Raw genomic sequence first — 72,089 nt, forward strand, 5'->3', positions numbered from 1 at the left:
ATGTATTCTGTTTTTTTTGCATATATATATATATATATATATATATATATATATATATATATATATATATATATATATATATATATATATATATATATATATATACAAACTAGCATGGGCACCCGGCGGTACCCGGGTGTTTGAATGTGTATGTTGAGCCAAAAACAAAAGTGGTAGTAGGAAGGCAGGCTCGAACCCGCACCGCAAAGGAGTAAAAGAACGGGAAACACCTAACGTTCATTCTGTTACGACCACCGCACAACGGGAAGCGACATTTTTTTTAACTAAGGCTAAACAATCTGTAGGAGAGGAAAACTTTCCAAAATATCGGCGAAAAAAGTCTCTCCCTGAAGAAAAGTGCCTAGTTAAAGGGGAAGATATTAAGGTGTTTAGCCAATTATTCGATATTTGTCGAACTTTAAAACGATACTGACTTGATAAAATCCGTCGCCTCTATTGAAACTTTAAGGCAGACATGCAAATATACATACATACATACATACATACATACATACATACATACATTTCTATATTGATAACTTAACATTTTCGGGCCAAACTGATGAACAAGCTTGCCTTAGTTCTGAATACACTTTATGCAAAATTTCAAATATTAGGCTAGAAATTGTCTGAGTTAATTGGAAGAGATCGCAGAGGTTATTTTTTTTAATTTAGACCCCTATTATGCCCATTTTAAAATGTATTGTTTTGGGTTCAAATTAAGTGATCCATCGCCAAGAAACCTATATGTAAAATTTCAAGTGCGTAGAACCAAATAATCGGAGGAGTGTGGTGGAGTTCTCAAAGGGCAATCGTTGAACTTTGACCCCTTACCCGCCAAATTTTTGGCCAAAAACCGATCACATCGATTTTTCCTCATCTCAGTAATCTGGATACCAAATTTCGGTTGTGTAGACTACAAAGTGACGGAGTTATTGCGTAGGGAAATGTACACAGACACACAGATACGCAGGTACACATACACATAGACAGAAACATTCACTTATATATATATATATATATATATATATATATATATATATATATATATATATATATATATGTGTATGTGTGTGTGTGTGTGTGTACGTGTGCGTACCTCTGTGTGCATGGAAAAAATATATAATTCAATGTTTAATGTAATCAAAGATGGAGCAATTAACATAACGATACTTTTTTAACATTGTTTAATAATAATAAAGTTAATTATTATTGTATTTATTTAGATATATCGGCTTTAACCGCTACCCAATAATTATGATGTCCACTTAATAGTTTAGAAGAACTAAAGATTAATTATTCTATAACAGTATTTTATCCAAACTTCACATCTGTAATTAAATTGTGTTCTCACAAATATATTTTAAAAATCATGTGATAAAATTTTATTCAGAAACAATGAAATGAGTAAAAAATAGAAGGATAAAAAGAAATAGATTAGAAGAGTAGACGAACATGTGCAATCGTGGAATCACAGAGCTTGTGTGAGAGCATCGTATACTTTTACGAAGGAACCATACTTGCGATACCTGGAGTGTATCTCCGCCTACTAAAATTGCTTTTATCAATTATAAGAATGCGATTTCGTAAGCCTTAACGCTTGTGTGATAATTTTGCCCGTTTCTTATGTACATTATTAGAATATACTATGATGAAATTATAGCAATTAGTTGTTTTCATTATTTTTGTAATTGTAATGAAATGCATAATGATGATACTTTCCACAAACCTTATTGTGTTATGATTTCAAATAGCAAATCCTTACGTAAAAGATGGGATAATTCTCATCTATGGTTTATTTTAACGGCTAATTTCAAAAAAAAAATGTTTTGAACGCTACTAACTGAAGTTCTTTCAACACAGTTTGCAATTTGGAGACGGAATTGTTTTTGTTGAGATAAGTGATTTCAATCATGCTTTTTATTTTAGATTTAAAATATTAACAACTCCATTTTATTTCAGTATTTAATTTGTGTATTTCTGTTTTATTAAATGCTAGCTTTTTTTCTAGTCCAATACCGGCTTCCAGCTTATCTCGAAATTACTTATAACGGCACCAACTTACTTTCGGAAGAACCCCCCCCCCATCAGCCTTTTCTTTTATATCGTAAGCTTCTTAAAACGTTACTAGCTTAAGTTCAGAATAAAATCACGATTTTCTATTAACGGCTAATTTAAAAAAAAAATGTTTTGAACGCTACTAACTGAAGTTCTTTCAACACAGTTTGCAATTTGGAGACGGAATTGTTTTTGTTGAGATAAGTGATTTCAATCATGCTTTTTATTTTAGATTTAAAATATTAACAACTCCATTTTATTTCAGTATTTAATTTGTGTATTTCTGTTTTATTAAATGCTAGCTTTTTTTCTAGTCCAATACCGGCTTCCAGCTTATCTCGAAATTACTTATAACGGCACCAACTTACTTTCGGAAGAACCCCCCCCCCCATCAGCCTTTTCTTTTATATCGTAAGCTTCTTAAAACGTTACTAGCTTAAGTTCAGAATAAAATCACGATTTTCTATTAACGGCTAATTTAAAAAAAAAAATGTTTTGAACGCTACTAACTGAAGTTCTTTCAACACAGTTTGCAATTTGGAGACGGAATTGTTTTTGTTGAGATAAGTGATTTCAATCATGCTTTTTATTTTAGATTTAAAATATTAACAACTCCATTTAATTTCAGTATTTAATTTGTGTATTTCTGTTTTATTAAATGCTAGCTTTTTTTCTAGTCCAATACCGGCTTCCATCTTATCTCGAAATTACTTATAACGGCACAAACTTACTTTCGGAAGAACCCCCCCCATCAGCCTTTTCTTTTATATCGTAAGCTTCTTAAAACGTTACTAGCTTAAGTTCAGAATAAAATCACGATTTTCTATTAACGGCTAATTTAAAAAAAAAATGTTTTGAACGCTACTAACTGAAGTTCTTTCAACACAGTTTGCAATTTGGAGACGGAATTGTTTTTGTTGAGATAAGTGATTTCAATCATGCTTTTTATTTTAGATTTAAAATATTAACAACTCCATTTTATTTCAGTATTTAATTTGTGTATTTCTGTTTTATTAAATGCTAGCCTTTTTTTTTTTTTTTTTTTTTTTTTCCTCGTACATATGTTTATTTATCCACCGAGTTGATAGCAAAAATTACGAATTATACTCATTTTTAGTTCGTGTGAGGGGAATCTATCACCATACTTTCCCTTAAACACGTCTGTTGGACTTTTATATAGTACAATACTTAATAGTTTTTTTTTTTTTTTTTTTTTTTAATGGAGAGTAGAAAACGCATTGTGGATGCGTTATCGGCAGCTCCTGTTACTCTCGCTTCTTCTTATTTGTCCCTCAGTCCTCATTTTTTTTGAATGAGTGATTTTTCGGACAAAGGGAGAAGAAAAAGCTGTTTTCTAGGTTGGCAGTATTTTTGCGAACAGTTGGCTGAGATGGCGGAAATTTTCTGTTTCTATGTCTATCCTTGTAGCCATGTCACTAGTAAGGGTGCTGGAGGTAAACGTTTTGTCTGGGCTGACGTTATCCGCCTGATAGTCAGGGACCCGAACCTTGGATTAACCACTAAGGAGGCTGTCCTATCAGCAGGTGCAAAGTACTGGGGCTGCTGTATTGCCATTTGGTGAATGGATTCTGGACCATGCAGTAGCTTCTGGTGGGGCCTCTCGATGCCATACTAGTGGGTAATTGTTACGGCTTTACCTTATCATTAACTACAAATAAAAAATAAAAAAAAAATTCTTCGTTTCTTTTTCTCTCTTAATTTCCCCTCTCTGTCCTGCTCTAAGTAAATCTGTCGACCTAGTCCACAAATTCCAAAATTTCATCATGACAAGTTTCAAGAAAAAATACACGATTAAACCCGGTTCCCCAACTTCCAACGTAGACCCCTACTACCATGTCTCCTTCTCCAACATCAGGGGTCTTCGTTCTAACCTTCCAGAGGTTGAAACCCAATTACAGGAGACTAAACCAGACCTTTTATTTTTAAGTGAAACTGGCATTGGACAGGCTATTTCCCTAGATGAGTTTGCAATTTCAGGATACTCTAACTTAACTTCTAAATCTGACCCCCAAGATCGCCATGGGCATGGAATATGTGCCTATATTAAAGATAGCTTTCCATGTGGGAGGGACATCTCCAGGGAAGATCCTAACTTACCCTATATGTGCTTCCGGGTTGCTTTAGCTCACACTACTGCATTTATATTTACTCTCTATCGCCCCCACAACAGTGGAGTTACTATCTTTCAAAGCATATCTGAGAAAATTGACCAAGTCCTTTCTACTTATCCTTCAGCTAACATTCACGTATGTGGAGACTTCAATGTTCACAACGTTGAATGGTTGACCCACTCAAACAAGACCGATGATGAGGGGAGGTTCTGTCATGATTTCTCCATTGCCTATGACCTCACTCAGATTGTTCAGGAACCTACCCGTGTGCCCGATAATGATGGCCAGTATGCGAGCCTACTAGACCTTTTTCTCACAACTTGCCCTGAACTATGTTCAGTTTCTGTTCTGTCGCCTCTTGGATCTTCCGACCACTCTGTTGTATCAATTAAGATAAAAATGAAATGTAATAAGTCCCCAGATGTACCTCTTCATCGTACAGTATATCGATACACTAAGGCTGACTGGGATAGCTTCCGTACATTTATATCTGATCTACCTCTGCATTCCATGTTTAAAAAGGATGTGTCCTCTATAGTATTAGACCTAACTGAATGGTTAATTGTAGGTATTGACCATTTCATACCCTCTAAAAAGTTTCAGAAAAAACCTAACAGCCAGCCATGGTTCTCTCCAGAATGTGCTGCTGCCATTGCGCACAGAAATCACTTTTTCCACTGCTTCAAACGTAATAGATGTATGGAAACTAAAGCCGTTTTCAGGACTGCCAGCAACCATTGTAAGAAAGTAATAAGGAACGCAAGAGAGTTGTATGCTCAATCTGTTAAGTCCAAAGTAGCTGAGCAGCGGCTTGGTTCCCACCAGTTTTGGCAAATAGCAAACAGAATCCTGAACAGAAGCGTGTGCTCCATCCCAACTATTATCAATGGACCTGAGGTAATCTCGTCAGCATCAGACAAAGCCAAACTCTTTGTCAAGAACTTTGCAGCAAATTCTACCCTTTGCGACCAAGACCGCCAACCCCCAATATTTCCTCCTGTATCAGAAAACACGCTATGTGATATACGTATATCTGTACGTGATGTTGCGAAGCTAATCAAAAACCTTGATTCGAGTAAAGCAACTTGCCCTGATGGTATTCCAATTATAGTACTCAAAAAACTTCAACCTGAATTAGCGCCCATACTTACAAAACTGTTTAAACGTTGTCTTAAGTAGAATAGTTTCCCATCTCCCTGGAAAACCTCATCAGTATGCCCTGTATTTAAGAATTCAGGTGATCGCTCATCCCCCTCTCAGTACAGGCCAATAAGTCTCTTGTGCGTCATGAGTAAGTTGCTAGAATCTGTGTTAAATACAGAAGTAATCAAACATCTCAACAAAAATAACCTTCTTAGTGACACTCAATATGGTTTCCGTTCTGCTAGATCTACAGCAGATGTCATTACAGTTATATCGCATAGGATTAGCAAATCTCTCGACGGTGGCAATCTTTCTAGAGCAATTGCTCTTGACATATCTAAAGCCTTTGATAGGGTATGGCATAAAGGTTTACTTCATAAGATCGCTAGCTATGGTATAGCTGGAAAAGTCTTCTCAATTATTAAATCATTTCTTTCTGATAGGTTCATAAGAGTAGTAGTTGAGGGGCAAAAATCAGAAGCTCACAGTATTAATGCCGGTGTCCCTCAGGGATCCATCCTGGGCCCAACTCTTTTCCTGATCTACATTAATGATCTTCCAAATCATATCCTTACATCATTTGTAGACATTTATGCTGACGACACTACCATTTATGGTACCACATCTAAGACAGTAAACGAGCAAGTTCTCTCCAATTCTCTCTCCTCTGATCTTGAGCACGTAGTACAATGGGGAAAGGAGTGGCTGGTTACTTTTAATGCATCTAAAACCAAGCTTCTCTCTTTACATCATCAACATTCTAATCCACATTTGTCATCAATTGAAATGAATGGCTCTCGTCTTCAGGAGGCCTCAAGTTTTGACAAGCTTCTGGGCTTGACCATTACTCCTGATCTTAAATGGAACACGTATATCAAATCTGTTGCCAAGGCCGCTGGAAAAATGGTGGGATCTTTCTATCGATCCAGTAGATATCTCACTGCTGATGCTATTCTCTACCTATATAAGAGCCAGGTACGTCCAAGGATGGAATACTGTTGCCACATCTGGGCAGGAGCTGCTAGAAAGGACTTGTCCTGCCTTGATAGAGTTCAAAATAGACTTCGTAGCCTCGTAAGAGATGTCCTTTTCTCCTCCTTGCAACCTCTATCTCACAGAAGAGATGTTGCGAGTTTGTCTCTGATGTATCGTTATTTTCATGGAAAGTGTTCAACTGAGCTTCAATCTTTGGTCCCCCCTCGCCAAACTTTCACAAGAAACACTCGTCTAGCTGTAAACACTATCAATAATTTCCCCCACTCTTTATCTGTGGCTAAACCTAAACGTAGATTCCATGAACAAAGCTTCTTTCTTAGAACTGCACGCCTGTGGAATTGTCTTCCGTTTTCCTGCTTTCCGGCTGACTACAATATGGTTGTGTTCAAGTCTAAAGTAAATAAGTTCTTGATTAGCCGTTCCATATAAGTTATTAAATTTACCAAATTTTCATTACTAATGATTACTATATTGACCAATTTCTACTGTACACTCTTTAACCCTTATCCTTGAGTGGCCTCTGGGCCTTGATAATGTGGTGATGCCTTTGTAAAAAAAAAAAAAAAACAGATACGCCCATTATTATAAACCGGCGGAATTTGTGGAAAGTCCACTGGGGACTGATTCATATGCAATATATTTATGATGTCATTTCTTAGATATTCAGTGTAAATTGATTCGCTCTGATATTATTGTAGCTATTTTGTTTACACTGTTTAACACTGCAAAAGTCGTTATGCAAGTAATCAGGGACGCCTGGTCTAGCCAGGTCGTAAACTACGCTTAAATATGATATTTTAATCCTTGCAGATTTCGTATGTATTATTATAGAGTAAATGTGCTTTCGATGTTTACATTTTATAAAGTGCGGATTTCAAAAATAATAAAAAAAAATATCTATATAACTTTTGTTCCTCAGCTTCAACCGAAACCGTATCCCAACTTACAATATATATATATATATATATATATATATATATATATATATATATATATATATATATATATATATGTGTGTGTGTGTGTGTGTGTGTGTGTGTGTGTTTTATTTATTTATTTATGTATTCTTTATTATCTATTTATTTATTGTATATTTATTTATTTATTTTGATTTTCCCTTTTTTCAATCTTATGTTTTATTTTCCTTTTAGTGTCGTTTTATAACTGTTGCTGATATTTTTAAGTGATAACCTGTACATTTCAGTTGACCTGGATTATTTTGCCCTATATATATTATCGCGCTTTTAACATTTCCTGTCTGGGCCATTTTGACTTTTGTTTCCCTTTATTTTATATTTAACTTTATCATTTTTTTTTTTTTTGCTTTTTATTTTTTCTCTCTCCTTTTGTTTCCTAGATCTTTTTTTTATTTAGTATTATGTCTCGGAAGTAGAGTGAAAAGCACATCTTATTTTTCTTTTATTCATATTATTTTTTCCTTGCACACATGTTTGTGGATTATTCCATGGATTTCTGTCTTTGGATTATTATAGACCATCTTCTTCCAATTACGGGATGTCTTTGAATTTTTAAAACTGTTTTACTCCAATGTTACAAGTTATTTTAGTATTACAAACTGAACTATTACAAATTATTTTAGTACCAAAATGAGCTATTAATGTCTCCATTTTAACCATGTAATTTTCGTTATAAATTTATTTGGGATACTGTGGTCTAAAAGAAAATAAAGCAGACCCAAAATTCCATGTGTTATTTATATGTTTTTGTTTTGTTATTTCATTTCTTTTTCTGTTTTTCTAAATGACTGCAATTTTTCATTCAATCACCGCAAACACATCACCGCAAAAACGTTAGTTTTAAAAGTATACATTATTCTGACTTCAATTCACTAGACATATTTTCTACACTATTGATATTTGCTTAACTCTTTTGAACTCGTTAATCTCAATAAATTAGTATAGCTAAATACTGTATCTTATCTTTACATCTTAACATTACCAGGAATTCAAATTATTACCAAAATACTAACGCTATGCAAAAATATCTCCGAAATAAATGAAAGAGGTATTAATCTTTAAACAATCTAAGCCATAAAAATATTCAAAAAAGGGAGTTCGTTATGTCCATAATTTCTGTATGTTCGTATCTACTGTAAATATGACTATACTGGTATTTATATGATTATTTATACTGGGATTTTCATATGTTACCTCTATTGAAATCTACTTTTAATCAAATAGGCCGTAATTTAAATCTATATTGAGTAGAAAACTGTATTTTTCGCTATTATGTGTCATTTGGACTGGTACAGCTTTCACTCCTAAAAAAAGAGTGGCCCAACTAATAGGTCCGGAAATGTCAACAATGATTCAGTCTCTCCACCATCTAGGAAATATTGCAGTGTAGATGTTTCGACGAACTACAAGACATTGTACCTTTTCGATGTAAATACTCCGGCCCGGGACGAAAATCAGCAACATCCCACCTTTATACAGTAAAAGATCCCCAGATGGTCAAACGCCTTCTACTCAAATATTTTTGTCCAAGAACTACTAGACTTTAGGATTTCCTTTCGAGTTACGTCTGTTTCGCCTATACTGACATGCAGAAAGTCAAGTTTAATGTAGACACACATCTTGCTCCGAAGCATCCCTGGAATTATGTCGCAAATACCTGTTTTCAACATGGAATTTCACTGCCTCTGATTTTCTAATTAAGGCACCATTTAATTCGCCTTTATTTAACACAATTGATGTAAATATCTGAGGAAATATGTGTATCACATGGATCTTAAACCATCTAAATCGAGAAACACTATCGTAATATATATATATATATATATATATATATATATATATATATATATATATATATATATATATATATATATATATATATATATATATACGGGAACGAAATTTCAATTATTAGACAAATTAAAAAAAAAAAATTGTAAGACTTATAATCACAGGTCTCTATACTATTTGATAGATAACTTTATTCTGAAGTATATATATATATATATATATATATATATATATATATATATATATATATATATATATATATATATGTGTGTGTGTGTGTGTGTGTGTGTGTGTGTGCCTATGGGGGTGCGTTTAAATTCACAGTTATCAAACAATATTTTGTATTAGAAAGAAAAAAAAACAAATGTCTTACTTTTGCATGTTTTTTTTTTAAAGCATGTATAAAATTACCATATATACCAATCGGTACGGACCCGACTATGGAAGATCAGATAATGAATAAATGTGGGTTTATAAGATCAAAGAATCCAACCTTGATCGCCCTTCGGGGCCCGTGGCGCAGTTGATAGAGACGTTGAATCTCTACGGTTCCAGATGAACATTGTCTGAAGATAGCGGTTTCAATCCCACCCAAAGCGTGCCAGAGGTAATTGGTCAAAAATGTGGTGAGACGACGACAACTACGGATGGCAGTGATGGCTGAGAATGCAGTTAGGAGATTCGAAGTTCCTATCCGTCGTGGTTACCACCTGACGAAGGCCAGAGGAAGTTGGCCGAAACGTTGTGAACCAATAAAAAACAAACAAACAACAACTAATAAAGATGAGACTAGTAGTCCGAAATAAAAATAAAATTAAAATAAAATTAACATGTATAAAATATTTCGATTACTTTAATATATGCTGGTCCTGGATAAGACCTTAAACTATATCCAGTGCTGTGGCCCCAGCTTGCGGGCTTTGGGGACTGTGGAGCAACCCGTTAGTTGTCATTGCCCCCAGGTCCACTCTGACCCGGAATGGTAGTACCTGTAAGGGCCCCAACTGTGGGTTAAATAGAAACCGACTTGAAAAATATATATATATTCTATTAAAATTTTTTTTTTCAAAATAACTGAATTCGGCATTAACTAACCCGAAAAAGGTTGATATGCCGTAAAACAAAAACAACCAACCAATCGAAATTTAACACATGCATATTTAGATAAGATGATGGGATTTATGTTTGAGCGTTGTTTAATTACGTTTTGAATACAGTTATATACTTTTAGTTGTCGTCATATATTGCAATCTCTCATTAACGTATATAGTAGTATTCTGCTGTTAGCTATTCTACTTTTTTATTTTAAGAAGTGTACTGCAATTTGTGATTGTATCATAACGCATGCTTGCGACGGAGAAATTACTTTTCTGCATGAACTGATCTGTTATATTATTTCCACTTTAAGTTAAGCGAGCCTACAGTTACATTGTACTGGGAGTAATGTGTCGCTTTCGCTCTTTTTATTTCTATTTATGTTTCCGATTTTTAGGGTAATATGTAGGAACGTCATACTATTATTTCCTTTTCTTTATCAATTATTTGTATTCGGTAAACAAAGCTTTTGAGGGGCATATATTTTATTGGGTACGTATGTACTGTTTTAATATGTATTGTGTTATAGTTGCTATGCTTTATTATATTCATAGCTGCATTTTTTAGGTGCATATAATTTCCAATGCTTATTTACTTATTTGTATTATTGTAGTGTTAATACATTGGAGAACAATAAAATGCTCGCCCTCAATTTTCCTTTTTTATTTAAAAAATAAGTCCAGGTTACTTCATTATTTAGTAGAGTTGACATCTAATCAATCAATCGAATAAATCTCACCCCCATTAAGTAATAAAGTTACTTGAAATGCCTTTACCTTCAATAACCTCTTGAACTGCTGGCCTGCCATTTCCATACAAAAAACGGCAGGAGCTCGGCGTATAGTCGGTTGATGGCCGCGATTATGCTGGCGTTGGTTTTGTAGAAGGTCATGTTGCTGATCTTCTCTACGTATGACTAAACGTGTAATCCAGCTGATTAAGCTCGAGGGGTGAGGTGTAGCGGCAATATCAGGGGAAAAATTCTTAGCATTCATACTGAAGCCAGGCCTGAACCTCTTTCGATCTGTGGGTTTAGCAGAGTTCGCTGCCCGACTCAGGGTCTCTCATAAAGTGACCACGGGTTCACTACATTCTTCAGTTGAATTAAGGCAACTAAAGCCCGTAAGCTTGAATTTTCCAATGCATAAAGCCGTTCCCTTAGTATTGAATTATCTGGATTTAAATGCTGTGCCAATATTACTGCTCTGATAATTTGAATAAAAAAACAGGTTCTACTGCGTTGCATCTCCGATCTCACTCCCTTGACATGCTGTCACCTACATAGATGATAGAAGCTTCTATCGAACTTGAGATTGGTGCAAAACTAACCAATCAGTAGATAATCTGCGACCAAAAATACAACCGATTTTCAACAAACAGAAAATAGAAAAATGTCGCCTTTTTTATTGCGGCCGTTTTATCATTCCCCACTGTACATCGGTTACCCTTTACTTAGTGCGATGAAATTTGATTTATGCTCACATTTATTATTTCGTCATATGGTAATATATTTTTTATTATTTGCATTTTCCCAGAAGCAATCTTTGGAGTAGTATATGTAATACGAATAATCGTATATTTTAACACTTACATAGTAGTTACATGAATAAGCTGCCCTCACTAACAAGGTTTTATTGCAAATAACATTTAATGCCTATACTCAGCTTATCATATTTTTCAATATATATATTTATATATATATATATATATATATATATATATATATATATATATATATATATATATATATATACACACTTCTTTTAATCACATCGATTAATATAGTACTGTATAATTTTATGCGTGAATTCTTAGTATTTACTTAAACAGTGCTCAATACATCGAAGAGCAAGGGAATAAGTTATGAAAAAATACAATGGCTATAAAGCAACGCAGAATGTCCCACGTTTGATCCTCTTGAGAATTCGTCAAGCTGTATAGCTATATATATATATATATATATATATATATATATATATATATATATATATGCATATATATGCATATATATGTATACATACGTATATATATGCATATAACTATATATATATATATATATATATATATATATATATATATATATATATATATATACAGAAAGATAGAGAGAACGAGAGAATAAAAGAGAGTAATTTAGGTATACATAGAAAGATGTGTATATCGATATTCAGGAAGATAGAACCACAATAAGAGATAAACAAAACTGGAATCGGACGATCAAGCTTTTATGTGCTTTAGATTTAGCATGCAACATAACCTCTGCTACTTTTATTTTCACTACCGCTTTACCTCGAACCAGGACGGTACCTTAATAAACAAGTCTCTGGCAGCATACATACAGCATTTTCCCTCGACACTAGCGCATAAGTGCGTGTTTTTGGTGACTTCAATGTCCACCACAGCAACTGGCTTGGATTCTACTTAAATAGCTTATCTATATCTCATTGCTCTTCACAGATGGTTACGTTTGTGACCTTTTTTCCCAGACCAGCAAGAACAACACGCCCCACTTCTAGATCTGTTTCAGACAACAGTTCCAGATGATCGTGTTACGAATGCCCATAATCCACTTGGGAACGATAGTCATGCATTGATAATTGTTGAAATCGCCCTAAACTTTTAAGCCCAAACTGAAGATACATGTCTCAAAATAACGAGATATTATGAAAAGGCTGACTGGGAAGCTACCGGGGATATTATCAGAGACACTCCATCGCGAAATATCTTTTCATTTCATTCTTTATAGAGCGAAAATAAGACCACTGAATGGTTCCGAACGGCAGTTTACGCACATGTTCCCACGCAAAAATTTTAAAGCAAGCCCCACTCTCCCCAATTTGCTACTTGTTAAGCTACAATTGCGGGTAGGCAGCATGCGTGCCGCAGATTTAACCGACATGAGTCCAGTTAAAACAGACATAATATATAGAAACCAGAAGAAACTGTAAGCTCCACACTAGACTCTGCTAACCACCCCCTCCCTGATGTTTCTTTTGCGAACAGACGCTACACTAGGCGATCTGAAAATCACCCCTTTTCAAGTGCATGTTAACACAATCATATCTTAACATGTGGACCTGGTTTCATCCTGGATGTGCTATTAAAAAATGCTCTGCTGAAGTAGGTTCATTACTTTCATAACTTTACCACAAATGCCTTAATGAGTCTTGCTTTCCTCTCTGCTGGAAAACTGTTTCTCTGGAAACAGTCTTCAAGAATTATGGCAAAAGAACTGACCCATAAATTATCGCTCAATTAGCCTCGTCCTACTTTTCACCAAAATATTTTAGTTTAAAATTAACAATGATTTAGTCCATCACCTTACAGATGCAAAACCTCTGAAAATATGGATTTAGGCTAGCCCGTTCTACAGCGGGCATCCTAACTGTAATCTCTGAAGGTATAAACCACTCACTGGACAAAGCATGAGGAGGGTAGAGGGTACGTACTAGATATGTCTAAGGAGTTTGACAGGGAATGGCGTGAAGGTCTATTAAGGCAAACAGATAATACGGTTTAACTGAAAGAATACTTAACATAATTAAATCCTTCTTAGATAAGATAAACATTCAGGTTGTCCTCGAAGGTCGTACACCTAAACAATATGATATAAATGCGGAAGTGCCACAATGATCTATGTTAGGTCCTCTATTATTCCTAATATTAATAAATGACCTGCCTGACAAAATGGTCTGCAACATGGGGATATATGCTGGTGACACTCATGATATGACAGACACGAGAGGAAAAAATTAACACATATCTAAAGAAAGAGCAAAAACACTAGCGGATAACCTCCAAACTGTAGTGGAATATTAACTAAGCTTGTTTCCTTCAATACTTACAACACGTCTTCTCTACAACCAATAGCAATGGCCAAAGAACCTTTATTTGAAAGTACATCTTAAACTCCTCGGCCTAACGTTCACAAGAAATATGAGTTGGAACAATTACATTGAGAAAATTGCCATTGGTTCTCTCTACCGTGATAGAAAGCTTCTAACGCCCGAGAGTATCCTGCACTACTATAAGGGTACCATTCACCCATGTATGGTATATTGTTGTCATATTTGGCTGGTGCGTCTAGTACTTGTCTGTCGCTCTCAGCTAAAGAAACCTGCAAGATAGTCGCAACCCGGATAGGTCACGAACTGTCAGCAAAGCTTCAACTTCTGGCACATCGACGAAATGTAGCAACCCTCGGCCTGTTTTACCAGTAATTTTTATGGTGAATGCTCGACGAACTGCATTCACTTGCACCCTTTTGATAAGCCCGAAAGAAGCTAATCCCACCCCTTAAGTGTAGTGATCCCTAAATGTAAGTGCGCCTTCTACTCCAGTAGTTTGTTCCCCCAGAACAGTAACACTTTGAAATTCCCTTCCGTGCTCCTGCTTTCTCAACTGTACTGACATAGACAAGTTCAAGTGTGACGTGAACCGACATCTAGCTGCCCAAATCTCCGCATTGTGTACCTTAGCTTATGTCGCTGATAGAAGTCCCCTACATCATCATGGCTGAGTGCCTTGTTTGGGGAGAAAATATCATTAAAAAGAATATACATATATTTATATATATACCTATATATATATATATATATATATATATATATATATATATATATATATATATATATATACTTGTTTATTGTTATATAAACATGCTCACATCCCGCTGCTACAAATAGCCACTATTTTCAATCAAACAACAGATATCATCAGGCAGCGACTTGATTATTCAAAAGTTCAATGAATAATTGATTTTTATTTTAGGTAGGAACTCTTTAGAAGTTGGAGTTAAAAAACTTAAAACACAGAACTTTAATTAAATAAAAAAGTAAAAAGGGAGAGGCAATTTAAATAAAGTTAAAAGATTACAATGGGGAGAGAGTGATTGAGAAGAGAAAAAAAAGGAATAGAGACAGAAATAGAGAAAGAAAATAGAGAGAAAACAAAATAGAGAGAAAAAGAAGAGAGAAAAAATATATATATACATATATATACATATATATATATATATATATATATATATATATATATATGATATAGAGAAGAAAAGAAAAAAGATATAAATGGTTATTATAAAGAGAATAAGAACTAGAAGGAAAAGGAAAGAATAATGAGATCTAGTTAAATAGAGAAAGAGAGAAAGTAAGAATTTGACAGTATATAGAAAAAGAAAAAGAAAAAGATCTGCGTGTCAACCAATTTATGAACAATTATACAATTCAGTAATGAAACATATTATTACAAATACAAACAGAAGATACAATCCAAATCTACCAACCATATAGGAAGGAAAACTCAAACCCAATTTATGTACACCCCCTATCAAATCACCCAAAATCTATCATTAGGCATATCCCCAAATCCATTAGTAAAAGAATCAGTGACAATTCTTCCAATCTTGAAACATTTAATAAACATAAATATTTCTATCACAGGGCCCTTAAGGATAGTGGATACAAAAACACCCAAATTGAGTTCATAGAACCAACACACCAAAACACAAATACAAATAGAAACCGTAAGAGAAAAATCCTGTGGTACAATCCCCCTTTTAATCTGAAACTTAAAACAAATCTAGGAGTGAAATTCTTAAACTTAATTAAAAAGCACTTCCCTATTAATAACATACTACATAAAATTTTCAATAAAAATACAATAAAACTTAGCTATAGCTGTAATGAAAACCTTGAAAAAATAATTAAAAAACATAATAACAAAATATTAAACAAAAATAGCACACCCATTGCTACCGAAAGTTGTAACTGTAGAATTAAATCAAAATGCCCTCTTAAAGGAAACTGTCAAATTACTTCTGTAGTGTACCAAGCAACTATTTCTACTAAGGAAAATCCGAATGAAAAAAATATTACATAGGAATGACAAATAACAATTTTAAAGAAAGATTTACCGGTCACAAGTGCTCTTTTGAAAATAATGAGTACAAAAATAGAACTTCCTTGTCTAAATATTACAATGAACTAGTAGAGCCAGGTTACTCCCCAATAGTAAATTGGAAAATTTTAAAGAAAGCGAAAACCTGTTCATCTTTAAACTCGCCTTGCTACCTATGTCTTTATGAGAAATTATTTATACTTACTTTTAGAGAAAGAGATAAATTATTAAATAAGAAGCACGGAAATTCAATTAATTGCAAACATTATAAAAACCATCTATTAAGTAATTTAGTTTAGATATAAAATTTAAATAAATTAAAAATTGTCACTGATTTCTATAATTTATTATAATACTATTAATATACTTTCTCCTCTCCTGATTTCATTCCTTACTTCTCCTATCTTATATACCTGTGTGTCTATGTGTATATGTATGTGTCTATGTATTTATTTTATGACCGTGTGTACTTAGATCTATATATTTCTATATTATTTGGTATACCCTCCCATGTTTATTCAATCCATTTGTATGTTTCTATGTGTGTATGCATCTATCTGTACTCTTGCCAAATTCTTTGTATTCTTATGTATTTCTATATATATAATTTATGTACATTATACATATTTATGTGTGAGTATATATATGTGTGTCTGCGTTGTTGTTTATAAGTATATGATTGTGTGCATATATTTGTGTATTTTTTGTATGTATGTGTATACATAAGATTATATATATATATATATATATATATATATATATATATATATATATATATATATGTTTATTTGTATGTCGGTTGGTTCTCTGTGGGTATATACATATGTATCTTATTATTTTTAATTTGGGTACTATCTACCTGTGCGTCGCTACTTTTGAGTATTTCGTTGATTTAATTACTTCTTTTGCCTGAATATATTTATATATTAAGAGGTAAGTGTAATTGTATCTGTGTTATTAGTAATCTGGTCTTGAATGTATTATTTTGTGATTTAATATGACTTTATATCTATACTTAAATAGCTTAAACATCCAACGTAATAGTATAGTTACACCTTTACTTATGTGCATGTATATGTGTATATATATATATGTATGCATATATATATATGTGTGTGTATGTGTGTGTATATATGGATATATATATATTTGTGTGTGTGTGCATACACATATTTGTATTGTATTCTTTTTATATACATAAATATTAGTAGTTTTTTATTTATAATTATTGGACCTATTTAATTTATTTAATCCCTTTTATGGCTAAATATGTTATATTAAAAACATAATAAATATTAATTTTATTCTGTTTTTATTATTATTATTATTATTATTATTATTATAATTATCATTACTATTATGTTTATTGTATTAATAATAATTTTAATATTGTTTTATCATTATTTTCTTCTTTTATTCATATATTTATCTAATAAAAACGCGAAAACTTTAAACTTATATCATTTAGCATAAAGGGCCTAATTAATGGTAGACGTATGTTTGAATTGCGTTGATTTTACCCGTGGACGTATGTAAGAGGATAAATATGCTAGCTGAATACATTCAATGCCTTTTTTGACACGTTCATTTCTGACGCTTGGATTGTATCTTCTGTTTGTATTTGTAATAATATGTTTCATTACTGAATTGTATAATTGTTCATAAATTGGTTGACACGCAGATCTTTTTCTTTTTCTTTTACTTTTTCTATATACTGTCAAATTCTTACTTTCTCTCTTTCTCTATTTAACTAGATCTCATTATTCTTTCCTTTTCCTTCTAGTTCTTATTCTCTTTATAATAACCATTTATATCTTTTTTTTCTTTTCTTCTCCATATCATATATATATATATATATATATATATATATATATATATATATATATATATATATATATGTATATATATATATATTTGCTCTCTTCTTTTTCTCTCTATTTTGTTTTCTCTCTATTTTCTTTCTCTATTTCTGTCTCTATTCCTTTTTTTCTCTTCTCAATCACTCTCTCCCCATTGTAATCTTTTAACTTTATTTAAATTGCCTCTCCCTTTTTACTTTTTTATTTAATTAAAGTTCTGTGTTTTAAGTTTTTTAACTCCAACTTCTAAAGAGTTCCTACCTAAAATAAAACGCCATTATTCATTGAACTTTTGAATAGTCAAGTCGCTGCCTGATGATATCTGTTGTTTGATTGAAACAAGTGGCTATTTGTAGCGGCGGGATGTGAGCATGTTTATATAACAATAAGCAAGCATTATCAGCTCTTTTTATTGATCACTATCTAACAACCTCGTTGAATTCATTAGTCCATTACTTTTGAATATAAAAAAACCCGAGTATATATATATATATATATATGTACATGTATGTATATATAGGTATATATATATATATATATATATATATATATATATATATATATATATAACTTCTTCATTTACTTACATAAATTAATATACAAAAGTATAGATTTATGCGTAAACTTTAAGTATTTACTTCAAAAGTGCTCAATACGTAGCTAGAGCTAGTTAATAATTTATAAAATATATATGGCGATTGAGCTACACTGAATAATCGGCGTTTCATCCACTCTAGGATTCGCCGGCTTTTGCGCGAATTCTGTGGCTGTTTATCGTTTTTATATGGTCCTCTTCTGTTGAAGATTTTTGTGGAGAAATGCGTGACTTACCTGGATAGACCACGTGCGGGTCGGTCACCAAAAATAAATAAAAAGAAAGAAAAGAAATGGTCAAGACTCTTATTTATAGAGTAGTGATCACGTGAGTTAGAAGAATATGCAAATAGAGGTGAACGATTTTGCGATATAAAAAGCCTGTGTTGTTAAGAGGAGGAGGAGACTGTTGGCAGAAGTCAGTGCTGTAAGACATGCTTTAGAGTTTTGTTATTATATGCTGTGTTCGATTGTTGGGAGAGAGAAAAGAGAAGAGGAGGAACCAAGAAGACATTCTGCAGATACTTGACTTTGTGTTGGTTTTAAGCTATTTCGGCGCTTGGTGTGCGGTTACTAACAATGGACAGATTCGACATTCGCTTAATACCCGAGTTCGACGGATCTACCACTGGACCGGCTGTCGTTGAATGGATTGAAAAGGCAGAGAAAATCTGTAAACTGTGCAAAATTAAAGAACCAGCCACAGTTATCCCTTTGAGGCTAACCGGAGGGGCCTATGCAGTCTACCAACAACTCGGGGATGAACCAGACTGGGATGAAATCAAGCAGAGCCTGTATACAGCGTTTGGTACAGATCCATTTGTTGCGTGGCAACAGTTCACGAGCCGGACACTTCAACCCAAGGAAACAGTCGACGTGTACCTAGCCGACCTGCGAAAATTATCTGTACCGTTTGGTGGGGTCAACGATAAAATATTAAGCTGTGCTTTTTTGGTAGGCCTACCTGAGGAGGTCAGTAAACTGTTGCGGGCATCATCAAGAATCGATGAATTGTCAACTGATGAGTTATTGGCCCGAGCTCGAAACATCTGTAAGGAACAGGAACCAATTGCAGCAGCAGCTCGTTTTCGACATGGAGGCAATGTGGACTCTCTTCCAGATAGTAATAAGCATGCCACCCCAGTGTGCTATAAATGTGGGGAGGCCAATCATTTTGCTAAAGAGTGCCAGAGTGTTAGGAGAGGTGTTTATCCACAATCAAAGAGACCAGTGCAATGCTATCGCTGCAATAAGTTTGGGCACATATCTCGCAACTGTTCGGGAAACGAAGTTGGGGGCAAGGTACTATCGCTACCCTTGTCCCTGCCAACCAATAAACACAGGATTGCCTGTCATTAGCGTTAAACTTGATGATGTGCAGTGTTCAGCACTTATAGACACGGGGTGTTCCCGGTCTATAGTTAGTGCCCATTGCTGTCCGGTGTGGCGGAGGAACCCAGTCGGCGTTATGACCATCAATGGCTTATCACGGGTATGTTGTGGTGAAGGGACAGTCACAATCTGCACTGAGAAGGGTGACACAGCTAAAGTTGACGTTCTGGTGATGCAGGAGAAACCCCTTGGCTACGACATGTTGCTTGGAATTGATGCAATACAAGCACTAGGAGGTGTTACAATCACAGCAGCTAGAGGTATCAGGCTTGGAGAAGGGAAAGACGTCTGTGCAGCCATGTCGATTGAAGAAAAAGAACTTCTGTGCTACATTTGATGACAACGAAAGGGTGTGGACTGCAAAGTGGAAATGGGCAATGGGCCAGGAACCAGATCGGCTGTGCAACACGATTCCAGAGTATGCAGTTTCTACCAAGAATAGGGCCGCATATGAAGAAGAACTTCAGATGTGGATTGACAACGGTTGGTTAATACCATACCCACAGGAACGTCTGGGACCACCCAAGGGATTAATTCCGCTCATGGCTGTTGAACAACCTACCAAAGAAAAAATTCGTCCCGTAATGGATTACCGAGAGTTGAATCGGCATGTTGATGCGTTTACCGGAAACGCAGATGTGTGCGCTGCTAAACTGAGAGAGTGGCGTCAAAAAGGGAGCAATGTAGCACTTCTGGATCTAAAGAGGGCCTACCTGCAGATACGTGTCCATGAGTCATTATGGCCGTTTCAGACAGTACTACTCAAGGGAAAACTATATTGTTTGACACGTTTGGGTTTTGGCCTAAACGTAGCACCCTTGATTATGACAACCATTATTAAAACTGTTTTGATGCAGGATGAGACCACAGCAAAAGCTGCTTCAGCCTACATAGATGACATCTATGTTAATGAGGACATAATGTCTGCGGATGCAGTTCGAATAAAACTGAAAGCGTTTGGGTTAATAAGCAAAGACCCTAAGCGCCTAAAGGATGGAGTGCCCGTGCTGAGCCTCGAGGTCTGGGAGGAGGGCAATATGTTGCGATGGAAACGAGGGAGCCCACTTCCAAAGTTACCCAATGTATTAACAAGACGTACTGTGTTTTCTATCTGTGGTAAATTGGTAGGACATCTACCTGTCTGTGGATGGCTCCGATCGGCAACAGGAGTGGTGAAAAGACGAGTGACTACAGTAACAAAAGGATGGGACGATGTTGCGGATGATGATTCTCTCCAACAAATGATGGCTGAAATGTTGTCCAGAGTGCATAGGAATGACCCTGCCCGGGGTGAGTGGCAAGTGTCTGGAAACGAACTAAATGCATGGGTTGACGCAAGTTCGTTGGCTACAGGTGTCGTGTTGGAGCAACTAGGTGTTGTTGTGGAAGATGCATGCTGGCTTCGTCCGAAAAATGATGCCCAACATATAAATTTGGCAGAACTTGATGCCACGTTAAAAGGTCTTAATCTCGCATTGCAATGGCAGACTAATGTTGTGCATCTCCACACTGACTCATTGTGTGTTTACCATTGGTTAACCGACACCTTGACTGGAAAGGCTCGAGTTAAGACTAGAGCTGCAAGTGAAATGCTAGTACGAAGGAGACTAGCAATAATTAAGCGTCTAGTTGACGAATACAGCTTGCAGGTAGACATTACGTTAGTCTCGTCGATGCAGAATTTGGCTGATAGCTTGACTCGAGTACCAAAGAGGTGGATCGATGCAATGAGGCAGGGATCCGATCTTCAACAACAAACATGCGCGACTGTAACGGATCAATTAACACCTGACCAGATCCGTATGATACACCAGCAGATTGGACATCCTGGAATTCAGAGGACTGCATATTTTGTCCGAAGAGTATGCCCTGCAACTACAAAAGCATCAGTGAAAGCAGCCATACGTTCGTGTGAAGAGTGTCAGAGAATTGATCCGGCACCATCCCAATGACAAAAAGGGAAGCTCGAGGTGGAGGGCAACTGGCAGCGAGTAGGGATGGACATAACACATTATAGGGGCAAACATTTTTTGACCATGACGGATTGTGGCCCGACGCTTTTCACAATATGGCGCCTGTTGACACGACAGGATGCAGCCAGCATTATACAACAGTTGAGAGCCGTCTTTTTTGAACGTGGTGCCCCGATTGAAATTCTGACTGATAATGTCGCCACATTTCGATGTCAAGAATTTCAGAAATTCGTGCACGAATGGGGGATTAAAATGCATTATCGGGGTGCATATTATCCCGAGGGTAATGGTATAGCAGAACGGTGTCACCGCACCATCAAAAGAATTGCAGCCAGGACGCAGTGCTCTATTCCAGAAGCTGTGTACTGGTATAATATAACACCCAAGGACAATGCAACACCAGCAACTGCACCAGCCAATGGGATTTACCAATATGAACAGCGTGTGAAAGGAGTTGATGCCATACCATCAGTGGTGAGTGTTGTCAATACACCATATCAGGTGGGAGACCTTGTTTGGATAAAACCCCCAAATGCTGGGTGCACTACGAAATTTTTCCGGGGAAAAATAGACGAAATCATAAGTCCTCAGACCATGTTGATTGGTGGCATACCACGTCACGTAAAAAGATATCCGCCCTTGTTATACCTCTTCTGATTCTGAGGACGATGAGGAGGATCACACACCGTTCAGAGATGACCCTGATCACTTACTGCCCCTTCAGGTGAGCATAGAAACACCACCAACAGAACCAGATGAGGGAATGATGGGACATACTGATGACAATAGTGAGGAGAGCGATGGACACAAGGAAGTAATGCCTCATCGAAATACTCGACAGAGACGAATACTGCCCACCCCCCGTGATTGCGAAACCCCGCGAGAAGGGATGATGGAGCATACCGAGGAGATGACGCCTCCGATTCTTCGGAGAAGTACCCGACAAAGACGGATACTGCCCCCCTGCCCTGATTGTGAGACACCGCCTATGGAACCACGAGACGGGATAATGGAACAGACTGGTAGCAATGATGGTGGTAATGAAGAAAACAGCAATGAGGAAGTGCTTCTTCGAAGGAGTACCCGCCAACGACGATTGCCTGCATGTCCTGTTTGTGATCATGAGATCAGGGGGGGGGAGAAATGCGTGACTTACCTGGATAGACCACGTGCGGGTCGGTCACCAAAAATAAATAAAAAGAAAGAAAAGAAATGGTCAAGACTCTTATTTATAGAGTAGTGATCACGTGAGTTAGAAGAATATGCAAATAGAGGTGAACGATTTTGCGATATAAAAAGCCTGTGTTGTTAAGAGGAGGAGGAGACTGTTGGCAGAAGTCAGTGCTGTCAGACGTGCTTTAGAGTTTTGTTATTATATGCTGTGTTCGATTGTTGGGAGAGAGAAAAGAGAAGAGGAGGACCCAAGAATACATTTTGCAGATACTTGACTTTGTGTTGGTTTTCATTTTAGTTAGCCAATCTGCTTTCTAGTCTCCACCGCATCCCTTCCTTTAAGCAAATGAGCATACATTTTATCGATAAAAGGGTCTGTTTTTTTTTAAAACAGGTTAGTGGTTTAAGGACGACATTTTTTATATACAAATATGTACACAAAAACACACACACACACACATATATATATATATATATATATATATATATATATATATATATATATATATATATATATACACACAAAAGTACATTCAACAATAAAAAACACCGTATAAAAACAACACTAGCTAATATATACTGGGAACTCAAAGAAAGCGGGCATTCGCTGGTAGTCGAATGGAAAATAATAAGACAAGCTACCAGGTGTAGGCATTTAGACGACCCATGTAAATTATGCCTTCATGAAAAATGTCCTATTCTGTATTTTAAAGAACCCTAAAATATATTAAACTGTAGAAGAGAAATAGCAAATGACTGTGTTCACAAAATAAAATTTACTCTAGGATAGCGACACAAAATAGTTTTAAAACTAACAAAAACAATAGAATATAAAAAAATAAATAAATTATATAAACATGAATATACATAAACGATCACACATGTATGTATATATATATATATATATATATATATATATATGTGTGTGTGTGCACACATATGCATATTTACTTATATAAAAAAATGTATGCCTTAAACCACTAAACTACTTTTAAAACAGATCCTTTTTCGATAAAATGCATGCCCATTAATTGAGAGGAAAGGGAACGGTGGATACTAGAAAGCTCATTGGGTAACTAAAATCCTCAACAGAAGAGGGCCATATTAAACGATAAACAACCACATAATTCACGCATAAGCCTGACGAATCCTAGAGTGGATCAAACGCCGAATATTCAGTGTAGCTTAATCGCCATATATATTTTATAAATTTATATATATATATATATATATATATATATATATATATATATATATATATATAGAGAGAGAGAGAGAGATAGAGAGAGAGAGAGGGATAGACTATCTTTATTTTTTTGTTAAAGACATTCAAAAAGACGCGATTTATATAAAAGTGTGACATATTTTATACTCGTCATTTTTGTTGCAGTGATTGAATCACATGTGCTCTTTCTTATTATATTGTAAAAAAACGTATATACGTCTCAGTTGGGAAAGGTGATTTTTAAAATAACGGAATATTACATTTGTTATTAAAAACATATAAAAGTTATATTTCAATAATCATATTTTTGTGGAATCATTAAATAGAACATAGATAAATTATACAAATGAAAACTCCACATAATACACCAATTTATTTAAGTTTACTTTTATTAGAATTTGGTAGTTTTTCGTAATGATTATAAAACATTGCCCGAATTATGGAATTCTTCTTCCAACACTCATTGAATATATATATATATATATATATATATATATATATATATATATATATATATATATATATATATATATATATATATATATGTTCATAAGACTATTTTATTATAACCTATTAAACTATAATAAAAAAAAACTATGCAATATGTGTATATCTGATGAGTTATGCATAATATAATAATCCTGTTTTAATTATTAATATAGACTTAATCCCTAATCATCTCATGTATTAATTTATTAATTATGAAATACCAAGGGAAAGTTTTATATTGTAATGCTGTTCTTTCTACAGCGTAAAACGATAAAATTGTATCCCTTAAGAAAACTACACAACAGTTATAATTTAAGATATTTATTGAATGAATTTATCCAGCTAGCCTGTATTATGTAGTAGGACCTACGTGTATTTTATGTAGCCGCCTTCACCTTCAACCCCCTCCAGGATACAGGTCCGCTACTGAAAGCATGACTTTTCCACAAGCGCCACTGAGAGATGGATGAATATTAAGCGGATTGCGCTTATCGGGGTAGCATTGGTGTTGTGGGAGGGGTTATATTGATAGTGTTTTCGAAGTAGAATCAAATGAAGTAGTCAAGCGGGTTTAGGTCGAGGGAGGAATGATGAGAGAAGTGTACAAAGGGTACAAGTGCCGTGCCTGCTGACACACCCAGGACCTGTTATCACAGTCACCTGATAAGAACATTAGTGAACCACACTCTTCGCTCTACCTTGGTACAATCTAGTGTTTACTTTTAAGCTGACTTCCAAGATGTCAGCTTGTACGATGCTGCACTCATTTGAAATCACGCTAAAGACAATAACCGTGACAGAAAGCATTGTTGAGCATTGCGCTCAAAGCTTAACTGTCCGGATTTGCTTTTTGCGTGTCCTACCAATTGTCAATAGTCAGAACGTGGATTGATAGATATCATAAGTTGTACAGCGGCGCATCTCCGCATAAACTCGATAAACAATACGTCACTTTCCGACAACATAGAATCTCCAAACGTTCTTGGGATTGGTCCACAACTGACCCCCTTGTAGGTTATCTGCAAGGTAAAGAAAACCAATTTTATCAAACAGAAAATGGAAACATATATCCTTTCCTATTGCTAATATTTCATCGTTTCAACCTGTACTGTCGAATACCTGTGTTTTAGTAAAAAGCCGCATTTAAATTATAGTTTATTTTTAATAATGTAATTACAAAATGGGTACAATTTACATAGCGCTGCATTCAGTTAGCGTATATATCAATTTGGATTACCGAAACTATTTGAAATTATCTCGAAATGTTCAATTTTTATTTGCTCAATGTTTTTATAATATTCTGTTTATTACATACACATCAGATATATGTATAGTATAAAAATTGTATTTTTTCGATAAAATTCGATATTAATCAACGAACCACCTGCTACAATCTTTCTGAAAACAGTTCACTCATGAATAAATTCCTTTTTGTGAGACAAGTTTTAATTTGTTTTATAGTATTGTGTGTCTTGTGAGGCAGATAATTCCCTGGAACATAATCTATTTATTTACGGGCATTTGCAAGATATAACATCACAATTATATGAAGTAAGGTAAATAGCACTTTGACATAATATATTTGCTGTAGTGCTCGTCTCATCTGTAAACTTTTCAGAATCACATATTTGTGTTCTTTTAAAACATCATGTATGCCAGTTTGCAGAATATCTGGATGTCGATTCAACTCACTTATTTTGTTCCCTGAGCTGGCAGACCTCGAAAGGTCCAACCCCAAAACCTGCAAGTGTTGAAGAAAACCATCGGGAATCTAATAAGGGAGTTAAATCGCAATACAAATATTATGCAATCCGTCATGGATGATGCGTTGGAAAGAGCACAACTATGCCAAGCTGAATATCGGCACCATAAAAATACATTATTTTCATCATTAAAAATTGTTGTAATTTTGCGTTTTTCTTAATAAACTTACCAATGTCTTAGTCAGCTTCTTTTAAAGTATAGAAAATATCATAAAATTAAAGGATCTTTTTAAACGACTCTAGTGATATTTTGAACATTTTGCATTTGTGTAAACATTTTTCCTTTAACATAAGCTCAACTATAATATTAGTAGTATGCAAAAGAAATATTACGTTGAAAGTGGAAAAAAGTCGATCATGATTTTCCCAAATAGTGCTCGAGGAAGCATAATCATTTTAGTTGTAACAAAAAGCAGTGTAAGAAATAAAAACTGATTTTTCATTATTTAGTAAATAAAATAAGCAGTATTAATATAAACAAAATACACAACGACGGAAACATTGTAAAGTATTGACGTGATTGCAATTTACGTTTTGTGTTTGATTTCATCATGCATATCTGAGAAAAAGGAACGACATATGAAGTTACATTAATAACTTTAAAAGCATTTAAACACCAAATCCCTGAACACTTTAATAAATTGCCCATATTTAAGATGGGAGATATGGAGAGAAGTGCTTTGAAATTAAATTAAGGAAAACGTCTATATGAAATGCCAAGGGATTCAACGAGAATCAATTTGTTCAAATGATGAAATATTATGAATAATGTTATATATTTTTTTTTATTCAAGATTGAAGAAAACAACTACACAGATAAGTGAACATTTCCAGCCAATATTGCGTTTTATACATGAATATATATTTTTTCATGTATTTATTTATATAGTTTCCCTAAATATATTTCTGTTGGTCTATATTGCTACCTGAATGCATCGGGTACATATACATGAATAAGTAAATAAATAAATACACACACAAACGCACACACATATATACATGTGTGTGTATCTGAGTGTGGGTGTGTGTGTCTATATGTGTGTGTGCTATGTGTATGTGTGCTTTTATATGTGTGCATATGTGTGCATGCGTGTATGCGTGTGTGTATATGTGTGTATTTGTGTGCATGTGTGTGTCTCTGTGGGTGCATGTAAAACAACTTCTATATAAAAACTCACGTTGCGAACATGCCTTAAAAGATAGAGTTTGTTTTCGACTACTCTCGCAATAAAAAAAAAAGATATTGAATACCGAAAAGTGATTTCCGACTATTTTTTTGCGAAAGAATAAGATTTTAGAAAGAAAGCAATATTTAACTAATTGTTATGTTGTAAAAACACGGTGTTTGCTCATGAGTTTTTTGGATTCTTAATATAAAAAATAACAAAATCATATTCTTTATTACAAGAAACGTGTAATTACAATGCTTTTATTTTATATGGTATTTACGAAGAACTTCGTAAAACCTTATCCATAGACTCTTTGTAATCGTCGGAACTGAACATTTTTAAATGCGGTTGAAATATCGCAAAGATTGTTTAACAGGTAGTACGGGTATTATGATTTTTATCAAAAATTGTTATGTATATGAAATAACTAAGAATATAAGAAAGATTGTAATATATAATAATAACATTAATAATAATAATAATAATAATAATAATAATAATAATAATATAAAAATCGGAATTAACATAATATTAATGATAATAATAAAACTCTACAACATAAAAACTACAAATTAATGAAATTAAAATAATATAATTCACAACATATAGACATAATACTAATATTAATAATTAATATACTATTAATAGTAATAATGATAATAATTATAATAATGATAATAATAATAATGATTATTATTCATACGATGATTGTGATATCAATATTGATAATAAGATTGTTATACTGATACAATACAATATTAGTGCTAGTAATAATACTAATGCTTGTGAAAATAATTAAAAAACGCATAGATATATAGCGGCAAATATAGACGCCAATAAAATCTATACATTTAAAATGCATCGGTGGTAAATATTAAGAGAATAGAAAATATTAAGATAATAATTACGAAATTTAGCGTAATTAAACTTGCATACATATGATGTGTGTGGTTATAAATCAATAGTAATAGCGATGTTGATGTGAAAGATGATAATTATAGTTAACAAGTATCCTGGTGGTAATAATAATAAAGATAAATGTAGAACAGAATATCTTAATATATTTAATATTAAGCTATTCTCATATATATCTACAAACTAAATTATATATATATATATATATATATATATATATATATGAAAATGATAATGATAATGATGATTAAATAAGCATATCAATAATAATAATTATAATAATAGGGAAAAAAGGCGAATATTATGAGTAATAAATAAACATAAATAACTGATAACACTTTTGCGATAATTTATATATATGGATATATATATATATATATATATATATATATATATATATATAACATACATACACACATATATATATATGTATACATACATACATACATACATATATATGTATATATTAGTGTATATATATATATATATATATATATATATATATATATATATATATATATATATATATATATATATATATATATATATATATATATATATGGGGTGCCTATTTATTGTAAATATGTATACAGCCTTCACAATACATACAGATGCCTTTTAATCTACGGATTTGTTAATCTTATATCTCATCTAGTAGGCGTGTCTCTCACTTTTAATAGTATATGTTGGGAGTGAGGGAAGAATGATGATAACATATATGATCTAAAATAATGAAACAATACAATTTTTTTCAAGAAAACCTGTTTACGGATTGAGAAATTTGTTGTGTTAAAAATGGAGCATAAACCATGGCAATGAAACTAAATATGTGTAAGGATACTTATGGGTAGAGTATGAAGAAGACACATTTTTATTATTTTATAGGAAAACTTTATGCCAGTTCTGTGTTTCTGTCTTTTTTCCCCTCTTTTCTTATTTCGGTTTTGTAGTAAACGTTTATCATATCTGATATTTTAATGGTTTGTTTTCACCTTAATATTTTATGTGAGTTTTTTTTAATAGAAAAGATACATGTTAAGATTAAGTTATACTAATATTACAGCCATCATTAATAATAATAATAATAATAATAATAATAATAATAATAATGACATTAATAAAAATAACAACAACAATAATAATAATAATAATAATAATAATAATAATAATAATAATAATAATAATAATAATAATAATAATAATAATGATGATAATAATGATAATAATAATAATAATTATAATAATAATCTATGGATCTGCATTATTTTAATGGCGTTAACATCACAATAATTAATATATTTATTGATTATTGTTTAATGATGTTTTCATTGATATGAAATATAAATATCTATCTATATATATATATATATATTTATATTTAATATATATATATATATATATATATATATATATATATATATATATATATATATATATACTAGCAGAAGTGCCTGCCTTTGACTCGGTTCAAAAACAACCTACAGAAAATGGACTTCGATTGATGAAAGGATTATAAAGTATTAAAAGGAGGTGGTTGTAAAGAGATAGGTTTTGATACTAAAAAAATTTACCCGAAGCAAAATATGATGAAGTAAAGATAATTTTCGCGAAAATATATTTTTATGTACACTTTGTTTCCATTCGTAGCCAAGAGTGACCAAGAAAATGGTTTTTCCTTATAAACAGAAAATTTTGTATATATAAAAATATAAATATAAAAGAAATAAATGTTACCATAGTCAATAAAAATTACTTTTACGATAAAAAATTTCAATGGTTTGCATTTTTAAGTAGTTTGTATTTTTTTTAATTCACGAGCCGGTTTTAAAAACATAAAAATGGCAGCAACTTTGAAATGGAGAGACCGTGTTCAATTTGGAGGAGGTGCACCTGAGCATTCTGTGTTAACAATTTAAGAGAGTTCCGTCAACGTATGGACTATTTATAAACATATTTTAATGTTTTTCTTTATTTTGTACTTTAAGAATATTCGATTATGGCAGGTGTAGTTTAAATAAAAATTCATTTAAGAAGTAATCGCCTAAAATTTTGTATTAATTTCGATTATTTCAAGGAAAGAACATTAAAAACTATTTCAAAACAAAAAAAAACATTAACTGAACTGTTATTGACTATGGTAAAATGTATTTCTTGTATATTCATTTTTTCTGGGTAGGCGTTTGTTGGCTTTTTCTGCTAAACACTCTTACTAAATAATATCGACGAAATAACGAAAAACAAAGAAACAAAACAGCTTTGAAAAAAAATAAAGCTTTACTTACTTTAGTAAAATAATCCGAAACAGCAAAAGTAACCACGTAATTACTTTAGTTTTTTAAAGCAAATAATCAATATAAATTTTAACAAGAAGAAAGTTACACCCTTTTCAAGCTGAACTGTTTCTGTTCAGTTTTACAGTATTGAACTGTGTAATATTGCGCCGTCGGTTTCTATTGTAATGATAAGAACACGCAGAATGGGGGGGTGATCAACTGAATTCCTTGTAGTACACTGACAAAGACATCTTAAACCGAGATATACATAAAAATAAAAAGGGCATGTAACTGTTTTTAAAATTACACGTAATCACGTGAGCATGAGGTGTTCCTTCTTTTGATACGATAACAAGTAACCTTCTTATTTTTGTGTATTATTTATCTATTCATCTATTTTCGAAAGAGTGTCACGTGCAAGTGGTGATGAAAACCAGCTTTATGCAAAAATTGTCTCAAGTCTAAACTTCCAACTTTTTTTGTTTGTTGGCTTTAATAAGAACGTGAATTTATGAGGTGAATTTATTCGACACATTATGATTCAACCAAAAAATATATATTAATCTAACGTTAATTAAAAGTAAAGTTAAGATGTTAATGTGGATCCTGACCACTTTTTAAAAACCTTGTAAAACTTTGTGACATATTTACATTCTATGGAGTTCAGACGCGAACAAACTCTCAATAATTTTATTATACCATATTTCTTCAAACTGCAACATGATTATTAAAGTATACTTACGCAAATAGATATGAAAAGTCTTTGTTAAATTTATGCCCTATTTCCATAGAATACAGGGTCGAACGCAGTCCCAACAATTTTATTATACCATCCCTATTTAAGTTGAAACATACTTATCAAATAGTTTTTCTGTACATCTATATAAAAAGCTTTCTAAACTTTTTTTTTCGTTTTTTATTTCCATAATTTGGGTCCAGGAACGAACGCAGACCCCACAATTTTTATTAACCATCGCCGTGCCAGATTAGACATGCCCATTCCTGATGCTCGATACATCTTCTATCATTATATATAATCATTTTTTATTAAATAGTCCACCATATATGAGCCTATTCCTTACAAGACACATACACATACATACGGACTTTAGATTTTATATATGTATATATATACATATATATATATATATATATATATGTATATATATACATATATATATATATATATAATTCAGAAATGCATTAAATCTTTAATAAATATTAAAGGATTATAAATCAATAAAAAATATTAGAATATAATTTAATATAATCATAACAATATTACCAATCAGAAAACATTGTATAATTGAAACGATGACCGTATGAGTTGATTGTCTTTACGACTACACTTTAAAATCTGGAGCCGTTCATCTATCAGATTTACGTTCATTATTAGCAACATCTCTTAGGAGATAAACATTGATCTACTGAAAAGATGGTGTGTGTTACACTGGGTTTATCAGAATTTTAAGGGACTTGTTTACATCCCTGACACGAAACTGCAAATAAAATATTAAAAAAAAAACGCAAATTTCTTTGTTGAAAAGTTGTTTGTTTATTTTCTTTATGGATTACACTTCGAAAATAAACTATTTAAATTGTGTAACAAGTAATAGATATATTTTTTTTATTAAAAAAAAAAGTTTTTACAAAGTGCCATCCACCGTCCATGCAGCCATTTTTAACTAATGAAATCAATTGAATTTTACGAGTTAAATATTTTTCAATTTATCACATTTTTTCTATATATTCAATTTTTACGATATTTTGAGGGGCATTGTTAAATCTTACGCTTTTTCCAATAAACCGATTACAAGAGTTTAGACAAACGTTTTTTTTTAAATTCACTCCGCCATTTAGAAATGTCTATTAAGAAATAAATAATTAATTTACTCACCAACATTTTATATATCACAAATTGTAAATAAAATATCAATGAATAATATATTCCAATTTAAAACAGAAAAGAAGGGGCTTTAATAATGTTTCCTGTAAGTCCGAAGTTTAAAACGTTCTAACTTACAAACGACTTTGTGTTTTTTTAAATTATACATTATACTCTTCTTAAATTGTACAAGAGGTTTCGTATTATTATTTAAACTCTTTCTATTCCATTCAATGTTTTAGATATTAAAATAACCACTCAATAAATTTGTAATTAAACATATTAAATCAAAAACACGTGTGTGTTTTTTTAGAAAAGAAAAGAAATAGTTTACGGTTAACGTGAACGTGTGGTTTTTACTTCCTTCAATCCAATTCAAAACAATAAAAATATTTCCGGTTTTAAGTAAAAACGTAAAATGTTTGCATGGTGGTGGGCTTTTCAAGAAGGCGTTTAAAATTATTTTGTTTAAAAAATAAATGTTTTTTTTTGATATAAATATTGATAAATTCTTAACAATGAAAAAAGCAACTATATTGATTAGTAACTTTCAAAGGTAAAAATTTATCTCGATTTTTATAATCGACCTAAGTAAAATGTCGTTTATTTCCTTCAAATATTTTAAAGAAAACCGATTGACAAAAACAAATATTGCATAATTTGCTATTAAACCTGTTATATTTTGAAAATGTAATCCCTGCTCTTTTAATTAAAAAAATGGGTTGACGTACATTTTTCGATTAGTTCCTTACTTTGAAAGCAACGGTGTCGAATTATTCAATATTTTCCACGCATTCGTAAGGCTAGTTTCTGTCACACCTCATTTTCGTAATACTTCATTTATTTCTGGTATTATCCAATTACACGACATCACTTCATCACCCAACTTTATATCCAATGTTAACGAATCGTACAACTTCACCAGTTTAAGAGAATTTTTAACCGTTCGGACACTCTTCCTCGTGATTTATGAATCTTTACAAATAAACACAATACAATTATTCATTCATTTGTTTTCGTCGATCAACTTTCTTTTATTTCATTCAAATACCCGTGCGCCTCGATTTAAACAAAATAAAAGTAAAAGAAATTTGCAATAAAAATCACGATCAAGCATTTATATCCGTTTAAATGAATGTAAACCAAGAAAATATTTTGTAAATTATGTAAAAAAAGAAACAGTATTTTAAATGCTGGATTTCTATTCACTATTATTCAATAATCACTATTAGATTGTGGCTGTCAGTAATGAAATAGTCAGTTTGATATTGTGAAGAACAAGCCACTCAATAATAAATCAATTAAATGTCACATTGGACGTTGTCTTTCAGTTTTCTTTAACACAAACTTAAATTGAAGCACTTATTTTCGTAGTTGACCGAATATGGCGTGAAACTGATCTTTCTGATACGAATTTAAATGACACCTATACATATTTAGACAACATAAAGGCCGGAAAATCAAGCGCATGTTTTGTATTATATTTTAACTGTTGTGGGTATAATTTTGTCAAACGAGGAACTCATTTTTTTTTTGACAAATGATGCATTCTATTGCAGGGACACTTGACATTGTATTCGACGTCTGCTTTTTTTGGCTGTCGCGTTTTGTCATGAAATGGTATACGCTTGCTTCCGTCACCGTGAGTTAGATGCATGCCATAAACTTATTACCTGCGCCCTCTTTGTACCCGGCTTATCAGCCGAGGAATTCGAATTGGCCGATAAAATTTTATAAGTTATCGCAGTGTTTGTAGAGGTAATCGGACTCTAAGAACGGAGGCAGAACCTCAACGTTCTCAAACTACCTTAGGTATATTGCGTATCTCACAAAGTTATTTTAGCTAATACAATAGGCAATATCAATTATGTCATACCCATGTTATTTAATTTTTAAACGTCCTAACATCCGCTTGATCCATTGGTACTGTTTAATAATCTAACATAGAATTTTCCGCAGTCACCAAATTAAACAAAAATCCTGCGCTACGCGTCGCTGTCTAGTGATTTTTACAGACATAAACAGAACCTAGGTGTATGATGTTTTCTTTATGTTTTTTCTTGCTGTAAGCCTTTGGAGTCAATTATCTGAGGTTGGTTCGAAACAGGATTTCTCAAATCTTTGACTCTTATCTCCTGCCTATAAGTAGTACTATGGGATGTTTTAGTTTGAATCAAATTATTCACTTGGTTAGTTGCCGTGAAACTGATTGCCGGGTCTGCAGCAAAAGGTGTGCTTCATTTTCGGATCTTTCTTTAATCCACCAGGACAAGAAACACAACGTTGCACTTATTCCTGACTTGGCAGTTTGGCGCTAATGCTTATCAGTAAAAAAATGACTGGATTCCAAATTCTCCAGTTCTTGAAGGGGCGCCCTTAATGTCATTTTGTGTAATAAATTTGACGTGACTTTGTCAAATTTTAGGGAAAGCCCGAGTCGTGGTCGTGCAAGTAATTAGGTATAATATTTTAGTATTCAATTACTTAATGTAAAAACATAATAATAATAATAATAATAATAATAATAATAATGATAATAGTAATAATAATGATGATAATAATAATAATCCTGATTTCGTTTATGAACGTCTCTCTGAAAAGAGATGGGATTCATTTCCAGAGGATTTCCCTTATCCCGGTTAAAACCAGGAGCTTTCAAGATAAAGGGATTTCCTTACGATATTGGTTGTACCTATAATTGCAGAGATTTTAAGGTCGCCTAAAATATCGGGGATTTGTAGTTTTATGTTTCAATTGTCCTTCCAGACGACTTGATACTACTCCTAGTGTACCAAATACGACAGAAATTATTTGTGTTTTTACCCTGTGTATACGCCCCCCTCCAAGGCCAATGGAACATCATTGCTCCACTGCTCATTCTCACTCTCTCTCATATTTCAGTCCCAGGGTGCTGGGAAGTCAACAATCTGCCAGTTTTTTGGAGACCTTGTCAATGACGACAAAATCTGGACGATTATGATCCAATTGCTTGGTAGTTATGCCACTTTTGTTCCACCATACCTCTACCTTGCCATCCTCACTTGTTCTCACTTTATCAGGCACCTCTTAAAACCATTTTCCAGCACACTTCACCCAAATCCTCTTACACACCTCCCAATATATCCGGAGTGGCATGCGATAGTTTCCTTTGCGGTACTTTCTCTCGGCCAGTCTATTACACCCTTCTGCATGGTGCGCGATTGAATCTGAGGTTTTACAACAAATCCGACATTCTGCAGCAAATTCCTCTCCAAGAACCACTTTTTAAACAATCGTGTTCCTAATGCAAGCTCTTGTGCTGCACAAAGAAAAGCTTCAGTACTCTTAGCCAGATACCCAGCTCGAAGCCATTGCCATGATCTTTCATCAGACACTGCTGCTATACCCAGGAAGAACTTTCCATGCATTTTCTTCCAAGCTAGTTCCTCTGCCTTTCTCTATCCATACGTTTAACATAATCGGCCTTTGTCGCACATACATTAACTTCATTGGCCACAACCTTAAGCATCCACTCCTCACTTCTACCCACATGCTCCTTCAACGACATCTCCTCCGTTCTACCACAATCTTTTACACTTTTCGATCCTCTCCCACCATCTTTCATCTTTTGATACAGCATGCTACGCGATTTTGAAGGTTAAATATACAAACATTGCTAATTTTTTTTTGTTTTGATATCCATGACATGGACAACCTTGTCAAACAATCATGCACTGTATCTCAAAACACTGATCTCCCTGCATTTACTGCTTTCGTGAGGTTTCCCCCATACAGTTTCGACTTTGCAATTAGTTTCATTCTTCTAAGATTCTCCTTCCTGACTTTTTCCTGCATTTCTCTGTTTATGATGCTACACCCTCCAGCAATACTTATATCCTGTATCTTCTATTTCTTTCATGATTTTTCCAGTTGGCAGTAGTATTCCATTCGAATGACCTTCTCCTCTTCATCACCATCACTGCAAATTTACTTATCCCAAACTCCATCTCAATGTCTTCTATGTCTCTACACGTTCTACCAGTCTCTCCATTTGCTTTTCATTTCTACCGAATATTGTCAAATCATCCATAAACAGTAAATGGTTGAGAGTTCTGGTACCCGATTTAAAGTAATACCCCATTTTTATCTCTTCAACTGGGTGATCAGTGGCATCATTATCATTACAAAAAAAAATGGCGAAAACGAATTTCCTTGAAATATGCCATGTTTAATGCCAACCTCTCCCATCTCCTCTCTGTTTGCTGTCAGCACCGTTTTCCATTGAACAATACTCCTCTTCTAAATCCCTACCACATTCTCAGCAACCTTTATCATCAAAAGTGGTTCACGTATCCATACATGAGGAACCATGTCATAAGCCTTTTGTAATCGATCCATGCTACGCTCAGATACCTGTTCTTCTTCTTCGCATCCTACATTATTGCTTTATCTATTAATTGTTGCTCTTTGGTATCTCTCGAGCATTTCCGGCACCACTTTTGTTCGTCAAGAAAAACACAATTACTCTCAGGATGTTCATGAAATTTATCCGCAGTTTCCACATCAATGATAGACATGTAATTGGTCTATAATTATTGGCATATGTTCCTTTTGCAGGATATTTCCTTATCAGTGTTGTTCTTCCCTTCACAACCCAATCAGGGGCATCTCCCAACTCTAAAATCCTTAGCAGAGCAGCAGCTATAGGTGCATAATGCATGCAAACTGTTTAAACCAGAAGCCCTCCACTCCATCTGAACCAGCTGCCTCCTGGTTTGCCATCCTCCGTATGCCAGCCTTAACGTCATCGATGATTATCTCAACGTTCTTCATCCGCCTCATTTCTGATAGTCTTTCTCTAACATCTCCCAACCAGTTAGCCCTCTCATTATATCGCCCTTCGACAGACCAGATCTCACTCCAGAACTTCTTGACATGTTTTGGATTTGGAGTGTTGTTATTTCCCACCTGTTTACTACCAGTTTTTTATACAGCTGAGACTGATTGTTCCGGAAAAGGTATTTCAGCGGAAATGCAACTCTTTTTCCAACAAAGTTCCTAATTTTTATACCACGAGTGTGGACCTTCTCTTTCAACATTGTAAGAACGTCCATCGTCCCCCTTTCCAGCAAGCCATACCTCCTTTCAAACTCGTCTTTGGCTTTCCGTCTTAGGTTAACTCCTTTTCGTATTTCTCCGATTCTACCAATGTCTTTCCGCCACCGTTTAATACTTTCTACAGGCCGCCTCTGCCAGTGTAGCCTTCGCTCCTTCATTTCTCCATTTTTCTTCTGTAATAAGCCAAGTCGGTTCGCAATAACGTATGACGCTGCATACAGAAACCTGTTAAGTTCCGTGATCGATATGTTCTTTCTTATGATGTTGTGAATTACTCCATGAATTATTTTTACCTCGATTTTACCTTCCGCCTATCACTACTCTTCATACTTAAAATCTATATGATATCGTCTTTAAGAAGAAACTCTCTTAACTTCTGAAGTGCGTTTTTTCTACAGAAGTAAAAGTTCGAACGTCATCACCATTTCTCCATACATCTGCTCCTTTCACTATTGCCTCAGAGTTAATGATCTAATCTGCCTAAGATCCTTCACACTCTTCCCCATTACTTCCCCGAACCATACGATTTCATACTTCCTCAGTTGTCAGCCTCCCATCATCGCTTACATTTCCATTCTGCACTTCCCCTCTCTGTTCAATCATCAGAGATTGTTTCATCAATTTTACTTCTCGATTCCCATTCTTCTTTCAATTTTAAGATATATCCACCAAATTTGACACTTTCACTTCTTACAAAGCATTCCCAGAGTACTCTTCTTTCCTCATCCGTCCACGTTTTATTTTACATCTCCTGTTCCAACTCCCTTTCGTGTCTTGGGACACGCTCTGCCTATTCTCACTCCCCTATATACAACCAAATCCTCAGAATTCCGAACAGTTGTATGATGACGACAGGACCCACCCTGTTGCCCAGTGGGACACCTACCTGACGTACGACCATCACACGATGGTGTAGCCTCATGCACGTCGTTATTTTCAATATTTTGATTTGACATTCTTCCATAAATGGGGTTAGTGAATTTAAGATTACACCACCGGCGATATTTTTATCGAGACATTATTTTAAGGAGGGTTCCTCACAAAGCTCAAATATCCCCTTCCGGCCTTCTCCCTCCATCACCACCACTCTTCCCATTACCACCACCAACAAGAATAGAAATACAATATACAATGATAAGTACAACACTAATATCGGTAGCAATAATGTTAACTACAAAAACAACAATAGCTTTGACCGCAAAAACACCACCTACCATTACGGCTATAGTCATAAAAAACATACCAGCACTACTACCACCAAAACCACCGCCACCACTACTACTACTAGTGGTATTAGTAATACACAATAAAGTTCATTTTGTTTTTTTTAGATAAGATTAACAATGACAATGACAATAATGATAATAATGATGATAATAATAATAAAAATAAAAAATAATAATAATAACAATATGTAGAAGAACAATGCCAATAATAATAACAATAATAATAATAATAATAAATAATAACAATGATAATTATAATAATAATGATAATAACAATAATAACAATAATAATCACAATAACAATAAAAATGATAATAATAATAGTAATCATAATAATACCAATATTAATAATAACAATAATAATAATAATAATAATAAAAATAATAATAACAACAACAATAATAATATTAATAATAATAAATAATAATAATAATAACAATAATAATAATAATAATAATAATAATAATAATAATAATAATAATAATAATAATGTCAGTTGTGAAAGCCTACGTTATTTTTAACACCTTTACCGATGTTGCTTTTGGCAAGATAAAATGTACACAAAAATATAAACATATAACACCTAAACATGTGAAAGACAATTCCTCTTTTAACCGTGAATTTAAGTTTAACATTCTGATTTCAGTTAGAAAGCCCCCCCCCCGTCTGCTATTTTTTAAAACACCGCCGTTGATGTTGCTGACGACCGGAAAAATGTACACAAGATAGAAACATAAAACATCCGAACATGTGAAAAACAATTCCTTGTTTAACCATTATTTAAAGTTCAAATTAAAATTACGGTTACAAACTCTTACTTGTTTCGTTTGCTATTTTTAAAACTCCGTCTCTGCTATCGCTTTGGAGCGGAAAAATGTACACAAAGACAGAAACATAAAACACCCGAGCATGTGATAGACAATTCCTTGTTTAACCATGAATTTCATGTTCAAATAAACATTTCTGTAAGACTCGTTTAATAATTCAATTTAATAATAATAATAATAAGAAGAAGAAGAAGAAGAAGAAGAAGAAAAAGACGGAGAAGAAGAGGAAGAAGAAGGAGAAGAAGAAAAAGAAGCCAAAATGATCAACATGAAGAAAGCAATGTGGAGAAAACGGAATATTGGAATGTAACGGGCAGAGAAAACCTAAACAAAAAACATGAAGAACTGGACCGAAAAATAAAAGACAAAGAAGCGAGATTGAGACGATATAGATATTACTCTGAACAATTCAACCAAAAGAGAACATGTAAAACTCCTGAAAACCAATTCTACTAAAATCTGAACGGAGGAAAGACAAAAAAAGTACAACCAAATCCGACAGAAACAAAACTCTACTGGAGTAAAATATAGGAAGAGCGACGAGATCAAAATAGAAATACTGAATGGCTGAAAGACATGAAAGAAGAGTTACAACAAATAGAAGAAGGAACAGTTAATGAAATCAACAAACAAATCATAGGAAAAATTGCAAACTGGAGAGCATCAGGCCACGACGGGATAAATGTATACTATATAAAACAATTCACAACCTTACACAAAAGGCTAACCCATTAATCTGGGAAGCCTTATACAGGAAGCAAGCGTCCGAGACTGTATGACAAAAAGTAGAACCAAACTGCTACAGAAGTGCACGGATAAAGTCACCGTCCCTAGCAACTATAGGCCAATAACGTGCTTACCAACTATGTGGAAGATACCGACAGCGCAACTGAGGGACCAAATATACCACTCCCTGAATAACCGTAGACTCATCCGCTAGGAGCACAAAGGATGTAAAAAAGAAAAAAGAGGAACACATGACCTGTTATTTATAGATCAAAAGATCCTAACGGAGGAAAAAGGAGGAGCTAGAATTTCTCCATGCCATGGATCGACTACAAAAAAAGTGTACGGAAGGATCCCCCAAGTATTGATAATAGAATGCTTAAAAATGTATAAAATACCAAGCTGTGTCGCCAAGGTAATAGAAAATGCAATTAAAACATGGAGACTGGAATTGGTAGTAAATGGGCAACACATAACAGAAATTAACATACAAAAAGACATTTTCAAGGAGACTCATAATCACCACTACTGCCCATCATAGCCATGATGCCCTTGAACAGTATTCTAGGAAAGTGCAAAACCCAATACAAGTTCTCCAATACAGAGATAAAAATGAACCACCTGATGCACATGGACGATCTGAAACTTTTTGCAAATACCGAAAAGAAGCTAGACACAATAATCAACACTACCAAATTGTTCAGCCAAGATATCAAAACGGAAGTTGGATAGGAGAAGTGCGCACAACTAGTCATAAGAAACGAAAAACTGGAAACGACAAAAGGCATGGAACTAGCTAACCAAACAGAACTGAGGACGCCAGGGGAACAAGGCGACTATAAATACTTTGAAATTATGGAAGCGGGCACAATCAGAGCAACAGAAAAGAAAGAGAAAATTGGAAAGAACAAGAAAACTAATGGAAACGAAATTATATAACAGAAACTTAATAAAAGTTATAACTACATCGGCATAATCACTAATAAGATATTGTGGACCGTTTATAGGGTGGACAAAGAAAGAACTGAGAAAACTCGACCAGAAAACCAGGAAACTCATGACCATGTATAATGCAGTGCGCCCAAATTCGATACTGACAGACTTTACGTGAAGAGGGCGAGGACTGACCTGTATAGAAGACTGTGTGAATGACACGAAAAAATACTGGAAAATACATAATGCAAAACACTGAAAGAATAATTATGGCAGCGAGATAAATTGTAAAAATAAAACAACAAAACAAAGAGACAAACGGCAAAACGAGAAAAGAGAAATGGGAAGAGAAACAACTCCACGGAGGATTCATGAGAATGACAAAAGATGAAAATAACGAAAATACCTGAACATGGATGGAAAAGGACATATAAACAAGGAAACTGAATCTCTAATAACTGCAGCACAAGAACACTCGATAAGAACCAACCATATCAAAACAATGATCGATAAATCACAAGTAAAACAACAAATGCATACTCTTTGGACAAAGAGACGAGACGATAACCCAAATAAAAAGTGAATAAAACCCAACCACATCAAAGCAAGGATCGATAAAACACAATGTGGACGGAGCGACGAAACGATAAACCATATGGTAAGCGAATGAAGCAAACTGGCCCAAAAGGAATAGAAAAACAGGCATGATCATGTGGGTAGGGCGGTGCACTGGTAATTATGCAAACGACTGCATTTTAAGCCTACAGACAAATGGCTAAAACATAAACCCGCAAAATCACTCGAAAACGAGAACCACAAAATCCTATGGGGCATGACCATAGAGACGGACAGAGCCATCCAAGCAAGAAGACCAGCTCTCATAATAATTCCGAAGAAAGACAAATCCTGTCAAATCGTAGACTTTGCTGTCCCAGCTGACCACAGGTCGAGTAGGAAAGAAAAGGAGAAACAAAGCAACTACACAGAGATAGCCAGAGAGTTAAAAGGGGGTCGGATGATGAAGAAAATCAAAATAGAACTGAAAATAGTGGGAGTACTAGGAGCAATTCAGAAAAAACTTCGAAAAAAGTATGGCATAAATTGGAATCAGAGGAATAACTGCAATAATACAACGCCTTACGATAATGAAAACGGCTGAACTATCAAGGAAAGCTCTAGAATGCGGAGAATAACAGAATACAATATAACAAATGGGCATTACAGGGAATGAAGAGCGCAGAAACTGCACATCAACAATGTCTACACACACATCATGAATCTCCCCATTGTTTAATCACCGGTACGTATGTATTTATGTATGTGTAATTGTCTGCTTAAAACTTTTGACCGACGGAACATTCACACACATGGTATCAAATTGAAGCCCCACTCTCCAGAGGAAAAATATCAAAAGATAAGCCCGAAAGGATCATTAGAAGTGCATCAACTGATCGATTTTTTACAGGGGGTCCCCAAAATGTGACATTTTAATGTTAAACATTACATATTTTGAAATCGATTTATAACTGCCCCTTAATACAGGGGCGCCAACTCTTCTACATAAAGTATACACGGGTCAATTTATTTTTTGTCAACTTGTATTCAAAACCCGCTGAGTCATATCACGTGATCTTGACGTCAGCACGCTCGAATGGCAGTCTGAATTAAAAAAAAAAAACATGTTATCGGTAAAAAAAATAACCCTTACACAAGCTAAACTATGAACTTCTACGCTATTGCAACTTTACCAAAGTTATTAGCACATTCAATATAGTTTGATACGATAGTTAAACGAAAAATAACAAGCCAAAAATGTGAAGTAAAAAAATACGCTTACAAAAAATATTAACGATCGAAGTTTTTACAAAAACAAAACAACCAGACGCCCCTTTCCAGTCATTAGAGTAAGGAATACGAAGTAAGAGAGATAGATAGAGAGAGACATACACAAACGCAAACAGAGAGAGAGGGAGACAAACATACACTTGGAGAGAGATGTCTAGACAGGAAACGAAATAAATACTGCAACGTCATCTCGTAACACTCCCACGATGACCCCATTTAGTGGATATATGTCAATCAAACCTATTTCACTCGCTTTATAACCCTTTTTTTACACTATAATCAATTCATCTTACTCTTTGCATAGTCAGTTAAGTAGTTGGAGTTTGTTTCACCTCTGGGTTCAGTCCAGCGTCACGACCAAAACTATTTTTTCTTTTACATCTATGGACTCGCGGGCAACGTTTCTTAATTTTTTATACTTCGCTTATTAAATAGTTTACTTCCCCGCTATACACACATCGTTTTTTTTTCGGTGTTTTTTTATTTGTTTTTTTTTCCGATTTTTTAACATAGTTTCAGGGTTAATACTTATCCCCCATACACATACCTAAAAACCCCGGGCAACGCCGAGTAACCCCGTTAGTTATAATGAAAACTAAAACGGTATGATTGTAAAATACGGCCACCAATTTCTTTGTGAGTGTCACAATAAGCGGCCACCACACAAAATTATATAGAGGGTCACGGTGTGTGGGGAGATCGAAGTGAAAAAGCACTGGTCATACCTCCGCTAGATGAACGCAAAGCGAACAATTACCTCGGTAAGGTGTCTTGCAACCAAACCCCATTTTAGACTAATGGTCGCCGGCAACAAGAATTTAAATGTAATTGGCTGTCGCGATGACGCAAATTCTACTGCAAGGGTTATCAAAAGATGTGGAAAGTGTGAGAAGTCTCGGGAGAATTGCTGTCACCCGGACTCCACGGAAGAAAACATGTAAGTCTTAATGAGCAATCTCTGATGATGGCACAACAACCATACTTAGTTGTATATATATATATATATATATATATATATATATATATATATATATATATATATATATATATATATATATATATATATATGGTTGTGAGGTGGGTGGGGGTGTAATCATACCGCAAGACGTTCCTAAGTATACATCTTTGAGGAAATCCGTTGTTAAAACTTCTAGCGACTAATAGTAAACACAATAGTAACAATAATGCTATTAATAAAATAATACTGTCATATTTGGGCCGGTGCATCGGCTACTAGTCTCTCTCTCCTTGACAGGGTTCAAAAGAGAACCGCAAATCTGATAGGCCCTAAACTGGCATCTAAACTTCAGCCTCTGTCCCATCGTCGAAACGTTGCATCCCTCTGCCTGTTCTACAAGTATTATAATGGTGAATGCTCTGAAGAACTGCAAGCACTTGTGCCCCCACGACGTGAACACCCTCGACAGACCCGACAAGCTGCAAAATCCCACCTCCACACTGTAGAGATCCCTAGATGTAAAAGATCTTTCTACTCCAGTAGTTTCTTCCCCAGAATTGCTAGACTTTGGAATTCCATTCCAGGTCACTGCTTCCCCAACTGTACTGACATGCATAAGTTCAAGTGAAACGTGAACCAACATCTCGCTGCCCTAATCCCTGCATAGTACCCCAGTAGATGTTTCCCCTGATAGTAGCCCCCTACATTAAAGTGGCTATGTTCCTTGTTTGGGGTGAAAATGTAATAAAAAAACAAAAAAAAAAATACTATTATAATTATAAACAATAGAAAAAAGTGTGAACAGTTTTATCACTAATGAATTAACACTATTTAGCACAATAATTTGGTCACCGCAAGCAATTAATAAAAATGACCATTTACTATTTTAAAAACATAATTTAATGCCGGAAAGTAGATAGAGAGACGCTTAAACGCTTGCATTCACAGATATTTTACTACACATCAATTTATTTAAAAAAAAAACATTTCAACAATCTGAAAATAGCTTAATGCACATGAAACTGAAACTTTCAGATTACGAATGGGATATTTTTAAGTCACATTTGTGATGTCCCTGCCTTCTACGTTGTTATTTTCTACTTCAGTTATTTTTAATTGATTTCATCTTTTACTTGAAAAAATTAACGTACAGGATTTAAGAGGATAAAGTAATATAACAAGCTCTTAAACGCAGAATCGATTCTTTCATTTTATCATCTGAGTGAAAATAAATAAAATTCTTCAACTCTTGCTTTAACGAGTGTGAGACAATTTTTCTTGAAAGCATCGATATAACTGCGGCAAGCTAGCAAACAAAAAAAAAAATATCGGATATCTTTCCTAAGATTTAAGAATGTATTTCCTTCGACCTGAATTATAACAATTCTGCATTATAACAATTAATATATATATATATATATATATATATATATATATATATATATATATATATATATATATATATATACATATATATGGGTGGGTGTGGGGTGTGTGGGGGTATAATTCCCCCCTCGTGATATTTAACATTTGTTACACAGCAATGCAATTGTCCAAAATACACATAAACGCTTAAAACACGATCGTAACTTTTCGGAATAAAACATCAATCCGAGTTTGTTGAATTGGGAATTCAAATTGTATATCGGATTGCCTACATCATCGATCAATGTTTTATGAAGAAGGCAGGTACTTTTTCAGAATGTTTGGTTTTAACGCAGCCAGGTGAAATCTTGTATACTTCTAGGTCAAGGTTATACTATAACCTGCATAGTATCCTGGAATTTCATCTATGTGATACTGTCAAAGCTTATCGTTGCGTTTTTCGTAAACTCGCTCGTTTAGCAAGTATCTGCCTGGCCTATACATGCTATCTGCCCATTTCGGAAAAGTGAATCATATAATGTTCGGCAGCTGGACCGGTGACTAGACATCTATTGAAAACAACCGCAGTCCACTCAACAGGAGGAGACCAGCAGAGAAGGTAGGGTAACCATTAAATACGGCGAACCGGTCTGGTCAGCCTCCGCGATAGGAATACATCCTACTAATGCGGTCGAAACAAAAGAAACACGCTTAATCTAGATGCATGGAATATGAGGTCAGGTCGATTTGACACTTTTTTCAGAAAATCAACCTGACACTAATGATGATAGTTGGGATTTGATGTGATAAGAACATACACCAAAAAGTAGATTCCCATTTTGAACAGTAAATTGAGCATTTAAATTTAAAAATCGTGTGAAAGAATGCTGAAAATTCCTTTATTGTTCATAGCATTTTTCACAACAGTGGCTTTAAAATTTCAGTATTAAAAAAAAATACAATTAAAATTGATATATTTATATCAAATACATTGAGAGAAAAATAAATACGTGAATTATAATTTTAATTATAAATCACAACTAGCAAAATATATTAACTTTACTGCATTGATTAAACAAAACTTCTAAAAGAAGTTAATTAGCAATTAATTTCTTATTATTTTACAATTCAAAAAGAGTTGTGGATATGTATTACACAATGTAACAACCTGATATAAGTTATAGAACCATGTATATCAATTTTTATTAGAGTCCATAATATAAACTTATAATAGAACTAAATTGTTCTGTATAATTTGCTTTTGTAGGTCTAATTTGCTGACACGATGACTTTGTAATAATGGGTCTATCCCTTGCTCTCTTTCAATATACAACGTTTTGAGAAAAATCAATCAAATTTGACCAGGGTGTGACTGCAAAATTGATAGCAGTAATCTTTTTCATTTTTTTTTTTTGAGTTGTTCACCATTTCTGGAAAAAACGACACGAAAAATACAATTATTTGAAAATACTTATTTTTTTATATGTTTGCGATGTAATATGAATAAAACTAAGTAGTTTTCTGATAAATTAAGAAAACTAATAAAATGTAATGGATAAATATTTATTCACCTTATGGACAAAATCGTTGAATGTCCTCTTCTCTCACATCAAATTCATCTGAGTTTATCATCGATATTAAATATCCGGAAATAGTGCAAAAGCACTATATTTTGAACAGCTTAAAACAGTATCTTGGATTTCAGTTAAGTGTTTTGTTCTCTGAATTTTATTAAAATGTAATGTCTTTGGTTAAAAAATATTGTTGGTTTGGATCTCAAACCAACTAACTCTATACACTTGGGTGATACATTTGAGGAAAATGTTTAATTTATCATAGTGTTTGAGGATAGGCACCTCTGGTCCATAAACACATTAACTTTGTGGCCATCTTCCATGATTCAAGGCTTAATTTTCTAAGTTAACTTCTCCACAAGAAATGCCAACAGCATACTCAAAGAGTAGTCTCTGGTCTTCCCACTTAAATTATTTGTTTCTTCTGCTGTCAGATAATGATGATCAGGACGGGCAGAGAGAGAGAGAGAGAGAGAGAGAGAGAGAGAGAGAGAGAGAGAGAGAGAGATAGGACCAAACAAAAATCAGAGTGTTGAAAATTTTCCCAGATTTTAGCTTCTCCTTGGATAACATGAATTTATCTATAAATATATGTATTATTAATGTAGCTGTGCCATTTTAAACGAGTGGTTGGTATTAACAGTTAAGAAACCCAGTGCGTGTGCATCTACGTTACTATGCTTTTTTAATGGTATTTCAAGTTAAATTTAATGTTTATGAAATTTCTGTTTATTAATTTTTTAGGTGAAAGTACAGAATAGTTTCAATGCAAACTCATTCACATAGAAAGAATGGCTTTCTAAATAAAAAAAGTTATTTTAACACAATAACATAGATACACAAATACCGAAAAAGCTTTAAAGGAGATTCCTTATTTACTCGTATTAATCTTTCAAGGTTATCTGATTTTAAAACTATAATTTTCGAAGAAAAACACTGCTTAAAAACAAGTACTCCTTAAAAATAAAAATATAAAATTGCCACTTATTCTCTGCAAAGTAATTTTTATTCAGTATAGAACGTGAAAATGTAATTGGAATGTGTAGAATAAAATTGTATGGCCTATTTTTTTTGCTTTAATATGAAACTGGAGTATTACCATATTTTAATAAACATTTCAAATTGAATTGTATGTAAAATATTAGGTTGGTGCAAGAATATAGTTTTTGACCTTCGTGTGAACACCCCAAAAATGTCATTATTTTTGCATCAACTTAATAGAAAAACAACTTAAAAAAACATAACGAATATGTTTAAATTCACTGCGGACACTTGAAATATAATAATATATATTTAAACAAATCTTGTTCGTTTTTTCTTTCGAAATAATAAAGCCTAAATCGTATTTTTTCACATTAAATAATAAACAAACGTTAATTTTCAAGATCAATAACGAGCGTGTTTAGCGACGGGGAAATCTAAAATGTTTCCCTCCAAACAATGTTCCTGAAATGAAAAAGCCGACTTTGGTCGTTATTATATAAAAACATAATTTTGCCTTTACACTTAATATTTATTTTATTAATTAATTATCCTTACTCAGTTTATTTAAAAATGTAGTTAAAAATATATTCTTATTAATGATTTTATTTTCGTAACAGGGCAGATTGTTTGGATGACGGGGTGTTCTTAACAATTCACCGAAACACTTTAAATTGCTTCAATTTTTCGACTTGTAAAGTCGTTTCTTTAAGAAAAGATAAAGATTTTGAGAACATATTTCGCGTAGGTATTTTCTATGTAAAACCCCTATTATCATCACCATTACCTCACCGGGGTTCCAAAATCGACCTACCCTAATGAAGCATATGCACTTTCCAAGACAGTGCCAACACCAACTACCCTATGAGTTGACTATGTTAGCAGAAGAAATACCTAATTTCTATTCAAATCAAGTCGGGAATGACTACAGACACACAGACGAGTTGCCGAAAGAATTACACACCTAAACAAAATTCTGTATTTATTCCAGTAATTGAGAGAGGAATTGATCTCCATGATCATGTCAATTAAACCTCTATTAAGCAGAAGATGTATTATTATTATTATTATTATTATTATTATTATTATTATTATTATTATTATTAATAATAATATTAATAATTAAATTGAAAGAAGACAATATATTTTGCATGTGTTATCGGCAGCTCTCGTAACATTCGCTTTTCCTAATTTGTCCTTTCGTGCTTATTTTGAATAGGTGATTTTTCGTAGAAAGGTAGAAGAAAAACTCTATTCAACTCGGCAGTATTTTTGCGTGAGCAGTCCACAGATATATAGGATGTTTTAAAAGTTATTTGTCCATCCTTGTAGCCATGTCATTAATAATAGTGTAAGATGTAACCATTTGAACTTGACTAAGGTTTTCTTCCTGGGTATTCGATGATTGCATTAAATACCAAGAAAATCAGCTTCAAATACTGTAGTGTCAAATGTTGTAGTGTCACTTGATGAAACGATTCTGAACTCTGCAGTAGCTTCCTGTGTGATTATTCGATGCGTTATCAGTTGGTAATTTTTACGGATTTAATTTAGCGTGAGCTATAAAAACATTTATTCGTTTATTTTGCACACTTACATTCCCAGCTCTAACTAAGTTTGTGAAACTTTTTCAACAAATCCAGAATCTGCATCAAGAAAAGTCTCCAAAATAATACACAATTAAACTTGTACCGCAAACGTAGATTTTAACAACCATGTTTCCTTCCCAACCTAAGATGCCAGAGTTTGAAAGCGAATTATAGGATACCAAACTTCTGGTATTATTCCTAAGCGAAATCGGTATTCGACGGACTATTAACATGGATCTTAATTAGAGAATACTCTAATGTAACTTAAAAATCTAACCCCGAATTTCGCCATGGGTATGGAATATGTGCCCACGTAAGGGATGGATGTCCATATGCTAATCACATCTAAAGAAGAAGCCCCTTAATTAGATGAGATATGCTTCCCAGTTGCGCTTGATAACACCCCTCCAGTTATATTATCCTCTATTTCCCTAAAACATTGAATTATCCATCTTTAAGTACATATCTGACAAAATTGACACCTTGTCTAATAATATTTCCGTTAACATTCACGTCTATGGAGAGGCCAATGCCGCAACATTGAATGGTTAGCCCACTCAAACAAGGAAGATTAAAATGGGAGGTTGTATCAAGATGTCTCCATTGCTTATCAGTTAACTCATCTTGTTCAATAATCAACCTTTGTTCCCGACAAAGAGTCTCCTAAATCTTTTTCTCACACCTTGCCTTAAACTAGGTTCAACCTCCGTTCTGTCCTCATTCGGATTGTCCAAGCACTCCGTTTTATCAGTTAATATAGAAAAATTAATAGGTACTCAGACGCATCTCTCTATCGTACAGTATAACAATACTTTATGAGTTACTGAGATAGCTTTCTGCACATTTACATGATACCTATTCCTGCGTTCCATGTTTGTAAATAAACATGTTTTCTATAGTATAAGACCTGACAGAATGTGTAATTGCTGGTATAAATATCTTATTACTCTCTAAAATAGTCCACCTAAAAACCTAACAGATAGCCATGGTCATATCCGCAATGTTCTACGGCCATTACGCACAGAAATAACTACTTCCATTTCTTTTGACGTAATTGATGTACTGAGACCAAAGCTGCGTTAACGGGCTGCCAGCAACAACTGTAAATAAATAACAAATAACGCGAGAGAGTATTATGTTAATCCGTTAAGACAAAAATTGCTCTCGACTTTGTCATGAATTCGGAGGCCGATCTAATTCCCCCTTACCACTACAAGAGTGCTACCGACATTTGATGCTTTGTTTCACTATAGTAAAAGAGATGAAAAATTAAAATTACAGAAACATCTATAAAGGTGTACAATATGTGTGGGGTGGACGTGTGTACCAGGAAAGGTTTGTTTGATTCCAAAAACAACATTTTCATTGTCCTTTACTTAGCTAGCTGACGATAGGCGACAGTGACCACGAAGAAGTTGTGGTTGAGCTGCCGTTTAACAAACAGACAAATCGAAGACATTTTCAAGATTTACACATGCGAGCGTGGGAAACGAATGGCAATTATGTTCACTTTAAGAAGAAGAGTAGAAAATGAACTTTGGGTTTACTTTCGCTTTCCTTATTTTGCCCTTTCTCCTCACATTCCGTAGCGATGTTCCTGCCAGGGGGGAAATAATTGCTGTTTTCTGGGTCGTAGTCTATTCATCTAACACGTGATGGCAAGCTTTTGCCCATGACATAGTTTTTCTTTTAGCTTCGTTTACATCAAGTTGTATCGTGCTTTGTCTGGGCCTATTTCAATAAAACAAAGAAGCGAATTAACTTTTTTGTTTACACATACCAATCATTTTTTTTAACTAACCCTTTGGGCATCAATGCAACGGCCTCATACGACATTGACAAAATCATAATTTTAAAAGAGGAACGTAAATAACAAAAGGTATTTAAGTCATGATATTGTTTGAACATGAATTATTACATTTAACAGCTCATGTATTAAACATTCATTCCACACATGTCCACCATTAAAACGAAAAATGAATTGCCTTAAACTTTAAAACAAAACAAGTAAATCATGCATGGCCCACCGTGAGTGCAAAGTGAACGAGGCATAAAAAATGACTAAGTAAAGCATTTGTCCGCCACCCCCGTTTAACCCCAGAAGCCTCATCCAACACCAACTCCTGGTGAAAATGAACAAACGGTGCAGTTTTAGGCCTTAACATATGTACGTTTAAGTTCTGCACCATGCAAAAAAAAAAAAGAAATGACTAAGTCTTACATTGACCCCCTGACGCCATTTAGCTCCAGAAGTCCCCAAGGCCTTAACATATTTAAATTTGAGTTCAGCACCATGCAAAACTACTAAATAGACATACACAAAATATTTTGGACTTAGATGGTAAAATAGTCCCAAAAATGAAGTGTTTTTATTAGCCCTAAAAGAGCCCCTGGGACACAACCAAGGGTTATCGCGAAGTATAAACAAACAAAATTATATAGAAATCAGTAAGTTACAACTTTTTAGCAAGTTTTATAAAAATCCAAGGCAGCATTTTTTTTTTAATAAGCACAAAAATGTCTATTTTAGCCATTATAACCTGAAAAGCACCCATAGGGACACAACCGGAGTTTTCCCAAAAAATACGTTCTGTTACTTTTTTACTCATATCATGTCTAATGTTTGTGAAAAATTCTGAAAAATTCCAATGCGTAGTTATTGAGAAAGTGCGAACAGACACACGGACAAGGTTGAATTTACAGGTCCACCCTCCTTTTGTCGGGGTCAGGTTTGGGGGGGCAACACAAAAGAAAACAACCGTGTATTACATCTTTACTTCATAGAAAATATATTAATGGCATCCGTTGTGAATAAATAATTTAACAGCTACATTATCTCGAATATTATGCAGGGGGTCCGAAAAAGTCACTGAAAGATTTTGAACTTAAATAGATTATTTATTTTGATGATATCTTTCTGTAATTTGAACACACACTGACTAAGACATTGGGGATTATTTTTTATATACAAAATTCAAACAACCCTTATCTATGAAAAATGTCTTTTAAATGTTGCCCATTTTCAGCTTCGAATATGTGTGCTCTTTCCAAAACATTATTCAGGACAGATTGCAGAATCTCTGGATTGCGATTTAATTCCCTTTCTATTTCTATTTCCGCGAGTTGACAGATCCTCGAAACATCAAACCCCACACCCTGCAAGAATTGAAGAAAAACCTTCCAAATCATATCCTTACATCATTTTTAGACATTTATGCTGACGACACTACCATTTATGGTAGCACATCTAAGACAGTAAACGACCAAGTTCTCTCCAATTCTCTCCCCTCTGATCTTGAGCACGTAGTTCAATGGGGTAAGGAGTGGCTGGTTACTTTTAATGCATCTAAAACCAAGCTTCTCTCTTTACATCATCAACATTCTCAGCCACATCTGGCATCAATTGAAATGAATGGCTCTCGTCTTCAGGAGACCTCAAGTTTTGACAAGCTTCTTGGCTTGACCATTACTCCTGATCTTAAATGGAACACGTACATCAAATCTGTTGCCAAGGCCGCTGGAAAAATGGTGTGATCTTTCTATAGATCCGATATATATGTCACTGCTGATGCTATTCTCTATCTATATAAGAGCCAGGCACGTCCAAGGATGGAATACTGTTGCCACATCTGGACAGAAGCTGCTAGAAAGGACTTGGCCTGCCTTGATAGAGTTCAAAATAGACTTCGTAGCCTCGTAGGAGATGCCCTTTTCTCTTCCTTGCAACCTCTATCTCGCAGAAGAGATGTTCCGAGTTTGTCTCTGATGTATCGTTATTTTCATGGAAAGTGTTCGATTGAGCTGCAATCTATGGTACCCCCTCGCCAAACATTCACAAGAAACACTCGTCTAGCTGTAAACACTATCAATAATTTCCCCCACTCTTTATCTGTGCCTAAACCTAAACGTAGATTCCATGAACAAAGCTTCTTTCTTAGAACTGCACGCCTGAGGAATTGTCTTCCGTTTTCCTGCTTTCCGGCTGACTACAATATGGCTGTCTTCAAGTCTAACGTAAATAAGTTCTTGATGAGCCGTTCCATATAAGTTATCAAATTTACCAAAGTTTCATTACTAATGATTACTATATAGTCCAATTTCTACTGTACACTCTTAAACCCTTATCCTTGAGTGGCCTATTGCCTTGATAATGCGGTGATGCCTATGTAAAAAAACATCAGGAACGAATGATTGACTGCAACCTACATCTTTTTTTTATGTTTCGCTATCCCCGAGTCTCACGTTCAACACAACAGCTACATCAGATGAAAGGGAGAGCAGACTTATTGCATATTTATTGTGTGGCATACAAAAAGGGGATGAAAGGAATGCTGTGCATTGCATTATCAGCGACTGGGCGATCCCATATGTTACTGAAGGGGTTGAGGGTGATACCGTACGTACAAACATGAAATTCCCGAAGCTTATTGTTATATAGATAAACAATATTCAATTTAGTGATGCAATTAAAAGTGTAAAGAGTTTACGTTTAACGTTAGTGGGGCAGGTTATCTCAATATTCCATAAGAATCTTTCACTTAGTGATACAAGCGAGTGAAAAATGGGTTCAGTAATCCGCCCCACTTTGTTTATAATTTTATCTTTTATGTAAGTCATTTCCGTATTGATGCTGTTTGGAAAAACATATTGTTTTCCTAACTCCGTTTAAACCAGATTACACACTTACATGAACATTCTCATGACAGTTTTCGGAGCCTTAAAACTTTTGTGCTGGCTACTAACAAGGGCTGTGACAGCGGCATGTTCTATTCGTTGTTTTGGCCGTTGATGTCTGATATGCTTTTGTATGGAGTAGGGTTGTTCTCGGTTGGTTGGCTGTGTCTGGCTGTCTCGAATATGTACTCGCGGGTTGGATCACGGGGGGGTGATGTTCTCATAGCCTCAATCATGACAAATTAGAAGCTGATGTTTTGTTAGTGTCAGCATCAATAATACATTTTTTTTTACACAGTGATCACAACTTATCAAGGATCGGAAGCCACTCAGGGATAAGGATTATTGCAAGTACATTACGTTAGTGTGGAGATTTAATAAAGTGTTTAATTAAGGGGGCGGTTAATTAGGAATATGTAAACATTGGACTTAAAGACATCCAAGTTGTAGTCCGGAGGGAAGCAAGCAGACTGAACAGAATTCCAAAGGCGTGCAGTTCTAAGAAATAAGTTTTGTTCATGGAACCCGCGTTTTGATTTAGGCACAGATATAGAGTGGGGAAAATTTTTCACAGTGGATTCAGCTAGACGGGTTTTTTTCGTGAAAGATTGGCGAGGGGGACCAGAGATTGGAGTTCATTGCCCTACAGAGTAAAACAAATCTTTGCATATCCGAGGGAGAAACTAATGGTAAATGCACCAGCCCAGATGCGGACGCAGTACTTATACATGGTCGAATAGTGGCATTGTTGAGATACAGGACAGTCTCAGATGTGAGTAATTGTCTAGCACACTAGAGGAAACCCACCTTCTTTGAAGCAACCTTGGCAATGCCCCCAATGTATTAGGTTGATGCAAAAAGCATGTCGTTCTTTGACGTATATATATATATATATATATATATATATATACATATATATATATATAATAAAACGATGACATTATTTTTGCGCCAACCTAATATTTGTTCCAGTTCATGTTGCCTGTGAATAGTAAGCCGAGAAATTTTAACGATGGGCTCTCAGGTAGGGAGTTATTAGTCATAACTAGGGCTGTGACAGCAGAATGTTCTTTTCGTTCTTTTGACTCTCGAGTATATATCCGAAACAGTGGGACACGGCTGTCTACCGAGAACCTCGTCAGTGTATGTGGGGGCATATAAGATATTAGCGGATATGTAATCGGGAGTCGGTGCAGTGGGAGGGGTAGGCTGTTGTCACGACCCTAGTCATGACTGTCAGTGTTTGAGAAGGTTGTAGTTGTTAAAGGAAAATAGCTTAGTCTTAGTAGCATTAAAAGTAACCACTCATTTACAGGCTGGAGTGCTGCTGCCGCATCTGGACAGGAGCTGCGAAAAACAGTCTATCCTGCCTTGACAGACTACAAAATAGACTTTGTGGCTTAGTTGGGGATGCCCTTTTCTCTTTCCTGCAACCTCTCTCCCACAGAAGAGACGTTGCGAGCCTGTCTAGGTTTTATCGTTATTTCCATGGCGAGTGCGCGTCCGAGCTCCAATCTCTAGTCCCCCCGCGCCTATTTTTCACAAAAAATACCCGTCTAGCTTAAACCACTGTTAGTAATTTCCCCCACTCTTTATCTGTGCCTAAATCTAAACATTGGTTCCATGAACAAAGCTTCGTTCTTAGAAGTGTCGCCGTTGGAGATCTCTTCCGTTTGTTTGTTTCCCACCTGACTGCAACTTGGACATCTTCAAGGCTAACATAAACAAATTCCTGATTAATCGGCTCTTAAGATAGACACTTTATCAAATCTCCAATACTAACGATTACTACGATTCTATGCCACGGTGCACGCAATACCCCTTATCCCTGAGTGGATTCCGGGCCTTGATAAGTGGTGACCTGCATGTAAGAAAAAAAGCTGTAGCTTGTTTTGTCAAAAAAAAAAACAGGATTCTGGTGGAAAGCGCGTGCTCTATCCTAACTATTATCAATTCACCTGAGGTAATCGAATCAGCATCGCAAAAAGCCTAACTCTTTGCCGAACATTTTGCAGATAATTCTACTTCAAGAAGCATGCCAATTCTATGTATTTCCTCGTGTATGTGAAAACACGGTATGCGGTATGCAAATATTTGCGCGAATGTAGCCAAGCTAATCAATACATTGTATTCCAGTAAAACAAATTGCACTAAGCCATTCAAATTACAATGCTGACAATGCTTCAACCAGAACTAGCTCTCATATTACCAAGCGATTTTAGCGCTGTCTTTAGAAGAATTACTTCCCAACACCCTGGAAAACTATTGGCTATATGCCCCGTATTTAAGAATTCAGCTCCAATCTCTGGTACCCCTCGCCAATGTTTTAAGATAAACACCCGTTTAGCTGAAACCACTGTCGAAAATTTTCCCCACTCTTTATCTGTGCCAAAATCCAAACGTAGATTCCATGAACAAAGCTTCTTTCTTAGAAGTGGCCGGCTGTGGAACTCTGTTCCCGTTGCCTCTTTCCAACTTGACTACCACTCCGATGTCTTCAAGTCGAATGTAAACAAATGCCGGATGACCCACCCCCTTAAATAAGACACTTTATCAAATATGCAATACTGCCGTACTGTACACGCAATAACCCTTATCCCCGAGTGGAATCCGGGCCTAGATATGTGTTCACTACCTTATAAAAAAGGGTTACCCTTCATATCCCTCTTAGTACACACCAATTAGTATTGTGCGCCTCATGAGTAAATTGCTAGAATCTGTCTTAAATAGTAAAGTTATCTAACACCGTGATCAAAACTAATCTATGTAGTGACTATAATTGTTATGTTATTTTTTTGCTATTTTAGACTGTATAATTAGACAGATAGATCCCATATTGTCAAGTAATGTTTTAACATATTTCTTATAATCTAGGCATGCAACCCCAACGAAGCACAAAAGGAACTTCGTTCAGAATTCCGTCATATATCCACGAGTTTAACCAAACTATATAGTATTCGACGTAATATATCTGCTGAACGTCGGAAAATACTTCGACCGAAACATTGTCAATATCATACTTAAGATGAAAACAGTACTCCGATAAATATTAATTAAAAGAATTACTAATTCTTATCTCCAAATCAAGAAACCTGATGTAATTCTATATTTTTCAGAAAAATCTATTCAATTAATTGTGAGTTTATTTGGTTCATGTTATTACATGAGAATATCTGTAGGAGCCCTTCATGTAATAATGTAACATAATTTGCATAATTCATGTTTTCTTCGCACTCAACCAGGTCTGAGCGATCATCACTTCTAATTACTCCCCATATCAGCACTGAACAACCCCAGGTTTCAGCGTTGGCTGCAGTCTTTTCAAGTCGCACTATTGCTGAGGGAGCCTCCATAACCATTATTTCTACTGTCAGGAAAAAATGCAAATCGTGGCCCCTGAAAGGAAATGGCATTGCTCCAATTTTTATAAGTCTAACCATCCCATGAGGTATTTTATGTGGGTTACACTTATATCCAGTATACTTATCTCCGGGTTACACTGTATATTTACACATGCTCAAGTTTGCGACCAGAGAAAATCTCTCCTATATCTGCTGCTTTTTTATGTTCGTGTATCTTATATTCGGGCTACACTATAATAATAATCTCTATATAAATAAAATGAACTCATTTTTCCGTCTGATTTTGACCTTAGTAGGATTAAAAATCAAGATATTTCATGTAAATATAATATGCACAAACGGCAGAAAAATATCTGAGGTGGGTTATAGGCTTATTATTTCTCAAATTCCTCGATAATCTTAGATTTCTGTACTTTTTCTGCTGAGAAGTCACGAACAACATCGGTTAAAATCAATGGAAGTGGTAAAATATTTTCTCTCTAATAAATTTCTCCTCCCCCTGCCACCACTTTACACCGTTTGGGGATCGTTCACAAGGAACAGTTGAGAAGAGAACACCTGTTTGGCTTCGTAGTTCTTTCATGTGAAGTTATTTAAAATCACTAAACTAAGCTGCAGTGCGCTGTGGCGTAGTGGTTAACGTGCTGGACAATTCACATTATATTTTCACGTTCGCCCCGACCTTCCGTAGTCGTTTTTTTTTCCTAAAAAACTGGAATGGACTTTTCTTGGTAGCCGAACTATTAACGTTGCAGATGTTTGTTTTTTTTTTTCACACTTTATTTTCCTACTTTTACTCATGACTCCGGATTTGATCCTCCCTACTTACCTACCATAACATTTTTTAAACTCCCCCCGTCCCGGAAACAAACACTCGGGCAACGCCGGGTACCCCCGCTAGTTAGTAATAAATTGTGATATTTAAAACTTAAAAGGAAAATCGGTTTACGGTATTTAAACTCCATACTAGAATTGTACCTAACGACCTGTGTAAAAGTGGTTAGTGCACTTGAAAACTTAATTGTAAAAGTGGCATTTCCAGTGTGGTCGACCGAAAACTAAAATTGTGAATTACATACGATCTGTAATTTTATTCATCGGACTACTGTTCTCATCTTGAGTGTGATTTTCACAAGGTTTCAGTGGATGTAACCTCCGACATTCTTCAGGTGTATCTTGTCAAACTCGGGGATGTTTCTGTCGAAGTCGGGTTTTTTGGGAGAATTTCGAGCGGAATCCTTTATTTACTTCACGGTAGTAGCGTGATCTTGTTGTGCCAGCCAGGACTGAATAGAGGTCCTAAGTAATTCCCAAATGTATTTTATGTATACAAGTAATACATAAAAAATTAATAGATACACGCAATAAGTATAGAGATACATACACATTAATATATAGTAATTATTCGTAATATATAGTGATAACTAGAAATAAAACTATGTTTCAAGCTCCTAAAATTCGTACTCGCAGTGGTAAGGGTACTGGGAAAACTCAATTGTAAAAGTGATATTCTCCTGATGGCTGAATGTTCCCTCCTCTGTGTGGCCGATCGAAAACATACATTTGCGAATTAGTACGAGTCTCTATCCAGTAATGGCTGACGAAAAAAGAGCACGCTACCCCCGTGAAGTAAATAAAGGATTTCACTCGAAATCCTGTCCCAATTCCCGAGTTCGACAGAAACATTCCCGAATTCGACAGAAGCATTCCCGTGTTCCACAAGATACAATTGAAGAAGGTCGGAGGTTATATCGACCGAAACGTTGTGAAAACACACTCAAGATGAGAACAGTTGTCTGATGAATAATAATACAAATAGACATCTCAAAATTCTAGAAACTTTATACATAGGACGTGTACGCAATCCTGAATTACGGAACAAGTACCCCTGTAAGTATAGAAAGTGCTCCGTTCAAAGTCCAGTTTAAATTTCGAGTGATTGAAACATTCTCGAGTTCGACAAGATATATCTGAAGAAATTTGAAGAGTACGTCGACAGGAACTTTTCGAAAATCCTACTCGATAAGAACAGTAGACAAATAATACGAATGGGGGTAGATCCTTCAATTTCTTTGACGTGAACGTTATAATGTTCACATGATTACGGTCTACAGTTGAATGTATACTATAGTCTCAGTACCGGTTCTTTTTACTTTCTATGGTTACTTATCAATGTATGTGATTGCTTACGTATAGAAAGTGTTACATATTCTTGCATATATATGTATCGTAATTGTAACATTTCGGATGCATCGCGTTTCTCTTATTAATGTTTAATCGATAGGTATATAAAGTCCAGTCGTGTATAAACACGAAGAGATAAACACATAAAAAATTAGACGTATGCTATATATTTGTTATGCGTTTATGTGTCAGATCATTAGATGTAAGTAGGGGTAATTTATACGTGCACAACACAATAGAATATTGAAACATATCGAAGAAGTCAATATTTTACATCGAACAGGAAGACGTTTTTCTCTTTCTTTTTTTCTTGTGTCATGTTAAAATATTGCAAAGGTATTTTATGATAAATCATATTAACTTATTGAAGCATTCCCAAATGTTTATCATTCAGCCATTTTTGTTCCGATTGAAGCATTCATTATACAAATAAGGTATGAAGCATTTTTTTACATAGGAATCAGCACTAATCATGACCTAGAAACCTCTAGAGGATAAGGATTAAGTGTGTGCAGTAGTGAATTGGGCAATATAGTAATCGTTACTAATGGAAATTCGGTAAATTTGTAAACTTAAGTGGAACGGTTCATCAAGAACTTGTTTACGTTGGACTTGAAAACAATCAACTTGTAGTCAGCTGTAAAGCAAGATAAAAGAAGACAGTTCTACAGGCGTGCAGTTCTTAGGAAGAAGCTTTGTTCCTGGAATCTACGTTTGAGTTTAGGCACAGATAAAGAGTGTGGTTTATTATTGATAGCATTTTCAGCTAGTCCAGTGTTTCTTGTGAAAGTCTGGCGAGGGTAGGCCATAGATTGAAGCTCAGTCAATCATTTCCCATGTAAATAATGATAAAGCAGAGACAAACTCGCAACATCTCTTCTGTGAGATAGAGGTTGTAGGGAAGAGAAAAGGGCATCTCCTACGGGGCTACGAAACCTATTTTGTAACTCTATCACAGAAGGACAGGATGTTTTCTAGCAGCTCCTGCCCAGATGTGGCAACAGTACTCCATCTTTGGACAATCTGACTCTTATATAGATAGAGAATTGCATCAGCAGTGATATATTTACTAAATAAATAGAAGGAACCCACCATTTTTCCAGCGGCATTGGCAGCATATTTGATGGATGCGTTCGATTTCAGATCAAAAGTAAATGTAAAGGCGAGAAGTTTGCCAAAACTTTGCGCCTCTTAAAGACGAGAGACATTCATTTCAATGAATACTTGATGATCATTGATGATGGAAAGATAGAAGCTGGGTTTTAGATGCATTAAAGGAAACCAGACACCCATTTCCCCTTTGTAGCACGCGCTAAAGATCAGAAGGGAGAGAATCGGAGAGATCTTGCTCGTTTACGGTCTTAGAAATGCTACCATAGATGGTAGTACCATCAGCACAAATATCTACGAAGTATGTAATGACGTGATTTAGAATATAATTAACGTAGATCATGGAAGGAGTTGATCCCAGGATGGACTCCCGAGGGACTCCAGCATAAATACTGTGAGCTTCTGATTTTTACCTATCAATTACTACTCTTATGAACATATCAGAGAGAAATGATTTAGTAATTGCGAAGACATTTCCAGCTATGTCATAGCTGGAGATCTTTGAAATAAAAGGCATTTGATATATCAAGAGCAATTGCCCATGAAAGGTTGTCTCTGTGAAGGGATTGACTAATCCTCTGAGATATAACCGTAAGAACGTCTGCTGTAGATCTAGAAGAACGAGAAACATAGTGTGTGTAACTAAGAAGGTTACTTTTGTTGAAATGGTTGATTACTTCTATATTTAACTCCGATTCCAGCAACCTACTCATGACGCGCAGGAGACTAATTGACCAGTACTGAGAGGGAGATGAGCGGTCACCTGAATTCTTAAATACAGGGCATACTGATGAGATTTTCCAGGGTGATGTGAAGCAATACTCATTAATACAACGATTAAATAGTTTTGTAAGCATGGACGCTAGTTCAGGTTGAAGTTTTGTGAGTACTATCACAGGAATACTGTCAGAGACGTTTGCTTTACTGGAATCAATGTTTGTGATTCGCTTGGCAATATCACGTACACATATTTGTATATCACATAACATGCTTTCTGCTACAAGAGGAAATATTGGCAGTTAGCGGTCTGGGTCGCAAGGGGTGGAATAAGCTGCAACGTTATTGGCAAAGAGTTTGGCTTTGTCTGATGCTGACGAGATTACCTCAGATCCATTGATGATAGTTGGGATGGAGCACACGTTTCTATTTAGGATTCTGTTTGCTATTAGCAAAAACTGGCGGGAACCAAGCCGCTGCTCCGCTACTTTGTACTTGACACACTGAGAATAACACTCTCTTGCGTGCTTTATTACTTTCTTACAACAGTTGATTACATCTATTACGTTGGACGGAAGGGAAAAAGTGATTTATGTGCGCCATGGCAGAAGCACATTCTGGAGAAAACCATGGCTGACTTTTAGGTATTTGATGGAACTTTTTCGAGGGTATGAAACGGCCAATACCTACAATTAACGATTCCATCAGGTGTGATACTATAGAGAACACACATTTAAAACCAGGAACGAAGAGGTATATATGTGATATAAATGTACGGAAGCTATCCCACTCAGGCATAGTGTATCGATATACTGTACGATAGCAAGGTACGTCTGAGGACTTATTGCATTTCGTTTTTATCTTAACTGATACAACAGATTGTTCGGAGAATCCAGGAGGAGACAGAACGGACACTGAACATATTGCAGGGCAAGTTGTATGGATTTGGTCAAAGGAACTCGCATACTGAGTGTCAGTGCCGGCCACAGCGGTGGGTTCGTAAACAACTGAGTGAGGACATAAGCAATGGAGAAATAAGGGCAGAACTTCCCTCGTCTTCGGTCTTGTTGGAGTGAGTAAACCATTTTACATTGTGAACATTGAAGCGTCAACATACGTAAATGTTACCTGAAGGATAAGCAGATAGGATGCTGTCAATTTTCTCAGATATGCCTTTAAAGATAGTAACTCAGCTGTTGTGGGGCGACATAGAGTACATATCAATGCAGTAGTGGGAGCAAATGCAACCCGGAAGCACATATTGGGTAAGTTTAATATTCCCTGGAGATGTCCCTATCACATGGAAAGCAAGCTTTAAAATAGACAAACATTCTTTGCCCAACGTGATCTTGATGGTTAGATTTGGAAGTTAAGTTAGAGTATCCTTTAATTACGAAATTCTCTAGTTTTATGAGGGATACATATTAGGGCCCCACTAGTATGATAAGAGATACATATTAAAAGTTCAAGGCTGAACTATTAAAGGTAAATTATGTGTTGTACATCGATTTTTTCACCGTGTTTGATTTAATATTTTCACCTAAAACAGTTTATAAAATCCTTCTGCAATGCGACATTTTATGTTGTAAAATGCACAGATTGTACAAATAAAGACAGTATAGATAAATATGTTACTACTATTTATCATGTGCATTATTTCTATTATCCGTAAAATGCATGTTGCGCGCCGTATTAAACATAGACGCAGTAAAATAGAGATGACTGCAGCACAGAGGATCATCGAATAACATTTATATTTGTTAATTGTGGCTCCTGCATCAATAATATATGTTATAATAGATAAATAAATACTTTGGTGTTTCATTAATGTCCATTGATATTTATTCGAACTGCAATTTTTAAATCGTGCTACCAGCAATAAAAATGTCAGTCTTAAGTGTTTAAGAAAATGAAAATCAATTAAAATCCAATTAAATGTTCATAGTTTTGATGGCGTTTTTGGTTCTAAAGAAAAACGCAACTTACTATTAGAAATATTTCGATTTATTAAATTTCTGATCGGACTCAATAGCTATTTTTTATGGCTATTTTCAATTAACAGCGTATCAAATAGCGAAAATTTTAAATTAAAAACATGTTTGGGGTCATTTATTTTTGAAATATGTAAGGCACGTCAACTCTAGCGTCCTATTATGTTGGAAGATTCTGTAAGATTTCCTATTGATATAAAAATATAAATAAATATTTGGTGTATGTACAACAAATTATATTACATCGTAACTTGCAGTACAAAGTTAAAGACACATAATAGTCAGGATAATATACAATGACCACATACTTCAATATCATACGTATTTTATGAATTTTCTACATCTGGAATGTAGAACAATAAGGAAAATACCTAAATAAGCAGTAATTACGGCGATCAGTAATATTCAAATATTTTATAACCATTTTATGTCCTATATACATATACATATATATGTTCTCACACATATATATATATATATGCACACATATATATGTGACTTAGTATACATGCATATATAAGTGCATATATAGAAATACATATATATATATATGTATATGTGTGCATACATATGGGTATATATAGTCATATATACATACAACTACTAATATATATATATATATATATGTATGCATATATATGCGAATGCATAATCTATACATATACATAAATACATATTGATATATACCTACATATATACTTACATATGCATATGCATATATACATATGCATATGCATATATACATATACATATATATACACATATACACATATGTCCATGCATATATATATATATATATATATATATATATATATATATATATATATATATATATATACATATATATGTGTTTTACAAGGTGGTCACCACATATCAAGTCCCGGATTCCACTCAGGGATAAAAGTTATTACATGTACAGTACGTGAGTGTGCAGATTTAATAAAGTGTTTACAGAAGGGGGCGGTTCATTAGGAATCTGTTTTACGTTGGAGTTGAAGACATCCAGGTTGTAGTGAGGATGGAAACACGCGAACGGAACAGAGTTCCACAGGCGTGCAGTTCTAAGAAAGAAGGTTTGTTCAAGGAATCAACTGTTTGATTTATGCACAAATTAAAAGTGGGGGAAATATTTGACAGTGTTTTAAGCTAGACAGATTTTTTTTTCATAAAAGATTAGTAAGGGGGCCAGAGATTTGAGTTCAGACGAGCACTTGCTATAGAAATAACAATATAACACATATAGGCTCGCAACCTCTGTTCTGTTGGAGAGAGGTGTCAGGGAAGAGAAAAGGGAACCCCCACCAAGCCACAAAGTCGATTTTGTACTCTGTCAAGGCAGGATAAGATGTGCTTGACTATAATATAGATAGAGAATTGTATCAGTATTTAGATATCTTCACGGGACGGAGAAGGATCCCACCATCTTTCCAGCGACCTTGGCAACAGCCTTGTTATACGTGTTCCATTTCAGGTCAGGTGTTAAGGTCAAGCCTCCAAGCTTGTCAAAACATGTTTTTTTCCTTGACGAGAACCAACCATTTCAGTTGATGCCAGATGGGGCTCAGAGCGTTGATGATGTAAAGATAGGAGTTTGGTTTTAGATGAATTAAAGGCAACCATCCACGTCTTCCCCCACTGAACCACGCGATCGAGAGTAGATAAGAGAGAATCAGAGAGAACTTTTTCATTTACAACCTTTGAGGGGTTACCGTAGATGTTTGTGTCATCAGCATAGATGTGTTTAGGGAGATCATTGATGTAGATCAGGAAGAGAATTGGACTCAATGATGATCCACTGCGACTCCAACATTAATACTGCAGCGCTCTTATTTTTGCCCCATTGACCCCTACTCATATGAGCTTATCAGAGAGAAATGATTTAATGTTTGAGAAAACATTTACAGTTATGATGTAGCTGGAAATATTGTGAAGTAGGCCTTTATGCGATACCTTGTCGAAGGCCTTTGATATTCGAATAGCAATTGCCCTAGAAAGGAAGCCTTATTCTATAGATTCGTTAATCCTATGAGATATACTCGTTAGCACATCTGCGGTAGATTTTGCAAAACGGAGAGCATATTGTGTGTCACTAAAAAGGTTATTTCTTCTGAGGTGGTTGACTATTTCTCTATTTAATATTGATTCCAGCATCTCACTCATGGCACACACGAGACATTGGCCTGTACTGAGAGGGAGGTGACTTATCACCTGAATTCTTAAATACAGGGCATACTGATGAGGTTTTCCCGTGTGTTGGAAAGCAATTCTCATTGAGGCAACGTCTAAACAGTTTCGTACGTATGAGAGCAAGTGCTGGTTGTAGTTTTTTTAACAATATAATTGGGATGCCGTCAGGGCCAGTATCTTTACTGGAATCAAGTTTCTTGATTAGTTGGCGACCTCATGCACAGATATGTGTATGTTACCTAGCGTGTTCTTTGTTATAGGAGAAAATATGGGGAGTTGATGGCCTTCGTCGCATAGGGTAGAATAAGCTTCACACCTCTTGGCAAATAGTTTGACCTTGTCTTATATTAACGAGATGACTTCTGCCCCATTCTAAATGGTTGGGATAGAACGCACACTTCTGTTCAGGATCCTATTTGTTATTTGCAAAAACTGGTTGGAACACTGTCGCTGCCCAGCTACTTTGGATGTAACGGGCTTAGCATATAGCTCTCTTGCATTTATTATTACTCTTTTACAGTTGTTTCTTGCGTTCCTGAAAGCAGCTTTAATCTCAGTGTATCTATTACGTTGCTAGCTATGGAAAAAGTGATTTCTGCGCGCAGTTGCAGCAGCACGTTCTGCGGAGAACATGTATACACACACACACCCACACGCACACACACACACACACACACACACACACACATATATATATATATATATATATATATATACATATATATTGATAGTTTGAACAGGTGTAGAGGATTTTGTTCGTGTTACACTTTTAATTACTGTGTACAAATAACTATATTGATATATGATTGAGATAGAAGTTTACTGAGATATTGAGTTTTTAATGACTAACAAATCCTTCCATACAATAAACAGATTTGCGTAAACATCTCTTTTCAAAAGTATATGTTATCCCTCGTCCTCGTTGTTATATATGTAATCCTTCGTAAAAATACCCATAACACTAAATAACAATTCACAGATAGCATTTAAATGTTCTTCTCTGATTTGCAAATCAAATATATTAATTACTACGTTTCTGTTCTAACTATTACACGCTTTCATGGACCGCAAATACAAAATCTCATCCGAGCCCAGAACAACAATATGTTAGTCCAAGCCTCGAGTGTATCTGCTTGTTCTATAATTGTTACTATGTCATTATTATTAATTATATTTCTTAACAGAGAATGTATTGATGCAAATATCCTAAACTAAATTCCTATTTAATGTTATTATAGAGTTTATATGTTTATTGAAAAAAATACTTTCTCAGTGAAATAAGATCCCTTTTGTCATTGAAAGCATCCAACTTAATAGTATTGTAAAATAACACATCGGAATATTTGTTTCTTCAAACTAACAGAAAATTTGGCGTTTAGCATGGGGGGCACTATATACAACTTCTGAAATACGAATATTTACGGTTTAATATTTTCTGGGCATTCAGTTTCAATGCACTTTAGAGCGTAAGATAATTAAAATTATGTAACATACCAACTAAATACACTGACACACACAGACATATATGTATATATATATATATATATATATATATATATATATATATATATATATATATGTGTGTGTGTGTGTGTGTGTTTTCGTGTATGTGCACATTATATATATATATATATATATATATATATATACGTGTATATATATATATATATATATGTTGGTTTGTAAGTGTATGTGGTGGAATCCATGTGCGTCCAAATTGTGTCTGTTTATTTGAGGTTAATTGCAAAATCCGTTAAAATCATGGCAGACCAATAGAGAGGTTTAATAAACTGTTATCTTTATTAGCTCTGGCTTTGTAAATTCACTTAACTTAAACGGTATATATATTTTTTTTATTTTATTAACCCTATCAATGTATTGCTTCATGGCAGTCACAATTACACATAGGTTATAATGTCTAGGTTATTTCTTTACAAACTATTTTTAATGCATTAAACAATCCATATCTCTTTGTTCGTCTGCAATCTCATAATAAATAGCAAAGTGCTCAAATTTAAATTATTGTAAATGTTCTGTGTAACTTTAACTCAAATTCCACACTAATAATCAACTGGTTTGAATCTATATGTGTGATAACAAAACAAAAAAAGCGATGCAACTGTGGAAACAGTACATTCACAAATGCTTTCATTTTATACATAACAAGACACACCATATTACAATATCAAGTCGGTACCAATCATACAATATCACTAGGAATAATCAATACTCACTTGTCAACAAAATGCATTCGCTATTATAATGTTTATACTACACATAAATACTTCTTTTTAGCGTTCAAGCAATTATACGAATATTCTAGTAAATCTATTATTAAATATGTGGTTTTGTTATTATATAAAATCGATTATCTTAAACACTATTACTTGCATTTAGATTGTGAACGTTATAGCTTTACATATAGGTTGAATCCATCCCTCCGAAAGATAATTCACAGCCTATTATTGATTCGCTGTTCACTTCTCTGTAACTTCATTCCCAATGAAGAGATGTAACGAGTATATCTTTACTTTCATAGAAATTGTTCTTCAAAGCTCCATTCTATGGTCCCTGCTGTCCTGACTATTATGAAAAAGAATGTCTATCCGAAACCATTATCAATAATCTCCCGTGTTTTTTTTTATCTTTGCCTAAATCCAAACGTTGATTGAGTTTTATTTCGTAAAAGAAGCTACTTTCTTAGTAGTGAACGTCTGTAGAACTCTGTTCTGTTTCGTTATTTCAAACTGACTACTATTCTGTTGTCTTTAGGTCAAACGTTTACTAATTCTTGATTACCCATCCTCTTTAGTAGTTTAATTTACCAAACTTCATCGACTAAGGATTACGACGAAATTTTCTTTTTGACTGATGTGCATTCAGTAACCCTTATCCTCTAGTTTCCACCTTAGTAACTGGTAACTCCCTTGTAAATAAACAAAAAAAAATCATAATCGATAGGTTTAGGATCGTAGACATTAGAGTAATCGTTTAAGAAAAATAGAAGTGAAAAAACTGGCATAAATATAGCCCATAGATTTAGTTTGGTATTCAGCTATATACAATTAATATATATATATATATATATTTATATATATATATATATATATATATATATATATATATATAATTAGAAGGTTTTTTTTCTAGTTTATTAACACAACTCTAAAAAAATAAAACAAAGTATTTAAATTGTGTTGCAATGCAGCTCGTTGATATATTAATTTTGCAGAGTGTTATTATACAGTGTTGGTTCGACGCTTTCGAGTTCAACAGTTTAAGTGCTCCTATAGATGTTTTGTTGTCAGACCAGGCACCATTTTATCTAGCTTAACTAATTTTTTGGAGGATGTTCGTTAAGTTTTACTGTATTCTTAAAGAAAATGATTCATTGTATAACTAGTATTTGTAAGTAGTTGTATATATTTAGTATACGATAGACAGTGTTTAGTTTATTCGTTGTAAAACAGTAGTATGAACGAGGTTAGTTTTAAAAATCTAAATTCTAAATTATTGAGACGATTCAAAAGGTATGTGAAGGTGAATTTAATCTAATATGTAAATCTCATTATGTCAGGGGGGGTGTCTGTACCGTTTCTAAGTTGTATCTCCTCCTAGACGGACGGTCGTTTGGCAGCATGCAGTAGCTCAAAAGATTGCATATAGGGTGCATAATTGTATTAGCGGCATTTAATTGAGGAACACAATTACTAAGGGATTAAAAAAGGAGTACCAACTTGAAAGAAATGACAACTTAACGAGTATAGCTACAATGCTGTCGTTATGCGCATGCGTGCGATCTGTAACACATATTTATTTATTTATTTATTTATTAAATTCAGCAGGTTATTAATGTAGTAACCTCTTTGGTGTAATGCGTAGCATCTTCGATTACGAACACAAAATAGTGCGGGTTCGAGCTCAAGTGTTTGTTTTTTGTTGTTGTTGTTGTTGTTGTTATATTCCGATATTCTTGTCTTTTAAATGTTACGTAATAATCAGAAAAAGTACATTTTTATATAAAACATATACTGAAAAATGTTTTGATGTACATAATGAAAATGTCATCTTCCAAGTACACGGAATATAATATATCCTATAATATATATATATATATATATATATATATATATATATATATATATATATATATATATATATATATATATATATATATATATATATATATATATCGGCTTATTTTTTACATTTCAATAATCGCGTAAATAGATCCAGTAATGTAATGTTGTGTTGAATTCATTCCTAAACTATGTAACCGATTATTATGATTTTTTTAATTATGTGCATTTGTCTGTATATTTGTATGTATTTGATTCGATCCTAAATTAATTGACCGACCATTATCAATTTTAGTCATGTGTATGTGATCATATATTTCTGTGCATTCGATTCACTCCTAAACTAATTGGTCCTTGAATGACCTTAAAGTATATCCAGTGGTGGGGCTCCAGCTTGCGGGTTTTTAGGGGTGTGGAGCTACCATCTAATTGCCATTGCTCCCTATGGGGTAAATAGCAACCGACTTGAAAGCAACAAATATTCTATTAAATACATTTTCTTCGAAATCTTTTAATTCGGCATTAAATAACCTGAAAAGGGGTGATATACCGAAAAACAAAAACAACAAACTAACCAACCTAAACTGATTAACCTATCATTATTAATGTTTTCTATGTATATATTTCTGCATATTTGTATGTATTTGATTCACTCCTAAACTAATAAACAGTTCATTATTAATTTTAAAGATATGTATATGATTATGTCTTTCTATTATTGGATTCACTTTACAACCTATTGACCGATCATTATTACTTTTAATTATGTGTATGTTTATATATTTCTACGTATAAGATTCACTCTTATACAAATTAACCGCTCATTATGAATTTAAAGGATTTGCACACACACACACACACACACACACACACACACACACACACACACACACATATATATATATATATATATATATATATATATATATATTATGTGTATGGTTCGCACGTTTAATCTTTATCGCTATTTTAGCATTCTCTAGTTCTTAAAGTTCTCTAGTTCAATATTATTAATTAAATAAAGTCGGTGTATGTTCAACATATATATATAGGTGTGTGTATGTGTGTGTCTGAGGACATAGTGTGAAACTATATATATATATGCTACTAAAAAATAAAATATGATAATATTGTCGGACAAATTGCTGTCATTCTTAGTTATGAGAGTTTTTTTCTTTAACAAATAAAAGTAATACTATTATGCCATACTTTACATTACTCATGAATGCGCATTTCTTGTTTTTACATATATACATATATGTGCATATAAAACTTATATATAGTAGCCTATATATATATATATATATATAAGTGTATGTATATATAAATTGTCTCTATGCATACATACCCTTTTATATACATATATATTAGTCCTTGCGCGAAATAGCAACACGCACAATCTTTAAAATAATAATTATAGTAATAGAATAACAATAATAAAGACATTCGCTGGCGAGGACTACTATTGACCGTAACCACTTATAGAGTCATTCTAAAATTTCCATCTCTATTTTTATCGTCATGCACTGAGTAATGTCAATGAAACTTCTTTAGAATATGTTCCTTATTAAATGTTAAATATTTTCTATTAATTTTATAGGTGTATTTAGTGGTGTGCACGACATAAACAAATGCGTATGATTGTATTCCGATAAAATGTAACAAATTAAGTCATGTAACAAAATCAAGTAGTTTACTGTAGGTCTGTAATGTTGGGTCTGTCTCATAAGGAGCATATATTGTTGAAATACATTCCCAACGTATTGTATGACCGAAGAAATTATTTACAACGATTCGTCTGTCAGGTAAACATTAATGAATTAACATCTATTAAACTTAAGTAATGCACATGAATAATATGAAT

This window comes from Euprymna scolopes, chromosome 4, assembly GCF_053919585.1.
Source record: "Euprymna scolopes isolate OS-2025 chromosome 4, ASM5391958v1, whole genome shotgun sequence".
Taxonomy (NCBI): domain Eukaryota; kingdom Metazoa; phylum Mollusca; class Cephalopoda; order Sepiida; family Sepiolidae; genus Euprymna; species Euprymna scolopes.